Here is a 72,089-nt window from a genome sequence, read left to right as displayed (position 1 = left end):
TATGAAGATGTGCCTAAACTCACCTACCACCCTATCGATCCACGGCTTGTGGATCCCGTCTCTCTGGCCGGTGTAGTGCCCGCCTGCCCGATCGTTTCGTCGATTGACTTAGGCATACGGAGTTCATTCCCAGTCTAAGATTGGACCAGACCGAGGGTTGCAGTAGCAGGATCGGCAGCACGTAGAGGGGGACCCGACCGATCCCAAGCTTGCGCATCCCACCCCTCTGGCCGATTGAGCGCCCGCATGCTCATTTCGTGGGTTGATGTAGGCATGTGGAGTTCATTCCCAGTCTGAGCATACAGAGTTCATTCCTAGTCTAAGATCGGACCAGATCGAGGGTTACGGCTGCACATGCTGTGCTCGGGCATGTGCTGGTGCCGTATTTTTCTTCGCCGGGGCACCATCGTCGGAGGATCGTCGGAGAACCTGACCGGCGGCATTGGGGTTCCGATGATCGGAGGGGCCGGGGGGTGTGCACACATGATGTGAGATGGGTGCTGGTACTTGGCCCTTATATTGGCCCCCTATCCCTCATCAAACCTCAAGAACTTACACCCCTTTAAAGAGCATTTGAGATTTTACAGGTTTGTTGCCAGTAGCCATTAAAGTGCCTGAAATGGGGACATTTTTTTCAAGTGGTCACAAAATCTTGTACACTTTGAGTTTTTAGCTGAATTTTTTTATGCATGCCAACAAAAATACAAGGATCACGTCTACCAAGTTTGGGGTCAAAACTCCTTCCGAAAAAATTTGAAAAAATCCCGAACCGCAAAAAGTTTCAAAAATCATAAAAAATAGAAAATGAGTCGTCTTGCCATGAAACTTCACGTGTAGGCTTACGGGACCATCATATGAATTTACAAGCCATAAAAATAGCATTGGCATGTAGAAATATGAAGATGTGCCTAAACCCACCTACCACCCTATCAATCCACGGCCTGCGCGTCCTATCTCTCTGGCCAGCGTAGTGCCTGCCTGCCCGCCCGCCCGCTCGATTCGTCAGTTGGCTTAGGCATACGGAGTTCATTCCCAGTCTAAGATCGAACCAGACCGACGGTTGCGATAGCAGGATCGACAGCACGCAGAGGGGGACCCGATCGATCCCAGCCTATGCATGTCACCCCTCTGGCGGCTGAGCGCCAGCACGCTCATTTCGTTGGTTGACTTAGGCATACGGAGTTCATTCCCAGTCTAAGCTTACGGAGTTCATTCCAGTCTAAGATCGGACCGGACCGAGGGTTGCGACAGCACATGCTGGGCTCGGGCATGTGTTGGTGGTGCATTTTTCTTCGTCGGGGCACCATCACCGGAGCATCGCTGGAGAACCTGACCGGCGGCATTGGGGTTCCGGCGATCGGGGGGGCCGGGGGGTGTGCACATGATGTACGATGGGTGCTGGTACTTGGCCCTTATATTGGCCCCTTATCTCACATCAAACCTCGAGAACTCACACCCCCTTAAAGAGCATTTGAGATTTTACAGGTTTGCTGCCAGTAGCCATTAAAGTGTCTGAAATGGGGACACTTTTTTCAAATGGTTACAAAATCATGTACACTTCGAGTTTTTAGCTGAATTGTTTTGTGCATGCCAACAAAAATACAAGGATCACGTCTACCAAGTTTGGGGCCAAAACCCCTTCCGAAAAAATTTCAAAAAAATCTTGAACCATAAAAAGATTCGAAAATCATGAAAAATAGAAAACGAGTCGTATTGCCATGAAACTTCACGAGAAGGCTTAAGGGACCGTTGTATGAATTTACAAGCCATAAAAATGGCATTGGCACGCAAAAATATGAAGATGTGCCTAAACCAACCTACCACCCTATCGATCTACGGCTTACGCATCCCGTCTCTCTGGCTGGAGTAGTGCCCACCCGCCCGTCCGCCCGCTCGTTTTGTTGGTTAACTTAGGCATACAGAGTTCATTCCCAGTCTAAGCATACGGAGTTCTTTCCTAGTCTAAGATCAGACTGGATCGAGGGTTGCAGCAACACATGCTGGGCTCGGCATGTGCTGGTGTCACTTTTTTCTTCTCCGGGGCACCATCATCGGACCATCATCGGAGAACCTGACCAGTGGCATTGGGGCTCCGACGATCAGAGGGTTGGGGGGTGTGCGCACATGATGTGCAATGGGTGCTGGTACGTGGCCCTTATATTGGCCCCCTATCCCTCTCCAAACCTCGAGAACTCACACCGCCTTAAAGAGCATTTGAGACTTTACAGGTTTGCTGCCAGTAGCCATTAAAGTGTCTGAAATGGGGACACTTTTTTCAAATGGTCACAAAATCTTGTACACATCGAGTTTTTAGCTGAATTTTTTTATGCATGCCAAAAAAAATACAAGCCCGCTCATTTCGTCGATTGGCTTAGGCATACGGAGTTCATTCCCAGTCTAAGATCGAATCAGACTGAGGGTTGCAGCAGCAGGAACAGCAACACGCAGAAGGGGACCTGGTCGATCCCTGGCTTGTGCATCACGCCCCTCTGGCCGGATGAGCACCCGCGCGCTCATTTCGTGGGTTGACTTAGGCATACGGAGTTCATTCCCAGACTAAGCATACGAAGTTCATTCCCAGTCTAAGATTGGACTGGACCGAGGGTTGTGGCAGCACATGCTGGCCTCGGGCATGTGCTGGTGTCGCATTTTTCTTCGTCGGGGCACCATTGTCGGAGCATCACCGGAGAACCTTATCGACGACATTGGGGTTCCGACGATCGGGGGCCCCGAGGGGGGTGTGCACACATGATGTGCGATGGGTGCTGGTACTTGGCCCTTATATTGGCCCCCTATCAAACCTCGAGAACTCACACCCCCTTAAAGAGCATTTGATATTTTACAGGATTGCTGTCAGTAGCAATTAAAGTGTTTGAAATGGGGACACTTTTTTCAAATGGTCACAAAATCTTGTACACTTCGAGTTTGTAGCTGAATTTTTTTGTGCATGCCAACAAAAATAAAAGGATCATGTCTACCAAGTTTGGGGCCAAAAATCCTTTCGAAAAAATTTTAAAAAATCCCGAACCGCAAAATGTTTCAAAAATCGTGAAAAATAAAAAACGAGTCGTCTTGCCATGAAACTTCACGTGAAGGCTTAAGGGACCATTGTATGAATTTACAAGCCATAAAAATGGCATTGGCACATAGAAATATAAAGATGTGCCTAAACACACCTACCACCCTATCGATCTGCGGCTTGCGCATCTCGTCTCTCTAGTAGGCGTAGTGCCCGCCCGCCCGCCCGCTCGTTTCATCGGTTGGCTTAGGCATACGGAGTTCATTCCCAATCTAAGATCAGACTAGACCAAGGGTTGCGGCAGCAGGATCGGCAGCACGCAGAGGGGGACCTGGCCAATCCCCGACTTGTGTATCCCGCCTCTCTGGGAGGTTGAGTGCCTGCATGATCATTTCGTGGGTTGACTTAGGCATACGAAGTTCATTCACAGTCTAAGATCGGATCGGACCGAGGGTTGTGGCAGCACATGATGGGCTCGGGATGTGCTGGTGCCGCATTTTTCTTTGTCGCGGCACCATTGCCGGAGCATGGTCGGAGAACTTGACCGGTGGCATTGGGGTTCTGGCGATCGGGGGGGCCGGGGGGGTGTGCGCACATGATGTGCAATGGGTGCTGGTACTTGGCACTTATATTGGCCCCCCATCCCTCATCAAACCTCGAGAACTCACACCCCCTTAAAGAGCCTTTGAGATTTTACAGGTTTGCTGCCAGTAGCCATTAAAGTGTCTGAAATGGGGACACTTTTTTCAAATAGTCACAAAATCTTGTACACTTCAAGTTCTTAGCTGAATTTTTTTGTGCATGCCAACAAAAATACAAGGATCATGTCTACCAAGTTTGGGGCCAAAACTCCTTCTCAAAAAATTTTAAAAAAATCTTGAACCGTAAAAGGTTTTGAAAATCATGAAAAATAGAAAACGAGTCGTCTTGCCATGAAACTTCATGTGAAGGCTTAAAGGACCATTGTATGAATTTACAAGCCATAAAAATAGCATTGGCAAGCAGAAATATGAAGATGTGCCTAAATCCAGCTACCACCAATCGATCCACGGCTTGCGCATCCCGTCTCTCTGGGCAACGTAGTGCCCGCCCGCCCGCCCGCTCATTTCGTCGGTTGGCTTAGGCATACGGAGTTCATTCCTAGTCTAGGATCGGACTGGATCGAGGGTTATGGCAGTAGGATCAGCAGCATGTAGAAGGGGACCCGGTTGATCCCCGGCTTGTGCATCCCGCCCCTCTGGCCAGTTGAGCGCCCGCACGCTCATTTCATGGTTTGACTTAGGCATACGGAGTTCATTCCCAGTCTAAGCATATGGAGTTCATTCCCAGTCTAAGATGGGATCGGACCGAGGGTTACGGTAGCACATGCTGGGCTCGGGCATGTGCTGGTGCCACATTTTTCTTCACCGGGGCACGATCGTCGGAGCATCGTCGGAGAACCTGACCGACGGCATTGGGTTTCCGACGATCGGGGGGGTCGAGGGGGGTGTGGGCACATGATGTGCGATGGGTGCTGGTACTTGGCCCTTATTTTGGCCTGTATCCCTTATCAAACCTCGAGAACTCACACCCCCTTAAAGAGCATTTGAGATTTTACAGGTTTGCTACCAGTAGCCATTAAAGTGTCTGAAATGGGGACACTTTTTTCAAATGGTCACAAAATCTTGTTCACTTCGAGTTTTTAGCTGAATTTTTTTATGCATGCCAAAAAAAAAAAACAAGGATCATGTCTACCAAGTTTGTGGCCAAAACTCCTTCCGAAAAAATTTTAAAAAATCCAGAACCGTAAAAAGTTTCCAAAATCGTGAAAAATAGAAAACGAGTCGTCTTGCCTTGAAACTTCACGTGAAGGCCTAAGGGACCATTGTATGAATATACAAGCCATAAAAATGGCATTGGCATGTAGAAATATGAAGATGTGCCTAAACCCACCTACCACCCTATCGATCCACGGCTTGCGCATCCCGTCTCTCTGGCCGGTGTAATGCCCGCCCGCCCGCCCGTTCGTTTCGTTGGTTGGCTTAGGCATATGGAGTTTATTCCCAGTCTAAGATTGGACCAGACTGAGGGTTGTGGTAGTATGATCGGCAGCACACAGAGGGGGACCTGGCTGATCCCTGGTTTAAGCAACCCGCCCCTCTGGTCGACTGAGCACCCGCACGCTCGTTTCGTGGGTTGACTTAGGCATGTGGAGTTCATTCCCAGTCTAAGCATACGGAGTTCATTCCCAGTCTAAGATCGGACCAGACCGAGGGTTGCGATAGTACATGCTGGGCTTGGGCATGTGCTGGTGCCACATTTTTCATCACCAGGGCACCATCGTCGGAGCGTCGTCGGAGAACCTGACCGGCGACATTAGGGTTCCGTCGATCGGGGGGGTCGAGGGGGGGTGTGCGCACATGATGTGCGATGGGTGCTGGTACATTGGCCCTTATATTGGCCCCCTATCCCTAATCAATCCTTGAGAACTCACACCCCCTTAAAGAGCATTTGAGATTTTACAAGTTTGCTGCCAGTAGCCATTAAAGTGTCTGAAATGGAGACACTTTTTTCAAATGGTCACAAAATCTTGTACACTTTGAGTTTTTAGCTGAATTTTTTTATGCATGCCAAAAAAAAAATACAAGGATCACGTCTACCAAGTTTGCGGCCAAAACTCCTTTCGAAAAAAATTTTAAAAAATCTCGAACCGTAAAAAGTTTCCAAAATCGTGAAAAATAGAAAACGAGTCGTCTTGCCTTGAAACTTCACGTGAAGGCCTAAGGGACCATTGTAAGAATTTACAAGCCATAAAAATGGCATTGGCATGTAGAAATATGAAGATGTGCCTAAACCCACCTACCACCCTATCGATCCATGGCTTACGCATCCCGTTTCTTTGGCCGACGTAATTCCCGCCCGCCCGTCCACCCGCTCGTTTTGTCGGTTGGCTTATGCATATGAAGTTCATTCCCAAGCTAAGATCGAACTGGATCGAGGGTTACGGTGGCAGGATCAGCAGCACGTAAAGGAGGACCCGGTCGATCCTCAGCTTGCGCATCCTGCCCTTATGGCGGCTGAGCGCCTGCATGCTTGTTTCGTGGGTTGACTTAGGCATACGGAGTTGATTCCCAGTCTAAGCATACGGAGTTCATTCCCAGTCTAAGATCGGACCAGACCGAGAGTTGCGGTAGCACATGCTGGGCTCGGGCATGTGCTGGTGCCGCATTTTTCTTCGTCGGGGCACCATTGCCAGTGCATCGTCGGAAAACCTAACCGGCGGCATTGGGGTTTCGATGATCGGGGGGGCCGAGGGGGGTGTGCACACATGATGTGTGATGGGTGCAGGTACTTGGCCCTTATATTGGCCCCCTATCTCTAATCAAACCTCGAGAACTCACACCCCCTTAAAGAGCTTTTGAGATTTTACAGGTTTGCTGCCAGTAGCCATTAAAGTGTCTGAAATGGGAACACTTTTTTCAAAAGGTCACAAAATCTTGTACACTTCGAGTTTTTAGCTGAATTTTTTTGTGCATACCAACAAAAATACAAGGATCACGTCTACTAAGTTTGGAGCCAAAACTCCTTCCAAAGAAATTTTAAAAAATACCGAACCGTAAAAAGTTTCAAAAATCGTGAAAAATAGAAAACAAGTCTTCTTGCCATGAAACTTCACGTCAAGGCTTAAGGGACCATTGTTTGAATTTACAAACCACAAAAATGGCATTGGCATGCAGAAATATGAAGATGTGCCTAAACCCACCTACCACCCTATCGATCCACGGCTTGCGCATCCCATCTCTCTGGTCGGTGTAGTGCCCGCTCGCCCGCCCACCCGCCCGCTCATTTTGTCGGTTGGCTTACGCATACGGGGTTCATTCTCAGTCTAAGATCAGACTGGACCGAGGGTTATGGCAGCAGGATCGCCAGCACACAGAGAGGGGCCCGATCGATCCTCGGCTTGCGCATCCTACCTCTCTGGCCGGCTGAGCACCCGCACGCTCGTTTCGTGGGTTGACTTAGGCATACGGAGTTCATTCCCAGTCTAAGCATACGGAGTTCATTCACAGTCTAAGATCAGACCAGACAGAGGGTTACGGTAGCACATCCTGGGCTCGGGCATGTGTTGGTGTCGCATTTTTCTTCATCGGGGCACCATCGCCGGAGCATCGCCGGAGAACCTGACCGACGGCATTGGGGTTTCGACGATCGTGGGGGCCGGGGAGGTGTGCGCACATGATGTGCGATGGGTGCTGGTACTTGGCCCTTATATTGGCCCCCTATCCCTCACCAAACCTCAAGAACTCACACCCCCTTAAAGAGCATTTGAGATTTTACAGGTTTGCTGCCAGTAGCCATTAAAGTGTCTAAAATGAGGACGCTTTTTTCAAATGGCCACAAAATCTTGTACACTTTGATTTTTTAGCTGAGTTTTTTTGTGCATGCCAATAAAAATACAAGGATCACGTCTACCAAGTTTGGGGCCAAAACTCTTTTCAAAAAAATTTTAAAAAATCCCGAACCGCAAAAATTTTTGAAAATCATGAAAAATAGAAAATGAGTCGTCTTGCCATGAAACTTCACGTGAAGGCTTAAGGGACCATTGTATGAATTTACAAGCCATAAAAATGGCATTGGCACATAGAAATATGAAGATGCTCCTAAACCCACCTACCACCCTATCGATCCACGGCTTGCGCATCCCGTCTCTCTGGCCGACGTAGTGCCCGCCCACCCGCCTGCCTGCTCATTTCGTCGGTTGGCTTAGGCATACGGAGTTCATTCCCAGTCTAAAATTAGACCAGACCGAGGGTTAAAGCAACAGGATCGGCAGCACATAGAGGGGGACCCGACCGATCCCCAGCTTGCGCATCCCGCCCCTCTGGTCAGCTGAGCACCCGTACGCTCGTTTCGTGGGTTAACTTAGGCTTACAGAGTTCATTCCCAGTCTAAGCATACGGAGTTTATTCTCAGTCTAAGATTGACTGGACCGAGGGTTGCGGCAGCACATGCTGGGCTCGAGCCTGTGTTGGTGCCGCATTTTTCTTCGTCGGGGCACCATCGACAGAGCATCATCGGAGAACCTGACCGGTGGCATTAGGGTTCCGACGATCGGGGGGGGCGGAGGGGGGTGTGCGCACATGATCTATGATGGGTGCTGGTACTTGGCCCTTATATTGGCCCCCTATCCCTCATCAAACCACGAGAACTTACACCCCCTTAAAGAGAATTTGACATTTTACAGGTTTGCTGCAAATGGCCATTAAAGTGTCTGAAATGGGGACACTTTTTTCAAATGGTCACAAAATCTTGTACACATCGAGTTTTTAGCTGAATGTTTTTGTGCATGCAAACAAATATACAAGGATCAGGTCTACCAAGTTTGGGGTGAAAACTCCTTCTGAAAAAAGTTTAAAAAATCTTGAACCGTAAAAAGTTTCAAAAATCATGAAAAATAGAAAACGAGTCGTCTTGCAATGAAACATCACGTGAAGTCTTAACGGACCATTGTATGAATTTACAAGCCATAAAAATTACATTGGCATGCAAAAATATGAAGATGTGCCTAAACCCACCTACCACCCTATCGATCCACGGCTTGCGCATCCCGTCTCTCTGGCCGACGTAGTGCCCACCTGCCCATCCGCTCATTTCGTAGGTTGGCTTAGGCGTACAGAGTTCATTCCCAGTATAAGATCAGACCAGACCGAGGGTTGCGGTAGTAGGATCGACAGCACGTAGAGGGGGACCCGGTCGATCTCCGACTTACGCATCTCGCCCCTCTGGCCAACTGAGCACCCGCATGCTCATTCCGTGGGTTGACTTAGGCATACGAAGTTCATTCCCAGTCTAAGATCGGACCAGATTGAAGGTTGTGGCAATAGGATCGGCAGCACGCATAGGGGGACCCGGCCGATCCCCGGTTACGCATCCTGCCCGTCTGGCCAGCTGAGCACCCGCACATTCATTTCTTGGGTTGACTTAGGCATATGGAGTTCAATCCCAGTCTAAGATCAGACCAGACCGAGGGTTACGGTAGCACATGTTGGGCTCGAGAATGTGTTGGTGCTACATTTTTCTTCGTCGGGGCACCATCGTTGGAGAACCTGACCCTCGGCATTGGGGTTTCGACGATCGGGGGGGCCGGGGGGGTGTGCGCACAAGATGTGCGATGGGTACTGGTCCTTGGCCCTTATATTGGCCCCTTATCACTCATCCAACCTCGAGAACTCACACCCCCTTAAAGAGCATTTGAGATTTTACAGGTTTGCTGCTAGTAGCCATTAAATTGTTTGAAATGGGGACACTTTTTTCAAATGGTCACAAAATCTTGTACACTTCGAGTTTTTAGCTGAATTTTTTTATGCATGCCAACAAAAATACAAGGATCACGTCTACCATGTTTGGGGCTAAAACTCCTTTCGAAAAAATTTTAAAAAATCTTGAACTGTAAAAAGTTTCAAAATTCGTGAGGAATAGAAAACGAGTCGTCTTGCCATGAAACTTAACGTGAAGGCTTAAGGGACCATTGTATGAATTTACAAGCCATAAAAATGGCATTGGCATGCAGAAATATGAAGATGTGACTAAACCCACCTACCAACCTATCGATCCATGACTTGCGCATCGCGTCTCTCTGGCTGGTGTAGTGCCCGCCTGCCAGCCCGCCCGCTCATTTTGTCGGTTGGCTTAGGAATACAGAGTTCATTCCCAGTCTAAGATCGGACCAAACCGAGGGCTGCATTAGTAGGATCGATAGCATGTGGAGGGGGACTGGCCGATCCCCGGCTTGTGCATCCCGCCCCTCTAGCCGACTGAGTGCCCGCACGCTTATTTCATGGGTTGACTTAGGCATACGGAGCTAATTCCCGGTCTAAGCATACGGAGTTCATTCCCAGTCTAAGATCGGACCAGACCGAGGGTTACGGCATTACATGTGGGGCTCGGACATGTTCTGGTGCTGTATTTTTCTTCACCGGGGCACCATCACCGGAGCATCATCGAAGAACCTGATCGACGACGTTGGGGTTCCGACGATCGGGGGGGCCGGGGGGGGTGTGCACACAAGATGTGCGATGGGTGCTCGTGGGGGTCAGGGCACCATCGCCGGAGAACCTGACCAGTGGCATTAGGGTTCCGGTGATCGGGGGGGCCGGGGGGTGTGTGCACACATGATGTGCGATGGGTGCTGGTACTTGGCCCTTATATTGGCCCTCTATCACTTATCAAACCTCGAGAACTCACACCCCCTTAAAAAGCATTTGAGATTTTACAGGTTTGCTGCCAGTAGCCATTAAAGTGTCTGAAATGGGGACGCTTTTTTCAAATGGTCACAAAATCTTGTACACTTCGAGTTTTTAGCTGAAGTTTTTTGTGCATGCCAACAAAAATACAAGGATCACATCTACCAATTTTGGGGCCAAAACTCCTATCAAAAAAATTTTAAAAAATCCCGAACAACAAAAAGTTTCAAAAATCATGAAAAATAGAAAACGAGTCGTCTTGCCATGAAACATCACGTGATGGATTAAGGGACCATTGTGTGAATTTACAAGACATAAAAATGGCATTGGCACATAGAAATATGAAGATGTTCCTAAACCCACCTACCACCCTATCGATCCACGACTTGCGCATCCCGTCTCTCTGGCCATCGTAGTGCCCACTCGGCCGCCTGCTCGTTTCGTCGATTAGCTTAGGCATAAGGAGTTCATTCCTAGTCTAAGATCAGATCGGACCAAGGGTTGCAACAGCAGGATTGGCAACACACAGAGGGGGACCTGGCCGATCCCCGGCTTGCGCATCCCGCCCCTCTTGCCGGTTGAGCACACGCACGCTCCTTTCGTGGGTTTACTTAGGCAGACGGAGTTCATTCCCAGTCTAAGCATATAGAGTTCATTCCCAGTTTAAGATCAGACCTGACCGAGGGTTGTGACAACACATGCTAGGCTCGAGCTTGTGTTGGTGCTGCATTTTTCTTTGTCGGGGCACCGTCGTCGGAGCATTGCCGGAGAACCTGACCGACGGCATTAGGGTTCCGGTGATCGGGGGGGCCGGGGGGTGTGCGCACAAGATGTGCGATGGGTGCTGGTCCTTGGCCCTTATATTGGCCCCTTATCACTCATCAAACCTCAAGAACTCACACCCCCTTAAAAAGCATTTGAGATTTTACAGGTTTGCTGCCAGTAGCCATTAAATTGTCTGAAATGGGGACACTTTTTTCAAATGGTCACAAAATCTTTTACACTTCGAGTTTTTATCTGAATTTTTTTGTGCATGCCAACAAAAATACAAGGATCATGTCTACCATGTTTGGGGCCAAAACTCCTTTCGAAAAAATTTTAAAAAATCCTGAACTGCAAAAAGTTTCAAAAATCGTGAGGAATAGAAAACGAGTTGTCTTGCCATGAAACTTAACGTGAAGGCTTAAGGGACCATTGTATGAATTTACAAGCCATAAAAATGGCATTGGCACGTAGAAATATGAAGATGTGCCTAAACGCACCTACCAACCTATCGATCCATGACTTGCGCATCCCGTCTCTCTGGCTGACGTAGTGCCCGCCTGCCAGCCCGCCCGCTCATTTTGTTAGTTGGCTTAGGAATACGGAGTTCATTCCCAGCCTAAGATCAGACCAAACCGAGGGTTGCATTAGCAGGATCGACAGCACGTGGAGGGGGACTGGCCGATCCCGACTTGTGCATCCCGCCCCTCTAGCCGGCTGAGCGCCCGTACGCTCGTTTCGTGGGTTGATTTAGGCATACGGAGCTCATTCCCAGTCTAAGCATACAGAGTTCATTCCCAGTCTAAGATCAGACCAGACCGAGGGTTGCGACATTACATGCGGGGCTCGGGCATGTTCTGGTGCCGCATTTTTCTTCACCGGGGCACCATCATCGGAGCATCATCGGAGAACCTGACCGACGACGTTGGGGTTTTGACGATCGGGGGGGGCCAGGGGGTGTGCACACAAGATGTGTGATGGGTGCTCGGGGGGGTCGGGGCACCATCGTTGGAGCATCACCGGAGAACCTGACCGGCGGCATTGGGGTTCCAGTGATCGGGGCGGGCGGGGGGGGTGTGTGCGCACAGGATGTGCGATGGGGGCTGGTACTTGGCCCTTATATTGGCCCCCTATCACTCATCAAACCTTGAGAACTCACACCCCCTTAAAGAGCATTTGAGATTTTACAGGTTTGCTACCAGCAGCCATTAAAGTGTCCGAAATGAGGACACTTTTTTCAAATGGTCACAAAATCTTGTACACTTCGAGTTTCTAGCTGAATTTTTTTTTGCATGCCAACAAAAATACAAAGATCATGTTTACCAAGTTTGGGGCCAAAAATCCTTTCGAAAAAATTTTAAAAAATGCCGAACCACAAAAAGTTTGGAAAATCATGAAAAATAGAAAACGAGTCGTCTTGCCATTAAACTTCACGTGAAGGCTTAAAGGACAATTGTATGAATTTACAAGCCATAAAAATGGCATTGGCATGCAGAAATATGAAGATGTGCCTAAACCCACCTACCACCCTATCGATTCACGGCTTGCGCATCCCGACTCTCTGGTCGGCATAGTGCCTGCCTGCCTACCCGTGTGCTCGTTTCGTCGGTTGGCTTAGGCATACGGAGTTCATTCCCAGTCTAAGATCAGACTGGACCGAGGGTTACGGTAGCAGGATCGATAGCACACAGAGGGGGACCCGACCAATCCTCGACTTATGCATCCCACCCCTCTAGTCGGCTGAGCGCCCGTACGTTCGTTTCGTGGGTTGACTTAGGCATTCGTAGTTCATTCCCAATCTAAGCATGCGAAGTTCATTCCCAGTCTAATATCAGACCAGACCGAGGGTTGCGGCAGCACATGCTGGGCTCGGGCATGTGCTGGTGCCGTATTTTTCTTCATCGAGGCACTATCGCCAGAGCATCGTCGGAGAACTTGACCGACGGCATTTGGGTTCCGGCGATCAGGGGGTCGGGGGGTGTATGCACATGATGTGTGATGGGTGCTGGTACTTGGCCCTTATATTGGCCCCCTATCCCTCATCAAACCTCGAGAACTCACACCCCCTTAAAGAGCATTTGAGATTTTACAGGTTTCCTGCCAGTAGCCATTAAAGTGTCTGAAATGGGCACATTTTTTTCAAATGGTCATAATCTTGTAAACTTCGAGTTTTTAGCTAAATTTTTTTGTGCATGCCAAAAAAAATACAAAGATCACGTCTACCAAGTTTGGGGCCAAAACTCCTTCCAAAAAAATTTTAAAAAATCCCGAACCACAAAAAGTTTCAAAAATCATGAAAAATAGAAAACGAGTCGTCTTGCCATGAAACTTCACGTGAAGGCTTAAGGGACCATTGTATGAATTTACAAGATATAAAAATGGCATTGGCATGTAGAAATATGAAGATGTGCCCAAACCCACCTACCACCCTATTAATCCACGGCTTGCGCATCCCGTCTCTCTGACCGACGTAGTGCCCACCCGCCCGTTCGCCTGCTCGTTTCGTCGGTTGGCTTAGGCATACAGAGTTCATTACCAATGTAAGATCGAATCAGACCGAAGGTTGCGGTAGCAGGATCGGTAGCACGCAGAGGGGGACCCGGCTGATCCTCGACTTGCGCATCCCGCCCCTCTGGCCGACTGAGCGCCCGCACGCTCGTTTCATGGGTTGACTTAGGTATACAGAGATCATTCCCAGTCTAAGCATACGGAGTTCAATCCCAGTCTAAGATCAAACTAAACCGAGGGTCGCGGTAGCACATGCTGGGCTCAGGCATGTGTTGGTGCTGTATTTTTCTTCGTCGGGGCACCATCACCGGACCATCGTCGGAGAACCTGACCGACGACGTTGGGGTTTCGACGATCGGGGGGGCCGGGGGGTGTGTGGACATGATGTGTGATGGGTGCTGGTACTTGGCCCTTATATTGGCCCCCTATACCTCATCAAACCTCGAGAACTCACACCCCCTTAAAAAGCATTTGAGATTTTACAGGTTTCCTGCCAGTAGCCATTAAAGTGTCTTAAATGGGGACACTTTTTTCAAATGGTCACAAAATCTTCTACACTTCGAGTTTTTAGCTGAATTTTTTTGTGCACGCCAAAAAAAATACAAGGATCACGTCTACCTAGTTTGGGCCAAATCTCCGTCAGAAAATATTGTAAAAAATCCTGAACCGCGAAAAGTTTCAAAAATCATGAAAAATAAAAAACGAGTCGTCTTGCCATGAAACTTCACATGAAGGCTTAAGGGACCATTGTATGAATTTACAAGCCATAAAAATGGCATTGGCATGTAGAAATATGAAGATGTGCCCAAACCCACCTACGACCCTACCGATCCATGACTTATGCATCCCGTCTCTCTGACCGGCGTCGTGCCTGCCCGCCCGCCCACCCGCTCGTTTCGTCGACTGGCTTAGGCATACAAAGTTCATTCCCAGTCTAAGATCAGACCGGACCGAAGGTTACGGTAGTAGGATCAGTAGCACTCGGAGGGTGACCTGTCCGATCCCTGACTTGCGCATCCCGCCCCTCTGGCTGGCTGAGCGCCCGCATGCTCGTTTTATGGGTTGACTTAGGCATACGAAGTTCATTCCCAGTCTAAGATCAGACCGGACCGAGGGTTGCGGCAGCACATGTTGGGCTCGGGCATGTGCTGGTGCCCCATTTTTCTTTGCTGGGGCACCATCGTCGGAGAAACTGACCGGTAGTATTGGGGTTTCGACAATCGGGGGGTCGGGGGGTGTGCACACATGATGTGCGATGGGTGCTGGTACTTGATCCTTATATTGGCCCCCTATCCCTCATAAAACCTCAAGAACTCACACCCCCTTAAAGAGCATTTGAGATTTTACAGGTTTGCTGCCAGTAGCCATTAAAGTGTCTAAAATGGGGACACTTTTTTCAAATGGTCACAAAATCTTGTACACTTCGAGTTTTAAGCTGAATTTTGTTGTGCATGCCAACAAAAATACAAGGATCATGTCTACCTAGTTTGGGGCCAAAACTGCTTCCGAAAATATTTTAAAAAATCCTAAACCGTAAAAAGTTTCAAAAATCATGAAAAATAGAAAACGAGTCATCTTGCCATGAAACTTCACGTGAAGACTTAAGGGACCATTGTATGAATTTACAAGCCATAAAAATGGCATTGGCATGCATAAATATGAAGATATGCCAAAACCCACCTACCCCCTATCGATCCACGGCTTACGTATCCCGTCTCTCTGGTCGACGTAGTGCCCGCCCACCCGTTTGCCTGCTCATTTCGTTGGTTGGCTTAGGCATACAGAGTTCATTCTCAGTCTAAGATTAGATCGGATCGAACATTGCGGCAGTAGGATCGGTAGCACGCAGAGGGGGACTCGGCCGATCCCCGACTTGCGCATCTCGCCCTTCTGGCCGGTTGAGCGCCCGCACGCTCATTTCATCGGTTGGCCCCAAACTTGGTAAACGTGATCCTTGTATTTTTGTTTGATGCACAAAAAAATTCAGCTAAAAACTTGAAGTGTACAAGATTTTGTGACCATTTGAAAAAAGTGTCCACATTTCAGACACTTTAATGGCTACTGGCAGCAAACCTGTAAAATCTTAAATGATCTTTAAGAAGGGTGTGAGTTCTCGAGGTTTGATGAGGGATAGGGGGCCAATATAAGGGCCAAGAAGTAGCACCCACCGCACGTCATGTGCGCACACCCCCCCAACCCCCGCAATCACCGAAACCCCAATGCCACCGGTCAGGTTCTCTGGTGATGCTCTGGCGATGGTGCCCCGGTGAAGAAAAATGCGGCACCAACAAATGCCCGAGCCCAGCATGTGCTACCGCAACCCTCGGTCCGGTCTGATCTTAGACTGGAAATGAACTCCGTATGCTTAGACTGGGAATGAACTCGTATGCCTAAGTGAACCCACGAAACAAGCGTGCGGGTGCTTAGCCGGCTAGGGGGCGAGATGCGCAAGCCGGGGATCGACCGGGTCCCCCTCTGCGTGCTACCGATCTTGCTGTCTCAACCCTCGGTCTGGTCTGATCTTATACTAGGAATGAACTCCGTATGCCTAAGCCAACCGACGAAACAAGCGGGCGAACAGGTGGGCGGGCACTACGTCGGCCAGAGAGACGGGATACGCAAGCCATGGATCGATAGGGTGGTAGGTGGGTTTAGGCACATCTTCATATTTCTGCATGCCAATGCCATTTTTATGGCTTGTAAATTCATACAATGGTCTCTTAAGCCTTCACGTGAAGTTTCATGGCAAGACGACTCGTTTTCTATTTTTCACGATTTTTGAAACTTTTTGCCGTTCAAGATTTTTTAAAATTTTTTCGGAAGGAGGTTTGGCCCCAAACTTGGTAGACGTGATCGTTGTATTTTTGTTGGCATGCACAACAAAATTCAGCTTAAAACTTGAAGTGTACAAGATTTTGTGACCATTTGAAAAAAGTGTCCCTATTTTAGACACTTTAATGGCTACTGGCAGTAAGCCTGTAAAATCTCAAATGCTTTTTAAGGGTTGTGAGTTCTCGAGGTTTGATGAGGGATAGGGGGCCAATAAAAGGGCCAAGTAGCAGCTCCCATCACACATCATGTGCACACACCCCCCGGCCCCCCCGATCGTCGGAATCCCAATGCCACCGATCAGGTTCTCCGGTAATGCTCTGGCGATGGTGCCCCGACGAAGAAAAATGCGGCACCACCACATGCCTGAGCCGAGCAAGTGCTGTCGCAACCGTCGGTCTGGTCCGATCTTAGATTGGGAATGAACTCCGTATGCTTAGACTGGGAAAGAACAACGTATGCCTAAGTCAACCCACGAAACGAGCGTGCGGGCATTGAACCGGCCAGAGGGGCGGGATGCGCAAGCCAGGGATCGGCCGGGTCCCCCTCTGTGTGCTGCCAATCCTGCTACCGCAACCCTCAGTCTTATCTGATCTTAGACTGGGAATGAACTCCGTATGCCTAAGCCAACCGACGAAACGAGCGGGCGGGCGGGCACTACGCCACCCAGAGATACGGGATGCGCTAGCCGTGGATCGATAGGGTGGTAGGTGGGTTTAGGCACATCTTCATATTTCTACGTGCCAATGCCATTTTTATGGCTTGTAAATTCTTCCAATGGTCCCTTAAGCCTTCACGTGAAGTTTCATGGCAAGATGACTCGTTTTTTATTTTTCACGATTTTTGAAAGTTTTTGCGATTCAGGATTTTTTAAAATTTTTTCGGAAGGATTTTTGGCCCCAAACTTGGTAGACGTGATCCTTGTATTTTTTTCGGCATGCACAAAACAAATTCAGCTGAAAACTTAAAGTGTACAAGATTTTGTGATCGTTTCAAAAAAGTGTCCCCATTTCAGACACTTTAATGGCTACTGGCAGCAAACCTGTAAAATCTCAAATGCTCTTTAAGGGGGTGTGAGTTCTCGAGGTTTGATGAGGGATAGGGGGCCAATATAAGGGCCAAGTGCCAGCACCAATCGTACATCATGTGCGCGCACTCATCGGCCCCCCGGATCGTCGGAACCCCAATGCTGCCAGTCAGGTTCTCTGACGATGCTCTGGTGATGGTGCCTCGGTGAAGAAAAATGTCGTCGCAACCCTCGGTCCGGTCCGATCTTAGACTGGGAATGAACTTCGTATGCTTAGACTGGGAATGAACTCCATGTGCCTAAGTCGACCCATGAAACGAGTGTGCGAGCGCTCAGCTGGCCAAAGGGGCGGGTTGCACAAGCCAGCGATTGGTCGGGTCCCCTTCTGCGTCCTATCGATGCTGTCCCCGTAACCCTCAGTCTGGTCCTACTGTCGTAACCCTCAGTCTGATTCAACTTTAGACTAGGAATGAACTCTGTATGCCTTAGACAACCGATGAAACGAGCGGGCGGACGAACTGGCGGGCACTACGTCGGCCAGAGAGACGGGATGCGCAAGCCGTGGATCGATAGGGTGGTAGGTGGGTTTAGGCACATCTTCATATTTCTGCATGCCAATGCCATTTTTATGGCTTGTAATTTCATACGATGGTCCCTTAAGCCTTCACGTGAAGTTTCATGGCAAGACGACTTGTTTTCTATTTTTCACGATTTTTGAAACTTTTTAAGGTTCGAGATTTTTTGAAATTTTTTCGGAAGGAGTATTGGCCCCAAACTTGGTAGATGTGATCCTTGATTTTTGTTGGCATGCGTAAAAAAATTCAGCTAAAAATTCGAAGTGTACAAGATTTTGTGACCATTTGAAAAAAGTGTACCCATTTCAGACACTTTAATGCCTACTGGCAACAAACCTGTAAAATCTAAAATGCTCTTTAAGGGGGTGTGAGTTCTCGAGGTTTGATGAGGGATAGAGGGCCAATATAAGGGCCAAGTACCAGCACCCATCGCACATTATCTGCGCACACCCCCCGGATGCCGGAACCCCAATGCCACTAGTCAGGTTCTCTGACGATGCTCCGGTGATGGTGCCCCGACGAAGAAAAATGCGGCACCAGCACATGCCTGAAACCAGCATGTGCTGCCGTAACCATCAGTCTAGTCTAATCTTAGACTGGGAATGAACTTCGTATGCTTAGACTGGGAATGAACTCCGTATGCCTAAGTCAACCCATGAAACGAGCGTGCGGGCGCTCAGCCGACCAGAGGGGCGGGATGCGCAAGCCGGGGATCAGCCGGGTCCCCCTCTACATGCTGCTGCCATAGCCCTCAGTCCGGTCCGATCTTAGACTAGGAATGAACTCCGTATGCCTAAGCCAACCGACGAAACGAGCGGGCGGGCGGGCACTACGCCGGCCAGAGAGACGGGATGCGCAAGCCGTGGATCGATAGGTTGGTAGGTGGGTTTAGGCACATCTTCATATTTTTGCATGCCAATGCCATTTTTATGGCTTGTAAATTCATACAATGGTCCCTTAAGCCTTCACGTGAAGTTTCATGGCAAGACGACTCGGTTTCTATTTTTCATGATTTTTCAAACCTTTTATGGTTCGAGATTTTTTCAAATTTTTTCGGAAGGAGTTTTGGCCTCAAACTTGGTAGACGTGATCCTTGCATTTGTGTTGTCATGCACAAAAAACTTCAGCTAAAAACTAGAAGTGTACAAGATTATGTGACCATTTGAAAAAAGTGTCCCTATTTCAGACACTTTAATGGGTACTAGTAGCAAACCTGTAAAATCTCAAATGCTCTTTAAGGGGGTGTGAGTTCTTGAGGTTTGATGAGGGATAGGGGGCCAATATAAGGGCCAGGTACCAGCACCCATCACCCATCATGTGCACACACCGTATGCCTAAGTCAACCCACGAAACGAGCGTGTGGGCGCTCAGCAGGCCAGAGGGGTGGGATGCGCAAGTCGGGATCGGCCAGGTCCCCCTTTGCGTGCTACTGATCCTGCTACTGTAACCCTCAGTTTGGTCTGATCTTACAAGGGGAATGAATTCTGTATCCCTAAGCCAACCTACGAAACGAGCTGGCAGGCGGGCAGGTGGGCACTACGCCGGCCAGTGAGACGGGATGCGCAAGCCGTGGATCGATAGGGTGGTAGGTGGGTTTAGGCACATCTTCATATTTCTGCATGCCAATGCCATTTTTATGGCTTGTAAATTCATACAATGGTCCCTTAAGCCTTCACGTGAAGTTTCATGGCAAGATGACTCGTTTTCTATTTTTCACAAATTTTGAAACCTTTTGCGATTCAGGATTTTTTAAAATTTTTTCGGAAGGAGTTTTGGCCCCAAACTTGGTAGACGTGATCCTTGTATTTTTGTTGGCATGCACAAAACAATTCAGCTAAAAACTCAAAATGTACAAGATTTTGTGACCATTTGAAAAAAGTGTTCCCATTTCAGACACTTTAATGGCTACTGGCAGCAAACCTGTAAAATCTCAAATGCTCTTTAAGAGGGTGTGAGTTCTTGAGGTTTGATGACGGATAGGGGGCCAATATAAGGGCCAAGTACCAGCACCCATCGCACATCATGTGCGCACACCCCCCCGGCCCCCCCGATCGTCGGAACCCCAATGCCGTCGGTTAGGTTCTCCGACGATGCTATGGCGATAGTGCCCCGGTGAAGATAAAAGTGGCACCAGCACATGCCCCAGCCCAGCGTCTGCTGTCGCAACCCTCGGTCTGGTCCGATCTTAGACTGGGAATGAACTCTGTATGGTTAGACTGGGAATGAACTCCATATGCCTAAGTCAACCCCTTGAAACGAGCGTGCGGGTGCTCAATCGGCCAGAGGGGCGGGATGCACAAGCCGGGCAATGGTCGGGTCCCCCTCTGCGTGCTGCCGATCCTGTTGTCATAGCCCTCAGTCTGGTCTGATCTTAGACTAGGAATGAACTCCGTATGCCTAAGCCAACCGACAAAACGAGCGAGCGGGCGGGCACTACGCCGGCCAGAGAGACAGGATGTGCAAGCCGTGGATCGATAGGTTGGTAGGTGGGTTTAGGCACATCTTCATATTTCTGCATGCCAATGCCATTTTTATGGCTTGTAAATTCATACAATGGTCCCTTAAGCCTTCACGTGAAGTTTCTTGGCAAGACGACTCATTTTCTATTTTTCACGATTTTTAATACTTTTTGTGGTTTGGATTTTTTAAAATTTTTTCAGAAGGTGTTTTGGCCCCAAACTTGGTAGATGTGATCCTCGTATTTTTGTTGTCATGCACAAAAAAATTCAGCTAAAAAGTTGAAGTGTACAAGATTTTGTGACCATTTAAAAAAAGTGTCCCCACTTTAGACACTTTAATGGCTACTGGCAGCAAACCTGTAAAATCTCAAATGCTCTTTAAGGGGGTGTGAGTTCTCGAGGTTTGATGAGGGATAGAGGGTGAATATAAGGGCCAAGTACCAGCAACCATCGCACATCATGTGCGCACACCCGCCCCGGCCCCCCCGATCGTCAGAACCCCAATGCCGTCGGTTAGGTTCTCCGACGATGCTCTGGCGATAGTGCCCCGGTGAAGATAAAAGCGGCACTAGCACATGACCGAGCCCAACGTCTGCTGCCGCAACCCTCAGTCCGGTCCGATCTTAGATTGGGAATGAACTCCGTATGCTTAGACTGGGAATGAACTCCGTATGCCTAAGTCAAACCACAAAACGAGCGTGCGAGCACTCAGCTGGCTAGAGGGGCGGGATGCGTAAGCTGGGGATCGGCTTGGACCCCCTCTACATGCTATCGATCTTGCTGCCGGAACCTCAGTCCGGTCCGATCTTAGACTGGAAATGAACTCCGTATGCGTAAGCCAACCGATGAAACAAGCGGGCGGGCGGGCGGGCATTATGCCGGCCAGAGAGACGGGATGCGCAAGTCATGGATCGATAGGGTGGTAGCTGGGTTTAGGCACATCTTCATATTTCTACGTGCCAATGCCATTTTTATGGCTTGTAAATTCATACAATGGTCCCTTAAGCCTTCACATGAAGTTTCATGGCAAGGTGACTCGTTTTCTATTTTTCATGATTTTTGAAACTTTTTGGGGTTCAGGATTTTTTAAAATTTTTTCAGAAGGATTTTTTTCCCCAAACTTGGTGGACGTTATCCTTGTATTTTTGTTGGCATGTACAAAAAAATTCAGCTAAAAACTCGAAGTGTACAAGATTTTGTGACCATTTGAATAAAGTGTCCCCATCTGAGACACTTTAATGGCTACAGGCAGCAAACCTATAAAATCTCAAATGCTCTTTAATGGCGTGTGAGTTCTCGAGGTTTGATGAGGGATAGGGGGCCAATATAAGGGCCAATATAAGCATACGGAGTTCATTCGCAGTCTAAGATCGGACTGGACCGAGAGTTGCGGCAGCACATGCTAGGCTCGGGCATGTGCTGGTGCCACATTTTTCTTCACCGGGGCACCATCGCTGGAGCATCACCGGAGAACCTGACCGGCGGCATTAAGGTTTTGACGATTGGGGGGCCAGGGGGTGTGCGCACATGATGTGCGATGGGTGCTGGTACTTGGCCCTTATATTGGCCCCCTATCCATCATCAAACCTGGAGAACTCACACCCCCTTAAAGAGCATTTGAGATTTTACAGGTTTGCTGCCAGTAGCCATTGAAGTGTCTGAAATAGGGACACTTTTTTCCAAATGGTCACAAAATATTGTACACTTTGAGTTTTTAGCTGAATTTTTTTTTTGCATGCCAAAAAAAATACAATGATCACGTCTACCAAGTTTGGGGCCAAAAATCCTTCCAAAAAAATTTTAAAAAATCCCGAACCGCAAAAAGTTTTGAAAATCATGAAAAATAGAAAATGAGTCATCTTGCCATGAAACTTCACGTGAAGGCTTAAGGGACCATTGTATGAATTTACAAGCCATAAAAAATAGCATTGGCATGAAGAAATATAAAGATGTGCCTAAAACCACCTACCACCCTATCGATCCACGGCTTGCGCATCCCGTCTCTCTGGCCGGCGTAGTGCCCGCCCGCCCGCCCGCTTGTTTCATCGATTGGCTTAGGCATACGGAGTTCATTCCCAATCTAAGATCGGACTGGACCGAGGCTTGCGCCAGCACATGCTGGGCTCAGGCATTTGCTGGTGCCGCATTTTTTTTTCGTCGGGGCACCATCGCCGAAACATCACTGGAGAACCTGGCCGACGGCATTGGGGTTCTGACGATCGGGGGGGCCGGGGTGGTGTGCGCACATGATAGGCGATGGGTGCTGGTACTTGGCTCTTATATTGGCCCCCTATCCCTCACAAAAACTTGAGAACTCACATCCTCTTAAAGAGCATTTGAGATTTTACAGGTTTGCTGCCAGTAGCAATTAAAGTGTCTGAAATGGGACACTTTTTTCAAATGGTCACAAAATCTTGTACACTTTGAGTTTTTAGCTTACTTGTTTTGTGCATGCCAAAAAAAATACAAGGATCACGTCTACCAAGTTTGGGGCCAAAACTCCTTCCGAAAAAATTTTAAAAAATCCTGAACCGTAAAAAGTTTCAAAAATTGTGAAAAATAGAAAACGAATCGCTTTGCCATGAAACTTCACGTGAAGGCTTAAGGGACCATTGTATGAATTTACAAGCCATAAAAATGGGATTGGCATGCAGAAATATGAACATGTGCCTAGACCCACCAACCACCCTATCGATCCACGGCTTGCGCATCCTGTCTCTCTGGCCGGCGTAGTGCCTGCCCGCCCGCCTGCCTGCTCGTTTCGTCGGTTGGCTTAGTTACACGGAGTTCATTCCAAGTCTAAGATTGAACCGGATCGAGGGTTGCAGCAGCAGGATCGACAACATGCAAAAGGGGACCCGACCGATCCCCGACTTGCGTATCTCACCCCTCTGGCTGACTGAGCGCCCGCACGCTCGTTTCATGGGTTGACTTAGGCATACGGAGTTCATTCCTAGTCTAAGCATACGGAGTTCATTCCCAGTGTAAGATCGGACCGGACCGAGGGTTACGACAACACATGCTGGCTAGGGCATGTGCTGGTGCCGTATTTTTCTTTGTCGGGGGACCATCGTCGGAGCATTGTCGGAGAACCTGACCGACGGCATTGGGGTTCCGACGATCGGGGCGGTCAGGGGGGGTGTGCGCACATGATGTGCGATGGGTGCTAGTACTTGGCCCTTATATTGGCCCCCTATCCCTCATCAAACCTTGAGAACTCAGACCCCTTTAAAGAGCATTTGAGATTTTACAGGTTTGCTGCCAGTAGCCATTAAAGTGTCTGAAATGGGGACACTTTTTTCAAATGGCAACAAAATGTTATACACTTCGAGTTTTTAGCTGAATTTTTTTACACATGCCAACAAAAATACAAGGATCATGTCTACCAAGTTTAGGGCCAAAACTCCTCTCGAAAAAATTTTAAAAAATCCCAAACCGAAAAAGTTTTGAAAATCGTGAAAAATAAAAAATGAGTCGTCTTGCCATAAAACTTGACATGAAGGCATAAGGAACCATTGTATGAATTTACAAGCCATAAAAATGGCATTGGCACGTAGAAATATGAAGATGTGCCTAAACCCACCTACCACCCTATCGATTCACGGCTTGCGCATCCCGTCTCTCTGGCCGACATAGTGCCCGCCCTCTCGTCCATCCGCTCGTTTCATCGGTTGGCTTAGGCATATGGAGTTCATTCCCATTTTAAGATTGAAACGGATCGAGGGTTGTGGTAGCAGGATCGGCAGCATGTAGGGGGGTACTTGGCTGATCCCTGGCTTGCGCATCCTGCCCCTCTGGTCGACTGAACGCCTGCACGCTCATTTCGTGGGTTGACTTAGGCATACGGAGTTCATTCCCAGTCTAAGCATATGAAGTTCATTCCCAGTCTAAGAACAGACCGGATCGAGGGTTGTGGCAGCACATGCTGGGCTCGGGCATGGTGCCACATTTTTCTTCGTCGGGGTACCATCGTCGAACCATGCCGGAGAACCTGACCAGCGACACTGGGGTTCAAGTGATCGGGGGGGCCGACGGGGGTGTATGCATATGATGTGTGATGGGTGCTGGTACTTGGCCCTTATATTGGCCCCTATCCCCCATCAAACCTCGAGAACTTGCACCCCCTTAAAAAGCATTTGAGATTTTACAGGTTTGCTGCCAGTAGCTATTAAAGTGTCTGAAATGGGGACACTTTTTTCAAATGGTCACAAAATCTTGTACACTTCGAGTTTTTAGCTAAATTTTTTTGTGCATGCCAACAAAAATAAAAGGATCATGTCTACCATGTTTGCGGCCAAAATGCCTTTTGAAAAAATTTTAAAAAATCCCGAACCGTAAAAAGTTTTGAAAGTCGTGAAAATTAGAAAATGTGTTGTCTTGCCATGAAACTACACGTGAAGGCTTAGAGACCATTGTATGAATTTCCAAGCCATAAAAATGGCATTGGCAAGCAGAAATATGAAGATGCACCTAAACCCACCTACCACCCTATCGATCCACGGTTTGTGCATCCTGTCTCTCTGCCGGCGTAGTGCCCGTCCACTCGTTTCGTCGGTTGGCTTAGGCATACGGTGTTCATTCCCAGTCTAAGATTGGGCTGGACCAAGGGTTGCGGCAACAGGATCGGCAGCACGCAGAGGGGGACCCGACCGATCCCCGACTTACGCATCCCGCCCCTCTGGCCAGCTGAGCGCCTGCACGCTCGTATCGTGGGTTGACTTAGGCATACAGAGTTCATTCCCAGTCTAAGCATACGGAGTTCATTCCCAGTCTAAGCATATGGAGTTCATTCCCAGTCTAAGATCGGACCGGACCGACGGTTACGGCAGCACATGCTGGGCTCGGGCATAGGCTGGTGATGCATTTTTCTTCGTCGGGGCACCATCGTCGGAGCATCGTCGGAGAACCTGACCGGCAGCATTGGGGTTCCGGCGATCGGGGGGTCGGGGGGGTGTGCGCACATGATGTGTGATGGGTGCTGTACTTCACCCTTATATTGGCCCCCTATCCGTCATCAAACCTCGAGAACTCACAACCCCTTAAAGAGCATTTGAGATTTTACAGGTTCGCTACCTGTAGCCATTAAAGTGTCTGAAATGGGAACACTTTTTTCAAATAGTCACAAAATCTTGTACACTACGATTTTTTGGCTGAATTTTTTTGTGCATGCCAAAAAAGATACAAGATCACGTCTACCAAGTTTGGGGCCAAAACTCCTTTTGAAAGAATTCTAAAAAATCCCAAACCGTAAAAAGTTTCAAAAATCATGAAAAATAGAAAACGAGTCGTCTTGCCATGAAACTTCACGTGAAGGCTTAAGGGACCATTGTATGAATTTACAAGCCATAAAAATGGCATTGGTATGCAGAAATATGAAGATGTGCCTAAACCCACCTACCACCCTATCGATCCACGGCTTGCGCATCCCGTCTCTCTGGCCGGCGTAGTGCCCGCCCGCCCGCCCGCTCGTTTCGTTGGTTGGCTTAGGCATACGTAGTTCATTCCCAGTCTAAGATCAGACCAGACCGAGGGTTGTGGCAGCAGGATCGACAGCCCGTAGAGGGGAACCCGACCGATCCCCGGCTTGCGCATCCCGCCCCTCTGGCCGGCTAAACGCCCGCACGCTCATTTCGTGGGTTGATTTAGGCATACGGAGTTCATTCCCAGTCTAAGATCGGACTGGACCGAGGGTTGCAACAGCACATGCTGAGCTTGGGCATGTGCTGGTGCCACATTTTTCTTCACCGGGCCACCATCGTCAGAGCATCACCGGAGAACCTGATCGGAGGTAATAGGGTTCCGACGATCGGGGGGGCCGGGGGGGTTGTGCGCACATGGTGTGCTATGGGTGCTGGTACTTGGCCCTTATATTAGCCCCCTATCCCTCATCAAATCTCGAGAACTCACACCTCTTTAAAGTGCATTTGAGATTTTACAGGTTTGTTGCTAGTAGCCATTAAAGTGTCTGAAATGGGGACACTTTTTTTGAGTGGTCACAAAATCTTGTACACTTCGAGTTTTCCGCTGAATTTTTTTGTGCATTCCAACAAAAATACAAAGATCACTTCTACCAAGTTTGGGGCCAAAACTCCTTCGAAAAAAATTTTAAAAAATCCCAAACCACAAAAATTTTTAAAAAACGTGAAAAATAGAAAACGAGTTGTCTTGCCATGAAACTTCACGTGAAGGCTTAAGGGATCATTGTATGAATTTACAAGCCATAAAAATGGCATTGGCACACAAAAATGTGAGGATTTGCCTAAACCCACCTACCACCCTATCGATCCACGGCTTGCGCATCCCGTCTCTCTGGCCGGCGTAGTGCCCGCCTGCCCGTCCGCCCACCCGCTCGTTTCATCGGTTGGCTTAAGCATACGGAATTCATTCCCAGTCTAAGATCGAACTAGACTGAGTTTTACAAAAGCAGGATCGGCAGCATGCAGACTGGGACCCGATCGATCCCCGACTTGCACATCTCGCCCCTCTGGTCGGTTGAACGCCCGCACGCTCGTTTCGTGGGTTGACTTAGGCATATGGAGTTCATTCCCAGTCTAAGCATACGGAGTTCATTCCCAGTCTAAGTTCAAGCAGGACAAAGGGTTGCGGCAATAGGATCAGCAGCACGCAGAGAGGGACCCGACCGATCCCCGCCTTGTGCATCCCACCCTTTTGGTCGGCTGAGCACCCGCACACTCGTTTCGTGGGTTGACTTAGGCATACGGAGTTTATTCCCAATCTAAGATCGGACTGGACCGAGGGTTGTGACAGCACATCCTGTGCTTGAACATGTGCTATGCCGTATTTTTCTTCATCGACGCACCATCACCGGAGAACCCGACCGACGGCATTAGGCTTCCGGCGATCGGGGGGCCGGGGGGGTGTACGCACATGATGTACGATGGGTGCTGGTACTTGGCCCTTATATTGGCCCCCTATCCCTCATCAAATCTCGAGAACTCACACCCCCTTAAAGAGCATTTGAGATTTTACAGGTTTGCTTCCAGTAGCCATTAAAGTGTTTGAAATGGGGACACTTTTGTGAAATGGTCACAAAATCTTGTACACTTCGAGGTTTTAGCTCAATTTTTTTGTGCATGCCAACAAAAATACAAGGATCACGTCTACCAAGTTTGGGGCCAAAACTCCTTCCGAAAAAATTTTAAAAAAATCTTGAACCGCAAAAAGTTTCAAAAATCATGAAAAATAGAAAATGAGTCGTCTTGCCATGAAACTTCACGTGAAGGCTTAAGGGACCATTGTATGAATTTACAAGCCATAAAAATGGCATTGGCATGCAGAAATATGAAGATGTGCCTAAACCCACCTACCACCCTATCGATCCATGGCTTGCGCATCCCGTCTTTCTGGCTGGCGTAGTGCCCGCCCGCCCGCTCGTTTCGTCGGTTGGCTTAGGCATACGAAGTTCATTCCCAGCCTAAGATAAGACCGAATAGAGGGTTCTGGCAGCACGTAGAGAAGGGGACCCGGTCGATCCCCGGCTTACGCATCCCGCCCCTCTGGCTGGCTGAGCACCCGCACGCTCGTTTCGTGGGTTGACTTAGGGATACGGAGTTCATTCCCAGTCTAAGCATACGAAGTTCATTCCCAGTCTAAGATCGAACTGGACCGAGGGTTACGGTAGCACATGCTGTGCTCAAACATGTGCTGTGCCGTATTTTTCTTCGTCAGCGCACCATCGCCGGAGAACCCGACTGACGGCATTGGGCTTCCGGCGATCGGCGGCCGGGGGGGTGTGCGCAGATGATGTGCGATGGGTGCTGGTACTTGGCCCTTATATTGGCCCCCTATCCCTCATCAAATCTCGAGAACTCACAACCCCTTAAAGAGCATTTGAGATTTTACAGGTTTGCTTCCAGTAGCCATTAAAGTGTCTGAAATGGGGACACTTATGTGAAATGGTCACAAAATCTTGTACACTTCGAGGTTTTAGCTGAATTTTTTTGTGCATGCCAACAAAAATACAAGGATCACGTCTACCAAGTTTGGGGCCAAAACTCCTTCCGAAAAAATTTTAAAAAATCTTGAACCGTAAAAAGTTTCAAAAATCGTGAAAAATAAAAAAAGAGTCGTCTTGCCATGAAACTTCACGTGAAGGATTAAAGGACCATTGTATGAATTTACACGCCATAAAAATGGCATTGGCACGTAGAAATATGAAAATGTGCCTAAACCCACCTACCACCCTATCGATCCACGGCTTGTGCATCCCGTCTCTCTGCCTGGCATAGTGCCCGCCCGCTCGCCAGCACGCTCGTTTCATCGGTTGGCTTAGGCATACGGAGTTCATTCCCAGTCTAAGATCGAACCAACCTGAAGGCTACGGTAGCAAGATCAACAGTACACAGAGGAGGACCCGGTCGATCCCCAGCTTGCGCATCTTGCCCTTCTGGCCGGCTGAACGCCTGCATGCTCGTTTCATGGGTTGACTTAGGCATGCGAGGTTCATTCCCAGTCGAAGCTTACGAAGTTCATTCCCAATCTAAGATCAGACTGGACCGAGGGTTGCGGCAGCACATGTTGGTCTCGGGCATGTGCTGGTGCCGCATTTTTCTTCGTCGAGGCACCATCGTCGGAGCATCGCCAGAGAACTTGATCGATGGCATTAGGGTTCCGACAATCGGGGGGGCCGGGGGGTGTGCGCACATGATGTGCAATGGGTGCTGGTACTTGGCCCTTATATTGGCCCCCTATCCCTCATCAAACCTCGAGAACTCACACCCCCTTAAAGAGCATTTGAGATTTTCAGGTTTGCTACCAGTAGCCTTTAAAGTGTCTGAAATGGGGACATTTTTTTCAAATGGTCACAAAATGTTGTACACTTCGAGTTTTTAGCTGAAATTTTTTGTGCAAGCCAAAAAAATTACTAGGATCACGTCTACCAAGTTTTGGGCCAAAACTCCTTCTGAAAAAATTTTAAAAAATCCTGAACCGCAAAAAGTTTCAAAAATCGTGAAAAGTAGAAAACGAGTTGTCTTGCCATGAAACTTCACGTGAAGGCTTAAGAGACCATTGTATGAATTTACAAGCCATAAAAATGGCATTGGCACATAGAAATATGAAGATGTGCCTAAACCCACCTACCACCCTATCGATCCACGGCTTGCACATCTCGTCTCTTTGGCCAGCGTAGTGCGCGCCCGCCCGCTCGTTTCGTCGGTTGGCTTAGGCATACGGAGTTCATTCCCAGTCTAAGATCGGATTGAATTGAGGGTTGCAGCTGCTGGATCGGCAGCACATAGAGGGGGAGCCGGTCGATGCCCGACTTGCGCATCCCGCCCCTCTGGTCGGCTGAGCGCCCGCACGCTCGTTTCGTGGGTTGACTTAGGCATACGGAGTTCATTCCCAGTCTAAGCATACGGAGTTCATTCCCAGTCTAAGATCGAACTGGACCGAGGGTTACGGTAGCACATGCTGTGCTCAAACATGTGCTGTGCCGTATTTTTCTTCGTCAGCGCACCATCGCCGGAGAACCCGACTGACGGCATTGGGCTTCCGGCGATCGGCGGCCGGGGGGGTGTGCGCACATGATGTGCGATGGGTGCTGGTACTTGGCCCTTATATTGGCCCCCTATCCCTCATCAAATCTCGAGAACTCACAACCCCTTAAAGAGCATTTGAGATTTTACAGGTTTGCTTCCAGTAGCCATTAAAGTGTCTGAAATGGGGACACTTATGTGAAATGGTCACAAAATCTTGTACACTTCGAGGTTTTAGCTGAATTTTTTTGTGCATGCCAACAAAAATACAAGGATCACGTCTACCAAGTTTGGGGCCAAAACTCCTTCCGAAAAAATTTTAAAAAATCTTGAACCGCAAAAAGTTTCAAAAATCATGAAAAATAGAAAACATGTGTCTTGCCATGAAACTTCACGTGAAGGCTTAAGGGACCTTTGTAAGAATTTACAAGCCATAAAAATTTCATTGGCACGCAAAAATATGAAGATGTGCCTAAACCCACCTACCACCCTATCGATCCATGGGTTGCGCATCCCGTCTCTCCGATCGGCGTAGTGCCCGCCCGCCCGCCCGCTCGTTTCATCGGTTCGCTTAGGCATACGGAGTTCATTCCCAATCTAAGATTGGACGGGATTGAGGGTTACAGCAGCAGGATCAGTAGCTCGCAGAATGGGACCCGACCGATCCCCGGCTTAGGCATCCTGCCCCTCTGGTATGCTGAGCGCCCATACGCTCGTTTCATGAGTTGACTTAGGCATACGGAGTTCATTCCCAATCTAAGCATACGGAGTTCATTCCCACTCTAAGATCGGATTGGACCGAGGGTTACGGCAGCACATGCTGGGCTCAGACATGTGCTAGTGTCCCATTTTTCTTCGCTGGGGCACCATCCTCAGAGCATCGTCGGAGAACCTGGCTGACGGCATTGGGGTTCCGACGATCGGGGGGGCCGGGGGGTGTGCGCACATGATGTGCAATGGGTGCTGGTACTTGCCCTTATATTGGCCCCCTATCCCTCATCAAACCACGAGAACTCACACCCCCTTAAAGAGCATTTGAGATTTTACAGGTTTGCTGCCAGTAGCCAGTAGCCAGTACACTTCGAGGTTTTAGCTGAATTTTTTTGTGCTTGCTAAAAAAAATACAAGGATCATGGCTACCAAGTTTGGGGCCAAAACTCCTTCCGAAAAAATTTTAAAAAATCCCGAACCGCAAAAAGTTTTGAAAATCATGAAAAATAGAAATCGAGTCGTCTTGCCATGAAACTTCACGTGAAGGCTTAAGGGACCATTGTATGAATTTACAAGCCATAAAAATGGCATTGGCATGCAAAAATATGAAGATGTGCCTAAACCCACCTACCACCCTGTCGATCCATGGCTTGCGCATCCCGTCTCTTTGGCCTGCGTAGTGCTCGCTCGCCCACCCACTCGTTTCGTCGGTTGGCTTAGGCATACGGAGTTCATTCCCAGTCTAAGATCAGACCGAACTGAGGGCTGTGGCAACAGGATTGGTAGCATGCAGAGGGGGACCCGAACGATCCCCGGCTTGTGCATCCCGCCCCTCTGGCCAACTGAGCGCCCGCACGCTCGTTTCGTGGGTTGACTTAGGCATACGGAGTTCATTCCCAGTCTAAGCATATGAAGTTCATTCACATTCTAAGATCAGATCGGATCGAGGGTTGCGACAGCACATGCTGGGCTTGGGCATGTGCTGGTGCCGTATTTTTCTTCGTTGGGGCACCATCGCCGGAGCATCGTCGGAGAACCTGACAGGCGGCATTAGGGTTCCGACGATCGGGGGGGTCCGGGGGGGTGCGCACATGGTGTACGATGGGTGCTGGCACTGGGCCCTTATATTGGCCCCCTATCCCTCTTCAAACCTCGAGAACTCACACCCCCTTCAAGAGCATTTGAGATTTTACAGGTTTGCTACTAGTAGCCATTAAAGTGTCTGAAATGGGGACACTTTTTTCGAATGGTCACAAAATCTTGTACACTTCGAGTTTTTAGCTGAATTTTTTTGTGCATGCCAACAAAAATACAAGTATCACGTCTACCAAGTTTGGGGTGAAAACTCCTTCCGAAAAAATTTTAAAAAATCCCGAAGTGCAAAAAGTTTTGAAAATTGTGAAAAATAAAAAACGAGTCGTCTTGCCATGAAACTTCACGTGAAGGCTTAAGGGACCATTGTATGAATTTACAAGCCATAAAAATGGCATTGGCACGTAGAAATATGAAGATGTGCCTAAACCCACCTACCACCCTATCGATCCACGGCTTGCGCATCCCATCTCTCGGGCCAGTGTGGTGCCCACCCGCCCGCCCGCCCGTTCGTTTCGTGGGTTGGCTTAGGCATACGGAGTTCATTCCCTGTCTAACAGTGGACCGGACCAAGGGTTATGGTAGCAAGATCGACAGCACGTAGAGGGGGACCTGAGCGATCCCCGGCTTGCGCATCCCGCCCTTCTAGTCGGCTGAGCGCCCGCACGCTCGTTTTGTGGGTTGACTTAGGCATACGGAGTTCATTCCCAGTCTAAGCATACGGAGTTCATTTCCAATCTAAGATCAGACCGGACCGAGGGTTGCGGCAGCACATGCTGGGCTCGGGCATGTGCTGGTGCTGCATTTTTGTTCGTCGGGTCACCATCGCCGGTGAACTTTACCGGCGGCATTGGGGTTCCGGCAATCAGGGGGGCCAGGGGGGTGTGCACACGTAATGTGCGATGGGTGCTGGTACTTGGCACTCATATTGGCCCCCTATCCCTCATCAATCCTTGAGAACTCACACCCCTTAAAGAGCATTTGTGATTTTACAGGTTTGCTGCCAGTGGCCATTAAAGTGTCTGAAAAGGGGACACTTTTTTCAAGTGGTCACAAAATCTTTTACACTTAGAGTTTTTAGCTGAATTTTTTTATGTATGCCAACAAAAATACAAAGATCACGTCTACCAAGTTTGGGGTGAAAACTCCTTCCGAAAAAATTTTAAAAAATCCCAAACCGTAAAAAGTTTCAAAAATTATGAAAAATAAAAAGGAGTCGTCTTGCCATGAAACGTCACGTGAAGGCCTAAGGGACCACTGTATGAATTTACAAGCCATAAAAATGGCATTGGCGCACAGAAATATGAAGATGTGCCTAAACCCACCTAACACCCATCAATCCACGGCTTGCGCATCCCGTCTCTTTGGCCGGCGTAGTGCCTGCCCGCCCGCTCGTTTTGTCGGTTGGCTTAGGCATACGGAGTTCATTCCCATTCTAAGATTGGATCGGATCGAGGGTTACGGCAGTAGGATCGACAGCAGGATCGATCCCTAAGGCCTAAGGCGTAGTGCCCGCCCTCGAGAACTCACACCCCCTTAAAGAGCGTTTGAGATTTTACAGGTTTGTTGCCAGTAGCCATTAAAGTGTCTGAAATGAGGACACTTTTTTCAAATGGTCACAAAATCTTGTACACTTTGAGTTTTTAGCTGAATGTTTTTGTGCATGCCAACAAAAATATATGGATCACGTCTACCAAGTTTGGGGCCAAAAGTCATTCCGAAAAAATCTTAAAAAATCCCGAACCGTAAAAAGTTTCAAAAATTGTGAAAAATAAAAAACGAGTCGTGTTGCCATGAAACTTCACGTGAAGGCTTAAAGGACCATTGTATGAATTTAGAAGCCATAAAAATGGCATTGGCACACAGAAATATGAAGATGTGCCTAAACCCACCTACCACCCTATCGATCCACATCGTGTGCATCCCGTCTCTCTGGTCGACGTAGTGCCCGCCTGCATGCCCGCTCATTTTTTCGGTTGGCTTAGGCATACGGAGTTCATTCCCAGTCTAAGATCGAACCAGACCGAGGGTTGTGGCAACAGGATCGACAGCATGTGGAGGGGGACCCAACCGATCCCTGGCTTGTGCATCCCGCCCCTCTAGCCGGCTGAGTGCCCTTACGCTTGTTTCGTGGGTTGACTGAGGCATATGGCGTTCATTCCCAGTCCAAGATCGGACCAGACTGAGGGTTGCGGCAGCACATACTGGGCTCGGGCATCTGCTGGTGCCACATTTTTCTTCACCGGGTCACCATCGTCGGAGCATCGCCGGAGAACCTGACCAGTGGCATTAGGGTTTTGGCGATCGGGGGGTTGGGGGGGTGTGCGCACATGATGTGCGATGGGTGCTGGCACTGGGCCCTTATATTGGCCCTCTATCCCTCATCAAACCTGGAGAACTCACACCCCCTTAATGAGCATTTGAGATTTTACAGGTTTGCTGCCAGTAGCCATTAAGGTGTCTGAAATGAGGACACTTTTTTCATGTACACTTTGAGTTTTTAGCTGAATTTTTTTGTGCATGCCAACAAAAATAAAACTATCATGTCTACCAAGTTTGGGGCAAAAATGCCTTCCAAAAAAATTTTAAAAAATCCCGAACCGTAAAAAGTTTCAAAAATCGTGAAAAATAAAAAATGAGTCGTCTTGCCATGAAACTTCACGTGAAGGCTTAAGGGACCATTGTATGAATTTACAAGCCATAAAAATGGCATTGGCAAGCAAAAATATGAAGATGTGCCTAAACCCACCTCCTACCCTATCGATCCACGGCTTGCGCATCCCGTCTCTCTGGCCGACGTAGTGCCCGCTCGCCCGCCCGCCCGTCGGCTCGTTTCGTCGGTTGGCTTAGGCATATGGAGTTCATTCCCAGTCTATGATCAGACCGGACTGAGGGTTGCGGCAGCAGGATTGGCAGCATGCAGAGGGGGACCCGATCGATCCCCGGCTTGCGCATCTCGCCCCTCTGGCCGGCTGAGCGCTCGTACGCTCATTCCGTGGGTTGACTTAGGCATACGGAGTTCATTGCCAATCTAAGCATACGGAGTTCCTTCCTAGTCTAAGATCGGATCGGACCGAGGGTTGCGGCAGCACATGCTGGGCTCAGGCATGTGCTAGTGCCGCATTTTTCTTCGTTGGGGCACCATCCTCAGAGCAAAGCTAGAGAACCTGACCGACGGCATTGGGGTTCCGGCGATCGGGGGGGTTGGGGGCTGTGCACACATGATGTGCGATGGGTACTGGTACTTGGCCCTTATATTGGTCCCCTATCCCTCATCAAACCTCGAGAACTCACACTCCCTTAAAGTGCATTTGAGATTTTACAGGTTTGCTGCCAGTAGCCATTAAAGAGCCTGAAATGGGGACATTTTTTTTCAAATGGTCACAAAATCTTGTACACTTCGAGTTTTTAGCTGAATTTTTTTGTGCATGCCAAAAAAAATACAAGGATCACGTCTACTATGTTTGGGGCCAAAACTCGTTCCAAAAAAATTTTAAAAAATCCCGAACCGAAAAAAGTTTCAGAAATCATGAAAAATAGAAAACGAGTCGTCTTGCCATGAAACTTCACGTGAAGGCTTAAGGGACCGTTGTATGAATTTACAAGCCACAAAAATGGCATTGGCACATAGAAATATGAAGATGTGCCCAAACCACCTACCAGCCAATCGATCCACGATTTGTGGATTCCGTCTCTCTGGCCGACGTAGTGCCCGCCCACCCGCCAGCCCGCTCATTTCATCGTTTGGCATAGGCATATGGAGTTCATTCCCAATCTAAGATTAGATCGAATCAAGGGTTGCGGTAGCAGGATCGGCAAATGTAGAGGCGGACTCGACCGATCCCCAGCTTGCGCATCTCGCCCCTCGGCTTGTTGAGCGCCCGCACGCTCGTTTCATGGGTTGACTTAGGCATACGGAGTTCATTACCAATCTAAGATCGGATCAGACCGAGGGTTGTGGCAACACATGCTGGGCTCGGGTATGTGCTGGTGCCGTATTTTTCTTCGTCGGGGCACCATCGTCGGAGCATCGTCGGAGAACCTAACCGGCGGCATTAGGGTTTCGACGATCGGGGGGGCCGGGGGGGTGTGTGCACATGATGTGCGATGGGTGCTGGTACTTGACCCTTATATTGGCCCCCTATCCCTCATCAAACCTCAAGAACTCACACCCCTTTAAATTGCATTTGAGATTTTACAGGTTTGCTACCAGTAGCTATTAAAGTGTTTGAAATGGGGACACTTTTTTCAAATGGTCACAAAATCTTGTACACTTCGAGTTTTTAGCTGAATTTTTTTGTGCAAGCCAACAAAAATACAAGGATCATGTCTACCAAGTTTGGGGCCAAAACTCCTTCTGAAATAAATTTAAAAAATCCCAAACCGCAAAAGGTTTCAAAAATCATAAAAAATAGAAAACGAGTCGTCTTGCCATGAAACTTCATGTGAACGCTTAAAGGACCGTTGTATGGATTTACAAGCCATAAAAATGGCTTTGGCACACAGAAATATGAAGATGTGCCTAAACCCACCTGCCACCCTATCGATCCACGGCTTGCACATCCCGTCTCTCTGGCCGATGTAGTGCCCGCCCGCCCGCCCACTCGTTTTGTCTTTTACCTTAGGCATACGGAGTTCATTCCCAGTCTAAGATCAGACCGGACCGAGGGTTGCGACAGCAGGAATGGCAGCACACAGAGGGGGACCCGGCTGATCCCCGACTTACACATCCCACCCCTCTGGCCGGCTGAGCGCCCGCACGCTCGTTTCGTTGGTTGACTTAAGCATACGGAGTTCATTCCCAGTCTTAGCATACGGAGTTCATTCCAAGTCTAAGATCGAACCAGACCAAGGGTTGCGGCAGCACATGCTGGGCTCGGGCATGTGCTGTTGCCGTATTTTTCTTCGTCGGGGCACCATCGCCGGAGCATCGTCAGAGAACCTAACCGGCGGCATTGGGGTTCCGGTGATCGGGGGGGCCGGGGGAGTGTGCGCATAAGATGTGCGATGGGTGCTGGTGCTTGGCCCCTTATATTGGCCCCCTATCCCTCATCAAACCTCTAGAACTCACACCCCCTTAAAGAGCATTTGAGATTTTACAGGTTTGCTGCCAGTAGCCATTAAAGTGTCTAAAATGGGGACACTTTTCTCAAATGGTCACAAAATCTTGTACACTTCAAGTTTTTAGCTGAATGTTTTTGTGCATGCCATCAAAAATTCCAGGATCACGACTACCAAGTTTGGGCCCAAAACTCCTACAGAAAAAATTTTGCAAAGTCCCGAACCGTAAAAAGTTTCGAAAGTCGTGAAAAATAGAAAACGAGTTGTCTTGCCATGAAACTTCACGTGAAGGCTTAAGGGACCATTGTATGAATTTACAAGCCATAAAAAAGGCATTGGCACATAGAAATATGTAGATGTGCCTCAACCCACCTACCAACCTATCGATGCACGGCTTGCGCATCTCATCTCTCTGGTCGGCATAGTGCCCGCCCGCCCGCCCGCTCATTTCGTCAATTGGCTTAGGCATACGGAGTTCATTCCCATTCTAAGATCAGACCGGACCAAGCGTTGCAGTAATAGGATCGACAGCATGCAAAGGGGGACCCGATCGATCCCCGGCTTATGCATCTCGCCCCTCTGGCCGGCTGAGCGCCCGTATGCTTGTTTCGTGGGTTGACTTAGGCATACGGAGTTCATTCCCAGTCTTAGTTCGGACCAGACCGAGGGTCACAGAAGCACATGCTGGGCTCGAGCATGTGCTGGTGCCATATTTTTCTTCGTCGGGGCACCATCTCGGAGCGTCATCAGAGAACCTAACCGGCGGCATTGGGGTTCCGACGATCGGGGGGCCGGGGGGGTGTGCACACAAGATGTGCGATGGGTACTGGTACTTGGCCCCTTATATTGTCCCCTATCCCTCATCAAACCTCCAGAACTCACATCCCCTTAAAGAGCATTTGATATTTTACAGGTTTGCTGCCAGTAGCCATTAAAGTGTCTGAAATGGGGACACTTTTTTCAAATGGTGACAAAATCTTGTACACTTCGATTTTTTAGTTGAATTTTTTTGTGCATGCCAACAAAAATACAACTATCACGTCTACAAAGTTTGGGGCAAAAACGCCTTCCAAAAACATTTTAAAAAATCCCAAATCGTAAAAAGTTTCAAAAATCGTGAAAAATAGAAAACGAGTTGTCTTGCCATGAAACTTCACGTGAAGGCTTAAAGGACCATTGTATGAATTTACAATCCATAAAAATGGCATTGGCATGCAAAAATATGAAGATGTGCCTAAACCCACCTCCTACACTATCGATCCACGGCTTGCGCATCACGTCTATCTGGCCGACGTAGTGCCCGCCCGCCCGCCCACTCGTTTCATCAGTTGGCTTAGGCATATGGAGTTCATTCCCAGTCTATGATTGGACCAGACCAAGGGTTGCAGCAGCAGGATCGGCAGCATGCAAAGGGGGACCCGATCGATCCTCGGCTTGCCCATCCCGCCCCTCTGGCCGACTGAGCGCCCGTACGCTCGTTTCGTGGGTTGACTTAGGCATACGGAGTTCATTCCCAGTCTAACATCAGACCGGATCGGGGGTTGCGGCAGCACATGCTGGGCTCAGGCATGTGTTGGTGCCATATTTTTCTTCGTCGGGGCACCATCGTCGGAGCATCGCCGGACAACCTGATCGATGGCATTATGGTTCCGACGATTGGGGGGGCTGGGGGGGTGTGCGCACATGATGTGCGATGGGTGCTGGTACTTGGCCCTTATATTGGCCCCCAATCCCTCATCAAACCTCGAGAACTCACACCCCCTTAAAGAGCATTTGAGATTTTATAGGTTTGCTGCCAGTAGCCATTAAAATGTCTAAAATGGGGACACTTTTTCCAAATGGTCACAAAATCTTGTACACTTCGAGTTTCTAGCTGAATTTTCTTGTGCACGCCAACAAAAATACAAGGATCATGTCTACAAGTTTGGGGCCAAAACTCCTTCCGAAAAAATTTTAAAAAATTTTGAACCGAAAAAGTTTCAAAAATCATGAAAAATAGAAAACGAGTCGTCTTGCCAAGAAACTTAACGTGAAGGCTTAAGGGACCATTGCATGAATTTAGAAGTCATAAAAATGGCATTGGCATGCGGAAATATGAAGATGTGCCTAAACCAACCTACCACCCTATCGATCAATGGCTTGCGCATCCCATCTCTCTGGCTGACGTAGTGCCCGCCCGCCCGCCCGCCCGCTCGTTTCGCCTGTTGGCTTAGGCATACGGAGTTCATTCCCAGTCTAAGATCGGACCAGACCAAAGGTTGTGGTAGCAAGATCGACAGCACGTAGAGGGGGACCCGACCGATCCCCGACTTGCGCATCCCGCCCCTCTGGCCGCCTGAGCACCCGTACGCTCGTTTCGTGGGTTGACTTAGGCATACAGAGTTCATTCCCAGTCTAAGCATACGAAGTTCATTGCCAGTGTAAGATCAAACCAGACCGAGGGTTGCGGCAGCACATGTTGAGCTCCGGCATTTGTTGGTGCCGCATTTTTCTTCGTCGAGGCACCATCATTGGAGCGTCGCATGAGAACCTGACCGGCGGCATTGGGGTTCCGACGATCGGGGGGGCCGAGGGGGTGTGCACACATGATGTGCGAAGGGTGCTGGTACTTGGCCCTTATATTGGCCCCTTATCCCTCATCAAACCTTGAGAACTCACACCCCCTTAAAGAGCATTTGAGATTTTACAGGTTTACAGCCAGTAGCCATTACAGTGTCTGAAATGGGGACACTTTTTTCAAATGGTCACAAAATCTTGTACACTTCGAGTTTTTAGCTGAATTTTTTTGTTCACGCCAACAAAAATAAAAGGATCACGTCTACCGAGTTTGGGGCCAAAAATCCTTCCAAAAAAATTTAAAAAAATCCCGAACCAAAAAAATTTTAAAAATCGTGAAAAATAGAAAATGAGTCGTCTTGCCATGAAACTTCACGTGAAGGCTTAAGGGACCATTGTATGAATTTACAAGCCATAAAAATGGCATTGGCATGCAGAAATATGAAGATGTGCCTAAACCCACCTACCACCCTATCGATCCACGGCTTGCGCATCCCGTCTCTCTGGTCGACATAGTGCCCGCCCGCCCGCTCGTTTCGTCGGTTGGCTTAGGCATACAGAGTTCATTCCCAGTCTAAGATTGGATCAGACTGAGGCTTGCGGCAGCACATGCTGGGCTCGGGCATGTGTTGGTGCCGCATTTTTCTTCACTGAGGCACCATCGTCGGAGAACCTGACCGGCGGCATTGGGGTTCTGGCAATCGAGGGGCCGGGGGGGTGTGCGCACATGATGTGCGATGGGTGCTGGTACTTGGCCTTTATATTGGCTCCTTATCCCTCATCAAACCTTGAGAACTCACACCCCCTTAAAGAGCATTTGAGATTTTACAGGTTTGCAGCCAGTAGCCATTAAAGTGTCTGAAATGGGGACACTTTTTTCAAATGGTCACAAAATCTTGTACACTTTGAGTTTTTAGCTGAATTGTTTTGTGCATGCCAACAAAAATACAAGGATCACGTCTACCGAGTTTGGGACCAAAAATCCTTCCGAAAAAATTTAAAAAAATCTCGAACCGTAAAAAGTTTTGAAAATCGTGAAAAATAGAAAATGAGTCGTCTTGCCATGAAACTTCACGTGAAGGCTTAAGGGACCATTGTATGAATTTACAAGCCATAAAAATGGCATTGGCATGCAGAAATATGAAGATGTGCCTAAACCCACCTACCACCCTATCGATCCACGGCTTGCGCATCCCGTCTCTCTGGCCGGCGTAGAGCCTGCCCGCCCTCCCGCCCACTCGTTTTGTCGGTTGGCTTAGGCATACGGAGTTCATTCCCATTCTAAGATTGGACCGAACCGAGGGTTGCGACAGCAGGATCGATAGCACATAGAGTGGGACCCGATCGATCCCCAGCTTGCGCATCCCGCCCCTTTGGTCGGCTGAGCACCCGCACGCTCGTTTCATGGGTTAACTTAGGCATACGAAGTTCATTCCCAGTCTAAGATCGGATCGGACTGAGGGTTGCGACAGCACATGCTGGGCTTGGGCATGTGTTGGTGCTGCATTTTTCTTCACCGAGGCACCATCGCCGGAGAACCTGACCGGCGGCATTGGGGTTCTGGTGATCGGGGGGGCCGGGGGGGTGTGCGCACATGATGTGCGATGGGTGCTGGTACTTGGCCTTTATATTGGCCCCTTATCCCTCATCAAACCTTGAGAACTCACACCCCCTTAAAGAGCATTTGAGATTTTACAGGTTTGCAGCCAGTAGCCATTAAAGTGTCTGAAATTGGGACACTTTTTTCAAATGGTCACAAAATCTTGTACACTTCAAGTTTTTAGCTGAATTTTTTTGTGCATGCCAACAAAAATACAAGGATCACGTCAAGATAGTTTGGGGCCAAAACTCCTTCCCACAAAATTTTAAAAAATCCCGAACCGTAAAAAGTTTAAAAAATTATGAAAAATAGAAAACGAGTCGTCTTGCCATGAAACTTCACGTGAAGGTTTAAGGGACCATTGTATGAATCTACAAGCCATAAAAATGGCAGTGGCATGCAAAAATATGAAGATGTACCTAAACCCACCTACCACCCTATCGATTCACGGCTTGCGCATCCTGCCTCTTTGGCCGACGTAGTACCCGCCCGCCGGCCCGCTCGTTTCGTCGATTGGCTTAGGCATACCGAGTTCATTCCTAGCCTAAGATCGGACCGAACTGAGGGTTGCGGTAGCTGGATCAGCAGCACGCAAAGGGGGACCCGACTGATCCCCGACTTGTGCATCCCGCCTCTCTGGCCGGCTGAGCACCCGCACGCTCGTTTCGTGGCTTGACTTAGGCATACGGAGTTCATTCCCAGTCTAAGCATACGGAGTTCATTCCTAGTCTAAGATTGGATCAGACTGAGGGCTGCGACAGCACATGCTAGGCTCGGGCATGTGTTGGTGTCGTATTTTTCTTCATCTGGGCACCATCGTCGGAGCATCGCTGGAGAACCTGATCGGCGGTATGGGGTTCTGGCGATTGGGGGCCGGGGGGTGTGCGCACATGATATGCAATGGGTGCTGGTACTTGGCCCTTATATTGGCCCCCTATCCCTCATCAAACCCTGAGAACTCACACACCCTTAAAGAGCATTTGAGATTTTACAGGTTTGCTGCCAGTAGCCATTAAAGTGTCTAAAATGGGGACACTTTTTTCAAATGGTCACAAAATCTTGTACACCTCGAGTTTCTAGCTGAATTTTTTTGTGCATACCAACAAAAATACAAGGATAACGTCTACCAAGTTTGGGGCCAAAACTTCTTCCGAAAAAATTTTTAAAAATCCCGAACCGCAAAAAGTTTCAGAAATCATGAAAAATAAAAAACGAGTTGTCTTGCCATGAAACTTCACGTGAAGGCTTAAGGGACCATTGTATGAATTTACAAGCCAAAAAAATGGCATTGGCACACAGAAATATGAAGATATGCCTAAACCCACCTACCACCCGATCGATCCACGGCTTGCGCATCCCGCCTCTTTTGCCGACGTAATGCCCGCCTGCCCACCCACCCGCTCGTTTCGTCGGTTGGCTTAGGCATACTCAGTTCATTCCTAGTCTAAGATCGGACCAAATTGAGGGTTGCGATAGCAGGATCGGTAGCACGTAGAGGGGGACCCAATCGATCCCCGGCTTGTGCATCCTGCCCCTCTGGCCGGCTGAGCACCCGCGCGCGCGTTTCGTGAGTTGACTTAGGCATACAGAGTTCATTCCCAGTCTAAGATCAGATTGGATCGAGGGTTGCGACAGCACATGCTGGGCTCGGGCATATGTTGGTTCCGCATTTTTTTTCGTCGGGGCACCATCGTCGAAGCATCACCGGAGAACCTGACCGACGGCATGGGGTTCCGACGATCGGGGGGTCGGGGGGTGTGCGCGCATGATGTGCGATGGGTGCTAGTACTTGGCCCTTATATTGGCCCCCTATCCCTCATCAATCCTCAAGAACTCACACCCCCTTAAAGAACATTTGAGATTTTACAAGTTTGCTGCCAGTAGCCATTAAAGTGTCTGAAATGGGGACACTTTTTTCAAATGGTCACAAAATCTTGTTCACTTCGAGATTTTAGCTGAATTGTTTTGTGCATGCCAACAAAAGTACGAGGATCACGTCTACCAAGTTTGGGGCCAAAACTCCTTACGAAAAAATTTTAAAAAATTCTCGAACCATAAAAAGTTTCAAATATCGTGAAAAGTAAAAAACGAGTCGTCTTGCCATGAAACTTCACGTGAAGGCTTAAGGGACCATTGTATGAATTTATAAGCCATAAAAATAGAATTGGCATGCAGAAATATGAAGATGTGCCTAAAGCCACCTACCACCCTATCGATCCACGACTTGCGCATCCCGTCTCTCTGACTGGCGTAGTGCCCGCCCGCCCGCTCGTTTCGTCGGTTGGCTTAGGCATATGGAGTTCATTCCCAGTCTAAGATTGGATCGGACTAAAGGTTGTGGCAGTAGGATCAGCAGCATGCAGAGGGGGACCCGGTCGATCCCTGGCTTGCGTATCCCGCCCCTCTAGCTGGCTGAGCACCCGCACGCTCATTTTGTGGGTTGACTTAGGCATACGGAGTTCATTCTCGGTCTAAGCATACAGAGTTCGTTCCCAGTCCAAGATCAGATCGGATCGAGGGTTGTGACAGTAAATGCTGGGCTCGAGCATGTGTTCGTGCTGCATTTTTCTTCGTCGAGGCACCATCGCCGGAGCATCACCGGAGAACCTGATCGACGGCATTGGGGTTTCGACGATCGAGAGGGCCAGGGGTTGTGCGCACATGATGTGCGATGGGTGCTGGTACTTGGTCCTTATATTGGCCCCCTATCCCTCATCAAACCTCAAGAACTCACACCCCTTTAAAGAGCATTTGAGATTTTACAGGTTTGCTACCAGTAGCCATTAAAGCGTCTGAAATGGGACATTTTTTTCAAACGGTCACAAAATGTTGTACACTTCGAATTTTTAGTTGAATTTTTTTGTGCATGCCAAAAAAAATACAAGGATCATGTCTACCAATTTTGGGGCCAAAACTCTTTTTGAAAAAATTTTAAAAATCCTGAAACACAAAAAGTTTCAAAAATAATGAAAAATAGAAAACGAGTCGTCTTGCCATGAAACTTCACGTGAAGGCTTAAGGGACCATTGTATGAATTTACAAGCCATAAAAATGGCATATGCACAAAGAAATATGAAGATGTGCCTAAACCCACCTACCACTCGATCGATCCACGGCTTGCGCATCCCGTCTTTCTGGCCGGTGTGGTGCCCGCCCGTCGCCCGCCTGCTCATTTCGTCGGTTGGCTTAGGCATATGGATTCATTCCCAGCCTAAGATCAGACCAAACTGAGGGTTGCGATAGTAGGATCAACAGCACGTAGAGGGGGACCCAACCGATCCTCGACTTACGCATCCCACCGGTCTGGCTGGCTGATCCCCCGCACGCTCATTTCGTGGCTTGACGTAGGCATACGAAATTCGTTCCCAGTCTAAGCATACAGAGTTCATTCCCAATCTAAGATCAGACCGGATCGAGGGTTGCAGCAGCACATGCTGGGCTCAGGCATGTGTTGGTGCCGCATTTTTCTTCGTCGGGGCACCATCGTCGGAGCATCGTCGGAGAACCTGACCGGTGGCATTGGGGTTCTGGTGATCGGGGGGGCCGGGGGGGCTGTGCGCACATGATGTGTGATGGGTGTAGGTACTTGGCCCCTATATTGGCCACCTATCCCTCATCAAACCTCAAGAACTCACACCCCCTTAAAGAGCATTTGAGATTTTACTGGTTTGCTGCCAGTAGCCATTAAAGGGTTTGAAATGGGGACACTTTTTCCAAATGGTCACAAAATTTTGTACACTTCGAGTTTTTAGCGAAATTTTTTTGTGCATGCCGAAAAAAATACAAGGATCACATCTACCAAGTTTGGGGCCAAAACTCCTTTCGAAAAAATTTTAAAAAATCTCGAACCGTAAAAAGTGTCAAAAATCATGAAAAATAGAAAATGAGTCGTCTTGCCATGAAACTTCACGTGAAGGCTTAAGGGACCATTGTATGAATTTACAAGCCATAAAAATGGCATTGGCATGCAGAAATATGAGGATGTGCCTAAACCCACCTACCACGCCATCTATCCACGGCTTGTGCATCCCGTCTCACACGCTGACGTAGCGCCCACCCGCCCGTCCGCTTGCTCGTTTAGACAATTGGCTTAAGCATACATAGTTCATTCCCAATCTAAGATTGGACCGGACTGAGCGTTGCAGCAGTAGGATCGGCAGCACACAGAGGGTGACCCGACTGATCCTCGGCTTGCGCATCCCGCCCCTCTGGCCGGTTTAGCACCCGTATGTTCATTTCGTGGGTTGACTTAGGCATATGGAGTTCATTCCTAGTCTAAGATCGGACCGGACCGAGGGTTGCAGGAGCACATGCTGGGCTAGGGCATGTGTTGGTGCTGCATTTTTCTTCGTCGGGGCGCCATCGCCGGAGAACCTGACTGACGGTATTGGGGTTCCGGCGATCGGGGGGGCCGGGGGGGTGTGCGCACGTGATGTGTGATGGGTGCTGGTACTTGGCCCTTATATTGGCCCCTTATCCCTCATCAAACCTCGAGAACTCACACCCCCTTAAAGAGCATTTGAGATTTTACAGGTTTGCTGCCAGTAGCAATTAAAGTGTCTGAAATGGGGACACTTTTTTCAAATGGTCACAAAATCTTGTACACATCGAGTTTTCAGCTGAATTTTTTTGTGCATGCCAACAAAAATAAAAGGATCATGTCTGCCAAACTTGGGGCCAAAACACCTTTCAAAAAAATTTTAAAAAATCCCGAACCATAAAAAGTTTCAAAAATCGTGAAAAATAGAAAACGAGTCGTCTTGCCATGAAACTTCACGTGAAGTATTAAGGAACCATTGTATGAATTTACAAGCCATAAAAATGGCATTGGCACGTAGAAATATAAAGATGTGCCTAAACCCACTAACCACCCCATCGATCCACGGCTTGCGCATCCCGTCTCTCTAGCCGACGTAGTGCCCGCCCGCCAACCCGTCCGCTCGTTTCCTCGATTGGCTTAGGCATACAGAGTTCATTCCCAGTCTAAGATCAGACCGGACCGAGGGTTATGACAGCAGGATTGGCAGTACGCAGAGGGGGACCCGATCGATCCTTGGCTTGCACATCCCGCTCGTCTGGCCGGCTGAGCACCCGCACGCTCGTTTCGTGGGTTGACTTTGGTATACGGAGTTCATTCCCAGTCTAAGCATACGGAGTTCATTCCCAATCTAAGATCGGACCGGACCGAGGGTTGTGACAGCACATGCTGGGCTCGGGCATGTGCTGGTGCCGTATTTTTCTTCACCGGGGCACCATCGTCGGAGCATCGCCAGAGAACTTGACCGACGGCATTGGGGTTCCGGTGATCGGGGGGGCCAGGGGTGTGTACGCACATGATGTGTGATGGGTGCTGCTACTTGGCCCTTATATTAGCCCCCTATCCCTCATCAAACCTTGAGAACTCACACCCCCTTAAAAAGCATTTTAGATTTTACAGGTTTGCTGCCAGTAGCCATTAAAGTGTCTGAAATGGGGACACTTTTTTCAAATGGTCACAAAATCTTGTACACTTCGAGTTTTTAGCTGAATATTTTTGTGCATGCCAACAAAAATAAAAGGATCACGTCTACCAAGTTTGGGGCAAAAAATCCTTCCGAATAAATTTTAAAAAATCCTGAATCGTAAAAAGTTTCAAAAATCATGAAAAATAGAAAACGAGTCGTCTTGCCATGAAACTTCACGTGAAGGCTTAAGGGACCATTGTATGAATTTAGAAGCCATAAAAATGGCATTGGCATGCAGAAATATGAAGATCTACCTAAACCCACGTACCACCCATCGATCTACGGCTTGCGCATCCCGTCTCTCTGGTCGACGTAGTGCCCGCCCGCCCGCCCGCCCGTTTGTTTCATCGGTTGGCTTAGGCATACAGAGTTCATTCCCAGTCTAAGATCCAACCAGACTGAGGGGTACACCAGCAAGATCGGCAGCACACAGAGGGGGACCCGATCGATCCCTGGCTTGCGCATCCCGCCCCTCTGCCAGCTGAGCGCCCGCACGCTCGTTTCGTGGGTTTACTTAGGCATACAGAGTTCATTCCCAGTTTAAGCATACAGAGTTCATTCCTAGCCTTAGATCGGACCAGACCGAGGGTTACGACAGCACATGCTGGGCTCGGGCATGTACTAGTGTCGTATATTTCTTCACTGGGGCGCCATCGTCGGAGCATCGCCGGAGAACCTGATCGGCGGCATTGAGGTTCCGGCGATCGGGAGGGCTGGGGGGGTGTGCACATGATGTGTAATGGGTGCTGGTACTTCACCCATATATTGGCCCCCTATCCCTCATCAAACCTCGAGAACTCACACCCCCTTAAAAAGCATTTGAGAGTTTACAAGTTTGCTGCCAGTAGCCATTAAGTGTCTGAAATGGGGACACTTTTTTCAAATGGTCACAAAATCTTGTACGCTTCGAGTTTTTAGCTGAATTTTTTTGTGCATGCCAACAAAAATGCAAGGATCACGTCTACCAAGTTTGCGGCCAAAAATCCTTCTGAAAAAATTTTAAAAAATCCCAAACCGCAAAAAGTTTTAAAAATCGTGAAAAATAAAAAACGAGTCGTCTTGCCATGAAACTTCACGTGAAGGCTTAAAGGACCATTGTAGGAATTTACAAGCCATAAAAATGGCATTGGCATGCAGAAATATGAAGATGTGCCTAAACCCACCTACCACCCTATCGATCCATGGCTTCCGTATCCTATCACTCTGGCCGACGTAGTGCTCGGCCGCCCGCCCGCCCTCTCGCTTCGTCGGTTGGCTTAGGCATACGGAGTTCTTTGCCAGTCTATGGTTGGATCGGATAGAGGGTTGCGGCAGCAGGATCGACAGCATGTAGAGGGGGACCTAATTGATCCCCGGCTCGAGCATCCTGCCCCTCTGCCCGATTGAGCACCCGTACGCTCGTTTCATGGGTTGACTTAGGCATACGGAGTTCATTCCCAGATTAAGCATACGGAGTTCATTCCCAATCTAAGATCAGACTGGACCGAGGGTTGTGGCAACACATGCTGGGCTCGGCCATGTGTTGGTGCCGTATTTTTCTTTGCCGGGGCACCATCGTCGGAGAACCTGAGTGGCGGCATTGAGGTTCCGACGATCGGGGGGGCCGAGGGGGGTGTGCGCACATGATGTGCGATGGGTGCTGGTACTTGGCCCTTATATTGGCCCCCTATCCCTCATCAAACCTCGAGAACTCACACCCCCTTAAAGAGCATTTGAGATTTTATAGGTTTCCTGCCAGTAGCCACTAAAGTGTCTGAAATGGGGACACTTTTTTCAAATGGTCACAAAATCTTATACACTTCGAGTTTCTAGCTGAATTTTGTGTGCATGCCAAAAAAAATACAAGGATCACGTCTACCAAGTTTGGGATAAAACTCCTTCCAAAAAAATTTTTAAAAATCCCGAACCGTAAAAAGTTTCAAAAATCGTGAAAAATAGAAAACGAGTCATCTTGCCATGAAACTTCACGTGAAGGCTTAACGGACCATTGTATGAATTTGCAAGCCATAAAAATGGCATTGGCATGCAGAAATATGAAGACGTGCTGAAACCCACCTACCACCTTATCGATCCACGGCTTGCGCATCCTGTCTCTCTGGCCGACGTAGTGCCTGCCCACCAGTCCGCCCTCTCGTTTCGTCGGTTGCCTTAGGCATACAGAGTTCATTCCCAGTCTAAGGTCAGACCAGACCAAGGGTTGCGGTAGCAAGATCGGCAGAACACAGAGGGGGACCCGACCGATCCCCGACTTGTGCATCCGACCCCTCTGGCCGGCTGAGCTCCTGCACGCTCGTTTTATGGGTCGACTTAGGCATACAGAGTTCATTCATAGTCTAAGATTGAACCAGACCGAGGGTTACGGTAGCATGTGCTAGGCTCGGGCATGTGCTGGTGCCGTATTTTTCTTCACTGGGGCACCATTGTCGGAGCATCATCGGAGAACCTGACCGGCGACATTGGGGTTCCGATGATCGGGGGGGCCAGGGGGTGTGCGCACATGATGTACGATAGGTGCTGTTACTTGGCCCTTATATTGGCCCCCTATCCCTCATCAAACCTCGAGAACTCACACCCGTTTAAAGAGCATTTGAGATTTTACAGGTTTGCTACCAGTAGCCATTAAAGTGTCTGAAATGTGGACACTTTTTTCAAATGGTCACAAAATCTTATACACTTCGAGTTTTTAGCTGAATTTTTTTGTGCATGCCAACAAAAATACAAGGATCATGTCTACCCTGTTTGGGGCCAGAACTCCTTCCAAAAAAATTTTAAAAAATCCCAAACCGTAAAAAGTTTCAAAAATCATGAAAAATAGAAAATGAGTCATCTTGCCATGAAACTTCACGTGAAGGCTTAAGGGACCATTGTATGAATTTACAAGGCATAAAAATGGCATTGGAACGCAAGAATATGAAGACGTACCTAAACCCACCTACCACCCTATCGATCCACGGCTTGCGCATCCCGTCTCTCTGGCTGGCGTAGTGCCCGCCCGCCCACCCACTCACTCGTTTCATCGGTTGGCTTAGGCATACGAAGTTCATTCCCTGCCTAAGATCAGACCGGATCGAGGGTTGTGATAGTAAGATTGGCAGCACATAGAGGGGGACTCGACCGATCCTCGGCTTGCACATCCCGCCCCTCTGGCCGGTTGAGCGCCCGTACGCTCGTTTCGTGCATTGACTTAGGCATACGGAGTTCATTCACAGTCTAAGGATACGAAGTTCATTCCCAGTCTAGGATCGGATCGGACCGAAGGTTACGTCAGCACATGCTGGGCTCAGGCATGTGCTGGTGCTGCATTTTTCTTCGTTGGGGCACCATCGTCGGAGCATAATCGGAGAACCTGACCGGCGGCATTGGGGTTCCGGCAATCGGGGGGGCCGGAGGGGTGTGCGCACATGATGTGCGATGATTACTGGTACTTGGCCCTTATATTGGCCCCCTATCTCTCATCAAACCTCGAGAACTCGCACCCCCTTAAAGAGCATTTGAGATTTTACAGGTTTGCTGCCAATAGCCATTAAAGTGTCTGAAATGGGGACACTTTTTTCAAATGGTCACAAAATCTTGTACACTTTGAATTTTTTTTTTCACATGCCAACAAAAATACAAGGATCACGTCTACCAATTTTGGGGCCAAATCTCCTTCCGAAAAAATTTAAAAAAATCCTGAACGGCAAAAAGTTTTGAAAATAGTGAAAAATAGAAAACGAGTTGTCCTGCCATGATACTTCACGTGAAGGCTTAAGGGACCATTGTATGAATTTACAAGCCATCAAAATGGCATTGGCACGTAGAAATATGAAGATGTGCCTAAATCCACCTACCACCCGATCGATCCACGGCTTGCGCATCCCATCTCTCTGGTCGGTGTAGTGCCCGCCCACCCGCCTGCTCGTTTCGTCGGTTGGCTTAGGCATACGGAGTTCATTCCCAGTCTAAGATCAGACTGGACTGAGGGTTACGGCAGCAGGATTGGTAGCACGTAGAGGGGGACCCAGTCGATCCTCGACCTGCGCATCTCGCCCCTCTGGCCGGCGAGCGCCCGCACGCTCGTTTTATGGGTTGACTTATGCATACGGAGTTCATTACCAGTCTAAGCATATGGAGTTCATTCCTAGTCTAAGATTGGACTAGACCGAGGGTTGCGGCAGCACATGCTGGGCTTGGGCATGTGCTGGGCTTGGGCATGTGCTGGTGCCGCATTTTTCTTCACGGGGGCACCATCATCGGAGAATCGTCAGAGAACCTGACCAACGAAATTAGGGTTCCGGCGATCGAGGGGCCCGAGGGGGAGTGTGTGCACATGATGTGCGATGGGTGCTGGTACTTGGCCCTTATATTGGCCTCCTATCCCTCATCAAACCTTGAGAACTCACACCCCCTTAAAGAGCATTTGAGATTTTACAGGTTTGCTACTAGTAGCCATTAAAGTGTCTGAAATGGGGACACTTTTTTCAAATGGTCACAATATATTGTACACTTCGAGTTTTTAGCTGAATTTCTTTGGGCATGCCAATAAAAATACAAGGATCACGTCTACCAAGTTTGGTGCCAAAACTCCTTCCGAAAAAATTTTAAAAAATCTCGAACCACAAAAAGTTTCAAAAATCATGAAAAATAGAAAACGAGTCATCTTGCCATGAAACTTCACGTGAAGGCTTAAGGGACCATTGTATGAATTCAAAAGCAATAAAAATGGCATTGGCATGTAGAAATATGAAGATGTGCCTAAACCCACCTACCACCCTACCGATCCACGGCTTGCGCATCCCGTCTCTCTAGCCGACGTAGTGCCCCCCCGCCTACCCGCCCGTTCATTTTGTCTGTTGGCTTAGGCATACGGAGTTCACTCCTAGTCTAAGATCAGACTGGACTGAGGGTTGCGATAGCAGGATCGGCAGCATGCAGAGGGGGACCCAGTCGATCCCCGGCTTGCGCATCCCGCCTCTCTGGCCGGCTGAGCGCCCGTACGCTCGTTTTGTGGGTCGACTTAGGCATACGAAGTTCATTCCCAGTCTAAGATCAGACCAGACCGAGGGTTGCGGCAGCATATGCTGGGCTCGAGCAGTTGCTAGTGCCATGTTTTTCTTCGTTGGGGCACCATCGTCGGAGCATCACCGTAGAACCTGACTGGCGGCATTGGGGTTCCGACAATCGGGGGGGCCGGGGGGGTGTGCACACATGATGTGTGATGGGTGCTGGTACTTAGCCTTTATATTGGCCCCCTATCACTCATCAAACCTTGAGAACTCACACCCCCTTAAAGAGCATTTGAGATTTTATAGGTTTGCTGCCAGTAGCCATTAAAGTGTCTGAAATGGGGACACTTTTTTCAAATGGTCATAAAATCTTGTACACTTCGAGTTTTCAGCTGAATTTTTTTGAGCATGCCAAAAAAAATACAAGGATCACGTCTACCAAGTTTAAGGCCAAAAATCCTTCTGAAAAAATTTTAAAAAATCCCGAACCGCAAAAAGTTTCAAAAATCATGAAAAATAGAAAACGGGATGCGTAAGCCGTGGATCATATTTTTGCATGCCAATACCATTTTTGTGGCTTGTAAATTCATGCAATGGTCCGTTAAGCCTTCACGTGAAGTTTCGTGGCAAGACGACTCGTTTTCTATTTTTTATGATTTTTGAAACTTTTTGCAGTTCAGGATTTTTTAAAATTATTTCGGAAGGAGTTTTGTCCCCAAACTTGGTGGACGTGATGCTTGTATTTTTGTTGGCGTGCACAAAAACATTCAGCTAAAAACTCGAAGTGTACAAGATTTTGTGAGCATTTGAAAAAAGTGTCCCCATTTCAGACACTTTAATGGCTACTGGCAGCAAACCTGTAAAATCTCAAAAGCTCTTTAAGGGGGTGTGAGTTCTCGAGGTTTGATGAGAGATAGGGGCCAATATAAGGGCCAAGTATCAGCACCCATCGCATATCATGTGCGCACACCCCCCGATCGTCGGAACCACAATGCCACCGATCAAGTTCTCCGGTGATGCTCTGACGATGCACCGATAAAGGTGCCCCAATGAAGAAAAATACGGCACCAAAGCATGCTCGAGCCCAGCATGTGGTGTCACAACCCTCGGTGTGATCTGATCTTAGATTGGGAATGAACTCCGTATGCCTAACCCAACCGACGAAACGAGCGGGCGGGCAGGCGGGTAGGTACTACGCGGACAAGAGAGACGGGATGCGCAAGCCGTGATCGATAGGGTGGTAGGTGGGTTTAGGCGCATCTTCATATTTTTATGACTTGTAAATTTATACAATGGTCCCTTAAGCCTTCACGTGAAGTCTCATGGCAAGACGACTCGTTTTCTATTTTTCACAATTTTTGAATCTTTTTGGGTTCGGGATTTTTTAAAATTTTTTCGGAATGAGTTTTGGCCCCAAACCTGGTAGACGTGATCCTTGTATTTTTGTTGGCATGCACAAAACAATTCAGCTAAAAACTCAAAGTGTACAAGATTTTGTGACCATTTAAAAAAAGTGTCCCCATTTCAGACACTTTAATGGCTACTGGCAGCAAACCTGTAAAATCTCAAATGCTCTTTAAGGGGTTGTGAGTTCTCAAGGTTTGATGAGGGATAGGGAGCCAATATAACAGCCAAGTACCAGCACCCATCGCACATCATGTGTGCACACCCCCCGGCCCCCCCGATCACCGGAACCCCAATGCCGCCGGTCAGGTTCTCCGATGATGCTCCGGTGAGAGTGCCCCAGCGAAGAAAAATACGGCACCAGCACATGCCCGAGCCAGCATGTGCTGCTGTAACGCTCGGTTCGGTCTGATCCTAGACTAGGAATGAACTTTGTATGCCTAAGTCAACCCACGAAATGAGCGTGCGGGCGCTCAGCCGACCAGAGGGGTGGGATATGCAAGCCGGGGATCGATCGGGTCCCCCTTTACGTGCTACTGATCCTGCTGCCGCAACGCTCGGTCTGATATGATCTTAGACTAGGAATGAACTCCGTATGCCTAAGTCAATAGATGAAACAAGCGGTCAGGCAAGCACTAAGTCGATCAAGAGACGAGATGCGCAAGTCGTGGATCGATAGGGTGGTAGGTGGGTTTAGGCACGTCTTCATATTTTTACATGCCAATGCCATTTTTATGGCTTGTAAATTCATACATTGGTCCCTTAAGCCTTCACGTGAAGTTTCATGGCAAGACGACTCGTTTTCTACTTTTCACGATTTTCAAAACTTTCTACGGTTCGGGATTTTTTAAAATTTTTTCAGAAGGAGTTTTGGCCCCAAACTTGGTAGACATGATCCTTGTATTTTTGTTGGGATGCACAAAAACATTCAGCTAAAAACTCAAAGTGTACAAGATTTTGTGACCATTTGAAAAAAGTGTCCCCATTTTAGACACTTTAATGGCTACTGGCAGCAAACCAGTAAAATCTCAAATGCTCTTTAAGGTGTGTGAGTTCTCGAGGTTTGATGAGGGATAGGGGGCCAATATAAGGGCCAAGTGCTTGCACCCATCGCACATCATGTGCGCACACCCCCCGGCCCCCCCGATCGCCGGAACCCCAATGCCGTCGGTCAGGTTCTCTGACGATGCTCTGACAATGGTGCCCCGGTAAAGAAAAATGCGGTAGCAGCACATGCTCGAGCCCAGCATGTGCTGCCGTAACCCTTGGTCTGGTCCGATCTTAGACTGGGAAAGAACAGTGTATGCTTAGACTGGGAATGAACTCCATATGCCTAAGTCAACCAATGAAACAAGCGTGCGAGCGCTCAGCCGGCCAGAAGGGTGGGATGCGCAAGCCAGGGATTGACAGGGTCCCCCTCTGTGTGCTGCTGATCCTGCTATCGCAACCCTCAGTCTGGTCCAATCTTATACTAGGAATGAACTCCGTATGCCTAAGCCATCCGACGAAACGAGCGGACGGGCGGGCACTACGCCAACCAGAGAGATGGGATGCGCAAGCCGTGGATCGATAGTGTGGTAGGTGTGTTTAGGCACATCTTAATATTTCTGCATGCCAATGCCATTTTTATGGCTTGTAAATTCATACAATGGTCCCTTAAGCCTTCACGTGAAGTTTTATGGCAAGACGACTCGTTTTCTATTTTTCACGATTTTTGAAACTTTTTACGGTTCAGGATTTTTTTAAATTTTTTCGAAACGAGTTTTGGCCCCAAAATTGGCAGACATAATCCTTGTATTTTTGTTGGCATGAACAAAAAAAGTCAGCTAAAAACTCCTAGTGTACAAGATTTTGTGACCATTTGAAAAAAGTGTCCCCATTTCAGACACTTTAATTGCTACTGGCAGCAAACCTGTAAAATCACAAATGCTCTTTAAAAGGGTGTGAGTTCTCGAGGTTTGATGAGGGTTAGGGGGCCAATATAAGGGCAAAGTACCAGCACCTATCGCACATCATGTGTGCACATCCCCCGGCCCCCCGATCACCGGAACCCCAATGCCGCCAGTCAGGTTCTCTGGCGATGCTCTGGTGATAGTGCCCCGACGAAGAAAAATGCGGCACTAGCACATGCCCAAGCCTAGCATGTGTTGCCGTAACCCTCGGTCCGGTTTGATCCTAGACTGGGAATGAACTCTGTATGCTTAGACTGGAATGAACTCCGTATGCCTAAGTCAACCCACGAAATGAGCGTGTGGGCACTCAGCCGGCCAGAGGGGCGGGATACGCAAGCTGGGGATTAGTCGGGTCCCCCTCTGTGTGCTACTGTTCCTACTGCCACAACCCTCAGTTCGGTCTGATCTTAGACTGGGAATGAACTCCGTATGCCTAAGCCAACCGACGAAACGAGGGGCAGACGGGCGAACGGGCACTACGTCGATCGAGAGACGAGTTACGCAAGCCGTGGATCGATAGGGTGGTAGGTGGGTTTAGGCACATCTTCATATTTCTGCATGACAATGCCATTTTTATGGCTTGTAAATTCATACAATGATCCCTTAAGCCTTCATGTGAAGTTTCATGGCAAGACGACTTGTTTTCCATTTTTCACGATTTTCAAAACTTTTTACGGTTCGGGATTTTTTAAAACTTTTTTGGAAAGATTTTTGGCCCTAAACTTGGTAGACATGATCCTTATATTTTTGTTGGGATGCACAAAAAAATTCAGCTAAAAACTAGAAGTGTACAAGATTTTGTGACCATTTGAAAAAAGTGTCCCCATTTCAGACACTTTAATGGCTACTGGCAGCAAACCAGTAAAATCTCAAATGCTCTTTAAGGGTGTGTGAGTTCTCGAGGTTTGATGATGGATAGGGGGCCAATATAAGGGCCAAGTACTGGCAGCCATCACACATCATGTGCGCACACCCCCCGACCCCCCCCGATCGTCGGAACCCCAATGCCGCCGGTCAGGTTCTCCGACGATGCTCCAGCGATGGTGCCCTGGCGAAGAAAAATGCGGCACCAGCACATGCCCGAGCCCAGCATTTGCTGCCGTAACCCTCAGTTCGGTCCGATCTTAGACTGGGAATGAACTCCGTATGCCTAAGTCAACCCACGAAACGAGTGTGCGGGCGCTCAGCTGGCCAGAGGGGTGGGATGCGTAAGTCGGGGATCGGTCGGGTCACCCTCTACATGCTGTCGATCCTACTGCCACAACCCTTGGTCCGGTCCAATCTTAGACTGGGAATGAACTCTGTATGCCTAAGCCAACCCACGAAACGAGCGGGCTGGTGGGCGGGCGGGCACTACGCTGACCAGAGAGACGGGATGCACAAGCATGGATCGATAGGGTGGTAGGTGGGTTTAGGCACATCTTCATATTTTCCCATGCCAATGCCATTTTTATGGCTTGTAAATTCATACAATGGTCCCTTAAGCCTTCACATGAAGTTTCATGGCAAGACAACTCGTTTTCTATTTTTCATGATTTTCAAATCTTTTTCCGGTTCGAGATGTTTTAAAATGTTTTCGGATGGAGTTTTGGCCCCAAACTTGCTAGACGTGATCCTTGTATTTTTGTTGGCTTGCACAAAAAAATTCAACTAAAGACTCGAAGTGTATAAGATTTTGTGACCATTTGAAAAAAGTGTCCCCATTTCAGGCACTTTAATGGCTACTGGCAGTAAACCTGTAAAATCTGAAATGCTCTTTAAGGGGGTGTGAGTTCTCGAGATTTGATGAAGGATAGGGGTCCAACATAAGGGCAAAGTACCAGCACCCATCGCACATCATGTGCGCACACCCACCCGGCCCCCCCCGATCGTCGAAACCCCAATGTCGCCGGTCAGGTTCTCCGGTGATGCTCAGACGATGGTGCCCCAACGAAGAAAAATGTGGCACCAGCACATGCCCGAGCCCAGCATGTGCTACCGCAACCTTCGGTCTGGTCTGATCCTAGACTGGGAATGAACTCCGTATGCCTAAGTCAACCCATGAAACGAGTGTGCGGGTGGTCAGTCGGCCAGAGGGTTGGGATGCGTAAACTGAGGATCGATCGGGTCCCCCTCTACGTGCTGTCGATCCTATTGTCGCAACCCTCAGCCTGGTCTGAACTTAGACTGGGAATGAATTCCGTAAGCTTAAGCCAACTGACAAAACGAGCGGGCAGGTGGACGGGCAGGCACTACGTCGACCAAAGAGATGAGATGCGGAAGCCATGGATCGATAGGGTGGTAGGTGGGTTTAGGCACATCTTCATATTTCTGTGTGCCGATACCATTTTGTGGCTTGTAAATTCATAAAATGGTCCCTTAAGCCTTCACCTAAAGTTTCATGGCAAGACGACTCGTTTTCTATTTTTCATGATTTTGGAAACTTTTTAGGGTTCGAGATTTTTGAAAATTTTTTCGGAAGCAGTTTTGGCCCCAAACAAGGTAGACGTGATCCTCATATTTTTTTTGGCATGCACAAAAATATTCAACTAAAAACTCGAAGTGTACAAGATTTTGTGACCATTTGAAAAAAGTGTCCCCATTTCCGACACTTTAATGGCTACTGGCGACAAACCTGTAAAATCTCAAATGCTCTTTAAGGGGGTGTGAGTTCTTGAGGTTTGATGAGGGATACGGGGCCAATATAAGGGCCAAGTACCAGCACCCATCACACATCATGTGCGCACACCCCCCCGATCACCGGAACCCCAATGTCGTCGATCAGGTTCTCCGACGATGCTCTGACGATGGTGCCCCGGCAAAGAAAAATGCTGCACCAGCACATGCCGGAGCCCAGCATGTGCTACCGCAACCCTCTATCAGGTCCGATTTTAGACTGGGAATGCACTCCGTATGCCTAAGTCAACCCACGAAATGAGCGTGTGCGCGCTCGGTCGGCCAGAGAGGCGGGATCATGTGCGCACATCCCCCGGCCCCTTGATCACCGGAACCCCAATGCCGTCGGTCAGGTTCTCCGGTGATGGTGCCCCGATGAAGAAAAATGCGACACCAATACATGCCCGAGCCCAGCATGTGCTGTCGCAACCCTCGGTCCGATCTGATCTTAGACTAGGAATGAACTCTGTATGCCTAAGTAAACCCATGAAACGAGCGTCCGGGTGCTCAGCCGGCCAGAGGGGCGGGATGCGCAAGCCGGGGATCGGCCAGGTCCCCCTCTACGTGCTGCCGATCTTGCTGCAGCAACCCTTAGTCTGGTCTGATCTTAGACTGGGAATGAACTCCGTATGCCTAAGCCAACCGACGAAACGAGCGGACGGGCGGGCGGGCAGGCGGGCACTACGTCGGCCAGAGAGACGGGATCGCATGCCATGGATCGATAGGGTGGCAAGTGGGTTTAGGCACATCTTCATATTTTTGCGTGCCAAAGCCATTTTTATGGCTTGTAAATCCATACAATGGTCCTTTAAGCGTTCACGTGAAGTTTCATGGCAAGACGACTCGTTTTCTATTTTTCATGATTTTTGAAACTTTTTGTGTTTTGGGATTTTTTAAAATTTTTTTGGAAGGAGTTTTGCCCCGAACTTGGTAGACGTGATCCTTGTATTTTTGTTGGCATGGACAAAAAAATTCAGCTAAAAACTCGAAGTGTACAAGATTTTGTGACCATTTGAAAAAAGTGTCCCCATTCCAAACACTTTAATGGCTACTGGCAGCAAACCTGTAAAATCTCAAATGCTCTTTAAGGGGGTGTGACTTCTCGAGGTTTGATGAGGGATAGGGGGCCAATATAAGGGCCAAGTACCAGCACCCATCACACATCATGTGCGCACACCCCCCCGCCCCCCCGATCGTCGAAACCCCAATGTCGTCGGTCAGGTTCTCCGACGATGCTCCAACGATGGTGCCCCGGTGAAGAAAAATGTGGCACCAGCACATGCTCGAGCCCAGAATGTGCTGCCATAACCCTCGGTTCGGTTCGATCTTAGACTGGGAATGAACTCCGTATGCTTAGACTAGGAATGAACTCCGTATGCCTAAGTCAACTCACGAAACGAGTGTACGGGTGCTCAGCCGGCCAGAGGGGCGGGATGCGCAAGCTGGGGATCGACTGGGTCCCCCTCTACGTGCTGCCGATCCTGCTGCCACAACCGTTGGTCCGGTCCGATCTTAGACTGGGAATGAACTCCATATGCCTAAGCCAACCGACGGAATGAGCAAGCGGGTGGGCGGGCGGGCACTACACCGACCAGAGAGACGGGATGTGCAAGCCGTGGATCGATAGGGTGGTAGGTGGCTTTAGGCACATCTTCATATTTTTGTGTACCAATGCCATTTTTATGGCTTGTACATTCATACAAAGGTCCCTAAGTCTTCACGTGAAGTTTCATGGCAAGACGACTCGTTTTCTATTTTTCACGATTTTTGAAACTTTTTAGGGCCCTAAACTTGGTAGATGTGATCCTTGTGTTTTTGTTGGCATGCACAAAAAAATTCAACTAAAATACTGAAATGTACAAGATTTTGTGACCATTCGAAAAAAGGGTCCCCATTTCAGACACTTTAATGGCTACTGACAGCAAACCTATAAAATCTCAAATGCTCTATAAGGGGGTGTGAGTTCTCGAGGTTTCATGAGGGATAGGGGGCCAATATAAGGGCCAAGTACCAGCATCCATCGTACATCATGTGCGCACACCCCTCGGCCCCCCGATCGTCGGAACCCCAATGCCGCCGGTCAAGTTCTCCAGCAATGCTCCGGCGATGCTACCCCGACGAAGAAAAATGCGGCACCAGCATATGCCCGAGCCCAGCATGTGCTGTCGCAACCCTCGGTTTGATTTGATCATAGACTGAGAATGAACTCCGTATGCTTTGACTGGGAATGAACTCTGTATGCTTAAGTCAACCCACGAAACGAGCGTGCGGGTGCTCAGCCGGCCAGAGGGGCGGGATGCGCAAGCCAGGGATTGACCGGGTCCCCCTCTGCGTGTTGCCAATCCTGCTGCCGTAACCCTCAGTTTGGTTTGATCTGAGACTGGGAATGAACTCTGTATGCCTAAGCCAACCGACGAAAAGAGCGGCCGGGCGGGCGGGCGGGCGGGCACTATGTCGACCAGAGAGACGGGATGCGCAAGCCGTGGATCGATAGGGTGGTTGGTGGGTTTAGGCACATCTTCATATTTCTGTGTGCCAATGCCATTTTTATGGCTTGTAAATTCATACAATGGTCCCTTAAGCCTTCACATGAAGTTTCATGGCAAGACGACTCATTTTTTATTTTTCACGATTTTTAAAACTTTTTCTGTTTCAGGATTTTTTTTAAATTTATTCGGAAAGAGTTTTGGCCCCAAGCTTGGTAGACGCGATCCTTGTATTTTTGTTGGCATGCACAAAAAATTCAGCTAAAAAATCGAAGTGTACATGATTTTGTGACCATTTGAAAAAACTGTCCCCATTTCAGACACTTTAATGGCTACTGGCAGCAAACCTATAAAATCTCAAATGCCCTTTAAGGGGGTGTGAGTTCTCGAGGTTTGATGAGGAATAGGGGGCCAATATAAGGGCCAAGTACCAGCACCCATCACACATCATGTGCGCATACCCCCCGACCCCCCGGGATCACTAGAACCCCAATGCCGCCGGTCAGGTTCTCCAACGATGCTCTGGCGATGGTGCCCCGACGAAGAAAAATGTGGCACCAGCACATGCCCGAGCCCAACATGTGCTGCTGCAACCCTTGATCCGGTCTGATCTTAGACTGGGAATGAACTCTGTATGCCTAAGTCAAACCACGAAACGAGCGTGCGGGTGCTCAGCCGGCCAAAGGGGTGAGATGCGCAAGCCGGGGATCGATCGGGTCCCCCTCTACGTGTTGCCAATCCTACTACCGCAACTCTCGATCCGGTATGATCTTGGACTGGGAATGAACTCCGTATGCCTAAGCCAACCGACGAAACGAGCGGGCGATCGGGCGGGCACTACGTCGGCCAGAGAAACAGGATGCGCAAGCCGTGGATCAATAGGGTGGTAGGTGGGTTTAGGCACATCTTTATATTTCTGCATGCCAATGCCATTTTTATGGCTTGTAAATTCATACAATGGTCCCTTAAGCCTTCACGTGAAGTTTCGTGGCAAGACGACCCGTTTTTTATTTTTCAGGATTTTTGAAACTGTTTGCGGTTCGAGATTTTTTAAATTTTTTTTGGAAGGATTTTTGGCCCCAAACTTGGTAGACATGATCCTTGTAGTTTTTTCGGAATGCACAAAAAAATTCAGGGAAAAACTCCTAGTCTACAAGATTTTGTGACCATTTGAAAAAAGTGTCCCCATTTCAGACACTCTAATAGCTATCGGCAGCAAACCTTTAAAATCTCAAATGCTCTTTATGGGGGTGTGAGTTCTCGAGGTTTGATGAGAGATAGGGTGCCAATATAAGGGTCAAGTACTAGCACCCATCACAAATCATGTGCGCACATCCCCCCGGCCCCCCAGATTGTCGGAACCCCAATGCCGTCGGTCAGGTTCTATGACGATGCTTTGGCAATGGTGCCCCAACGAAGAAAAATACGACACCAGCACATGCCCGAGCCCAGCATGTGCTGCCGCAACCCTCGATCTAGTCAAATATTAGACTGGGAATGAACTTCGTATGCTTAGACTGGGAATGAACTCCGTATGCCTAAGTCAACCACGAAAGAAGCGTGTGGGCGCTCAGCTGGCCAGAGGGGCGGGATGCGCAAGCTGGGGATCGACTGAGTCCCCCTCTGGGTGCTATCGATCCTGCTACCACAACCCTTGGTCTAGTTCGATCTTAGAATGGGAATGAAATCCGTATACCTAAGCCAACCGACGAAAAAAATGGGCAGGCGGGCTGGAACTACGCCTGCCAGAGAGACGGGATGCGCAAGCCGTGGATTGATAGGGTGGTAGGTGGGTTTAGGCACATCGTCATCATTCTAAGTGCCAATGCCATTTTTGTGGCTTTTAAATTCATACAATGGTCCCTTATGGCTTCACGTGATGTTTCATGGCAAGACGACTCGTTTTCTATTTTTCACGATTTTCAAAACTTTTTGTGGTTCGAGATTCTTTAAAATTTTTTCGTAAGTAGTTTTGGCCCCAAACTTGGTAGACGTGATCCTTGTATTTTTGTTGGCATGCACAAAAACATTCAGCTAAAAACTCGAAGTGTACAAGATTTTGTGATCATTTGAAAAAAGTGTCCCCATTTCAGACACTTTAATAGCTACTGGCAGCAAACCTATAAAATCTCAAATGCTCCTTAAGCGGGTGTGAGTTTTCGAGGTTTGATGAGGGATAGGGGACGAATATAAGGCCCAAGTACCAGCACCCATCTCACATCATGTGCGCACACCCCCCGACCCCCCCGATCGCCAGAACCCCAATGTCTCCGACGATGCTCCGGTGATGGTGCCCCGACGAAGAAAAATGGGGCACCAGCACATGCCCGATCCCAGCATATGCCCGATCCCAGCATGTGCTGCCGCAACCCTCAGTCTGGTCTGATCTTAGATTGGGAATGAACTCTGTATGCTTAGACTGGGAATGAACTCCGTATGCCTAAGTCAACCCACGAAACGAATGTGCGGGCGCTCAGCCGGCCAGAGGGACAGGATCTGTAAGCCAGGGATCGGCCGAGTCCCGCTCTGTGTGCAACCGATCCTACTACCGCAACCCTCGGTCCAGGCCGATCTTAGAATGGGAATGAAATCCGTATGCCTAAGCCAAACGACGAAAAAAACGGGTGGGCGGGCGGGCCCGCCGGCCAGAGAGACGAGATGCGCAAGCCGTGGATCGATAGGGTGGTAGGTTGGTTTAGGCACATCTTCATATTTCTGCATGCGAATGCCATTTTTATGGCTTGTAAATTCATACAATGGTCCCTTAAGCCTCCACGTGAAGTTTCATGGCGAGACGACTCGTTTTCTATTTTTCATGATTTTTGAAACTTTTTGTGGTTCGAGATTTTTTAAAATTTTTTCGTATGCAGTTTTGGCCACAAACTTGGTAGACGTGATCCTTGTATTTTTGTTGGCATGCACAAAAAAATTCAGCTAAAAACTCAAAGTGTACAAGATTTTGTGACCATTTGAAAAAAGTCTCCCCATTTCAGACACTTTAATGGCTACTGGCAGCAAACCTGTAAAATCTCAAATGCTCTTTAAGGGGGTGTGAGTTCTCGAGGTTTGATGAGGGATAGGGGGCCAATATAAGGCCCAAGTACCAGCACCCATCTCACATCATGTGCGCACACCCCCCGGCCCCCCCAATCGCCAGAACCCCACTGTCTCCGGCGATGGTGCCCCGACGAAGAAAAATGCGGCACCAGCACATGCTCGAGCCCAGCATGTGCTGCTGTAACCCTCGGTCCGGTCTGATCTTAGACTGGAAATGAACTCTGTATGCTTAGACTGGGAATGAACTCCGTATGGTAAGTTAACCCACGAAATGAGCGTGCGGGCGCTCAGTCGGCCAGAGGGACGGGATCTGCAAGCCGGGGATCGGCCAAGTCCCCCTCTACGTGCTACCGATCCTGCTACCGCAACTCTCGATCTAGTCCGATCTTAGAATGGGAATGAAATCCGTATGCCTAAGCCAATCGATGAAAAAACGGGCGGGCGGACAGACGGGCGGGCGGGCACTACGCCGACCAGAGAGACGGGATGCGCAAGCCGTGGATCGATAGGGTGGTAGGTGGGTTTAGGCACATCTTCATCTTTCTACGTGCCAATGCCATTTTTGTGACTTGTAAATTCATACATTGGTCCCTTATGCCTTCACGTGATGTTTCATGGCAAGACGACTCGTTTTCTATTTTTCACGATTTTCTTGTAAATTCTTGTAATTTTGTTGGCGTGCGCAAAGAAATCAGCTAAAAACTCGAAGTGTACAAGATTTTGTGACCATTTGAAAAAAGCATGCCCATTTCAGACACTTTAACGGCTGCTGGCAGCAAACTTGTAAAATCTCAAATGCTCTTTAAGAGGGTGTGAGTTCTTGAGGTTTGATGAGGGATGAGGGCCAAATATGAGGGCCAAGTACCAGCACCCATCGCACATCATGTGCGCACACCCCCCAGCCCCCCGATTGTCGGAACCCCAATGCCGTCGGTCAGGTTCTCCGGCGATGGTGCCCCGACGAAGAAAAATACGGCACCAGCACATGCCCGAGCCCAGCATGTGCTGCCGTAACACTCGGTCTGGTCTGATCTTAGACTGGGAATTAACTCCGTATGCTTAGACTGGGAATGAACTCCGTATGCCTAAGTCAACCCACGAAACGAGCATGCTTTCGCTCAATCGGCCAAAGGGGTAGGATGTACAAGCCGGGGATCGACCGAGTCCCCCTCTGCGTGCTGTCGATCCTGCTACCGTAACCCTCAGTTCGGTCTGATCTTACACCGGGAATGAACTCCGTATGCCTAAGCCAACCGACGAAACGAATGGGCAGACGGGCGGGCGGGCACTATGCTGGCCAGAGAGACAGGATGAGCAAGCCGTGGATCGATAGGGTGGTAGGTGGGTTTAGGCACATCTTCATATTTTTGCATGCCAATGCCATTTTTATGGCTTGTAAATTCAAACAATGGTCCCTTAAGCCTTCACGTGAAGTTTCATGGCAAGACAACTCGTTTTCTATTTTTCACGATTTGTGAAACTTTTTACGGTTCGAGATTTTTTAAAATTTTTTCGGAAGGAGTTTTGGCCCCAAACTTGGTAGACATGATCCTTGTATTTTTGTTGGCATGCATAAAACAATTCAGCAAAAAAATCGTAGTGTACAAGATTTTGTGACCATTTGAAAAAAGTGTCCACATTTCGGACACTTTAATGGCTACTGGCAGCAAACCTGTAAAATCTCAAATGCTCTTTAAAAGGGTGTGAGTTCTCGAGGTTTGGTGAGGGATAGGGGGCCAATATAAGGGCCAAGTACCAGCACCCATCGCACATCATGTGCGTACACCCCCCGGCCCCCCCGATTTTCGAAACCCTAATGCCGCCGATTAGGTTCTCCGACGATGCTCCGACGATTGTGCCCCGGTGAAGAAAAATGCGGCACCAGCACATGCTCGAGCCCAGCATGTGCTGCCACAATAGTCGGTCCAGTCCGATCTTAGACTGGGAATGAACTCCGTATGCCTAAGCCAACCGATGAAACGAACGGGCGGGCGGGCGGGCGGGCACTACGTCGGCCAGAGAAACGGGATGCGCAAGCCGTCGATCAATAGGGTCGTAGGTGGGTTTAGGCACATCTTCATATTTCTGCATGCCAATGCCATTTTTATGGCTTGTAAATTCATACAATGGTCCCTTAAGCCTTCACGTGAAGCTTCATGGCAGGACAACTCGTTTTCTATTTTTCACAATTTTTCAAACTTTTTGCGGTTCGAGATTTTTTAAAATTTTTTTGGCAGGATTTTTGGCTCCAAACTTGGCAGACATGATCCTTGTATTTTTGTTGGCATGCAAAAAAAAATCAGCTAAAAACTCGAAGTGTACAAAATTTTGTGACCATTTGAAAAAAGTGTCCCCATTTCAGACACTTTAATGGCTACTGGCAGAAAACCTATAAAATCTAAAATGCTCTTTAAGGGGGTGTGAGTTCTCGAGGTTTGATGAGGGATAGGGGGCCAATATAAGGGCCAAGTACCAGCACCCATCGTACATCATGTGCGCACACCCCCTCGGCCCCCCGATCGTCGGAACCCCAATGCCGCCGGTCAGGCTCTTCGGCGATGCTCCGGGGTGGTGCCCCAGCGAAGAAAAATGTGACACCAGCACATGCCCGATTTTTGAAAGTTTTTACGGTTTGGGGTATTTTAAAATTTTTTCGGAAGGATTTTTGACCCCAAACTTGGTAGACGTGATCCTTGTATTTTTGTTGGCATGCACAAAAAAATTCAGCTAAAACTCAAAGTGTACAAGATTTCGTGACTATTTCAAAAACATGTTCCCATTTCAGACACTTTAATGGCTACTGGCAGCAAACCTGTAAAATCTCAAATGCTCTTTAAGGGGGTGTGAGTTCTCAAGGTTTGATGAGGGATAGGGGGCCAATATAAGGGCCAAATACCAGCACCCATCACACATCATGTGCACACACCCCCCGGCCCCCCGATGGCCGAAACCCCAATGCCATCGGTCAGGTTCTCCGATGATGGTGCCCCGACAAAGAAAAATGTGGCACCAGCACATGCCGAAGCGCAGCATGTGCTGTCCCAACCCTCGATTCGATTTGATCTGAGACTGGGAATGAACTCCGTATGCTTAAACTGGGAATGAACTCTGTATGCTTAGACTTGAAATGAACTCCGTATGCCTAAGTCAACCTACGAAACGAGCGTGCGGGTGCTCAGCCAGCCAGAGGGTTGGGATGCACAAGTCAAGGATCGACCGGGTCCCCCTCTACGTGCTATCGATCCTATTACCGCAACCCTCAGTTCGGTTTGATCTTAGACTGGGAATGAACTCCGTATGCCTAAGCCAACCGATGAAACGAGCGGGCGGGCAGACGGGCGGGTACTACGCCGGCCAGAGAGACGAGATGCACAAGCCATGGATCATAGGGTGGTAGGTGGGTTTAAGCACATCTTCATATTTCTACGTGCCAATGCCATTTTTATGGCTTGTAAATTCATACAATGGTCTCTTACGCCTTCACGTGAAGTTTCATGGCAAGATGACTCGTTTTCTATTTTTCATGATTTTTGAAACTTTTTGAGGTTCAGGATTTTTTAAAATTTTTTTGAAAGGATTTTTGGCCCCAAACTTGGTAGACGTGATCCTTGTATTTTTGTTGGCATGCACAAAAAACTTCAGCTAAAAACTCGAAGCGTAGAAGATTTTGTGACCATTTGAAAAAAGTGTCCCCATTTCAGACACTTTAATTGCTACTGGCAGCAAACCTGTAAAATCTCAAATGCTCTTTAAGGGGGTGTGAGTTCTCGAGGTTTGATGAGGGATACGGGGCCAATATAAGGGCCAAGTACCAGCACCCATCACACATCATGTGCGCACACCCCCCCGATCACCGGAACCCCAATGTCGTCGATCAGGTTCTCCGGCGATGCTCCGACGATGGTGCCCCGGCAAAGAAAAATGCTGCACCAGCACATGCCGGAGCCCAGCATGTGCTACAGCAACCCTCGATCAGGTCCGATTTTAGACTGGGAATGCACTCCGTATGCCTAAGTCAACCCACGAAATGAGCGTGTGGGCGCTCGGTCGGCCAGAGAGGCGAGATGCACAAGCCAGTGATCGGTCGGGTCCCCCTCTGTGTGTCGTCAATCTTGCTGTCGCAACCCTCGGTCCGATCTGATCTTAGACTAGGAATGAACTCCGTATGCCTAAGCCAATAGACGAAACGAGCGGGCGGGCGGGCGGGCGGGCGGGCGGGCGGGCACTACGTCGGTCGAGAGATGGGATGCGCAAGCCTTGAATCAGTAGGGTGGTAGGTGGGTTTAGGCACATCTTCATATTTATGCATGCCAATGCCATTTTTATGGCTTGTAAATTCATAAAATGGTCCCTTAAGCCTTGACGTGAAGTTTCATGGCAAGACGACTCGTTTTCTATTTTTCACGATTTTTGAAACTTTTACGGTTCGGGATTTTTTAAAATTTTTTCAGGAGTTTTGGCCCCAAACTTGGTAGATGTGATCCTTGTATTTTTGTTGGCATGCACAAAAAAATTCAGATAAAAACTCAAAGTGTACAAGATTTTGTTACCACTTGAAAAAAGTGTCCCCATTTCAGACACTTTAATGGCTACAGGCAGGAACCCTGTAAAATCTCAAATGCTTTTTAAGGGGGTGTGAGTTCTCGAGGTTTGATGAGGGATAGGGGGCCAATATAAGGGCCAAGTACCAGCACCCATTGCACATCATGTGCGCACACCCCCCGGCCCCCCGATCGTCGGAACCCCAATGCCGCCGGTCAGGTTCTCCTGCGATGCTCCGACGATGGTGCCCCGGTGAAGAAAAATGCAGTACCAGCACATGCCCATGCCCAGCATGTGCTGCCGCAACCCTCGGTCCGGTCCGATCTTAGACTAGGAATGAACTCTGTATCTTAGACTGGGAATGAACTCTGTATGCCTAAGTCCACCCATGAAACGAGCGTGCGGGTACTCAGCCGGCCAAAGGGGCAGGATGCGTAAGTCGGGGATCGGCCGGGTCCCCCTCTACGTGCTGCCGATCCTGCTACCGCAACCCTCGGTCAGGTCCGATCTTAGACTGGGAATGAACTCCGTATGCCTAAGCCAACCAACAAAACGAGCGGGCAGACGGGCGGGCGGGCACGACATCGGCCAGAGAGACGGGATGCGCAAGCCGTGGATCGATAGGATGGTAGGTGGGTTTCGGCACATCTTCATATTTCTGCATGCCAACACCATTTTTATGGCTTGGAAATTCATACAATGGTCCCTTAAGCCTTCACGTGAAGTTTCATGGCAAGACGACTCGTTTTCTATTTTTCACGATTTTTGAAACTTTTTGAGATTTCCAATTTTTTAAAATTTTTTTGAAAGGAGTTTTGGCCCCAAACTTGGTAGACGTGATCTTTTTATTTTTATTGGCATGCATAAAAATATTCAGCTAAAAACTCGAAGTGTACAAGATTTTGTGGCCATTTAAAAAAAGTGTCCCCATTTCAGATACTTTAATGGCTACTGGCAGCAAACCTGTAAAATCTCAAATGCTCTTTAAGGAGGTGTGAGTTCTCGAGGCTTGATGAGGGATTTGAGATTTTACAGGTTTGCTGCTAGTAGCCATTAAAGTGTCTAAAATGGGGACACTTTTTTTGAATGGTCACAAAATCTTGTACACTTCGAGTTTTTAGCTGAATTTTTTTGTGCATGCCAATAAAAATACAAGGATCATGTCTGCCAAGTTTGGGGCCAAAATTCCTTCCGAAAAAATTTTAAAAAATCCTGAACCGTAAAAATTTTTGAAAATCATGAAAAATAAAAAACAACTCGTCTTGCCATGAAACTTCACGTGAAGGCTTAAGGGACCATTGTATGAATTTACAAGCCATAAAAATGGCATTGGCACGCAGAAATATATAGATGTCCCCAAACACACCTACCACCCTATCGATCCACGGCTTGTGCTTCCCGTCTCTCTGGCCGACGTAGTGGCCGTCCGCCCGCCCGCCCGCTCGTTTTGTTGGTTGGCTTAGGCATACGGTGTTCATTCCCAGTCTATGATCGGACCAGACCGAGGTTTGCGGTAGCAGGATCGGCAGCACGCAGAGGGGGACCCGATCGATCCTCAACTTACGCATCCCGCCCCTCTAGCCGGTTGAGCGCCTGCACGCTCGTTTCGTGGGTTGAGTTAGGCATACGGAGTTTATTTCTAGTCTAGGCATACGGAGTTCATTCCCAGTCTAAGATCGGACCGATCCAAGGGTTGCGGCAGCACATGCTGGGCTCGGGCATGTGCTGGTGCTGTATTTTTCTTCGCTGGGGCACCATCGTCGGAGGATCGCCAAAGAACCTGACCGACAGCTTTGGGGTTCTAGCGATCGGGGGGGCCAGGGGGTGTGCTCACATGATGTGTGATGGGTGCTGGTACTTGGCCCTTATATTGGCCCACACGCTCATTTCATGGGTTGACTTAGGCATACGGAGTTCATTCCTAGTCTAAGCAAACGGAGTTCATTCCCAGTCTAGGATTGGATCGGACCGAGGGTTGCGGCAGCACATGCTGTTCCCTGGCATGTGCTGGTGCCACATTTTTCTTCACCGGAAAACCTAACCGACAGCATTGGGGTTCCGACGATAGAGGGGGCCGGGGGGTGCACGCACATGATGTGTGATGGGTGCTGGTACTTGGCCCTTATATTGGCCCCCTATCCCTCATCAAACCTTGAGAACTTACACCCCCTTAAAGAGCATTTGAGATTTAACAGGTTTCCTGCCAGTAGCCATTAAAGTGTCTGAAATGGGACACGTTCTTCAAATGGTCACAAAATCTTGTACACTTCGAGTTTTTAGCTGAATTTTTTTGTGCATGCCACCAAAAATACAAGGATAATGACTACCAAGTTTGGGGCCAATACACCTTCCGAAAAAATTTTAAAAAATCACAAACCGCATAAAGTTTCAAAAATCATGAAAAATAGAAAACGAGTCGTCTTGCATGAAACATCACATGAAGGCTTAAAGGACCATTGTATGAATTTAAAAGCCATAAAAATGGCATTGGCACGTAGAAATATGAAGATGTGCCAAAACCCACCTACCACCCTATCGATCCACGGCTTGCGCATCCCGTCTCTCTGACCGACGTAGTGCCCGCCCGCCCGTCCGCTTGTTTTGTCAGTTGGCTTAGGCATACGGAGTTCATTTCCAGTCTAAGATTGGACCGGATCGAGGGTTGCGGCAGCACATGCTGGGCTCGAGCATGTGCTGGTGCCGTATTTTTCTTCACCGGGGCACCATCGTCGGAGCATCGCCGGAGAACCTGACCGGCGGCATTGGGGTTCTTACAATCGGGGGGGCGGGGGGGGGGGGGGTGTGCGCACATGATGTGCGATGGGTGCTGGTACTTGGCCCTTATATTGGCCCCCTATCCTTCATCAAACCTCGAGAATGCAAATCCCCTTAAAGAGCATTTGAGATTTTACAGGTTTGCTGCCAGTAGCCATTAAAGTGTCTGAAAATCGGGACACTTTTTTCAAATGGTCACAAAATCTTGCACACTTCGAGTTTTTAGCTGAATGTTTTTGTGCATGCCAAAAAAAATACAAGGATCACGTCTGCCAAGTTTGGGGCCAAAAATCCTTCCGAAAAAATTTTAAAAAATCTCGAACCATAAAAAGTTTCTAGAATCTTGAAAAATAGAAAACGAGTCGTCTTGCCATGAAACTTCACGTGAAGGCTTAAGGGACCATTGTATGAATTTACAAGCCATAAAAATGGCATGCAGAAATATGAAGATGTGCCTAAACCCACCTACCACCCTATCGATCCACGGCTTGCGCATCCTATCTTTCTGGCCGACGTACTGCCCGCCCGCCCGCTCGTTTCGTCGGTTGGCCTAGCATACGGAGTTCATTACCAGTCTATGATTGGACCGAATCAAGGGTTGCGGCACCAGGATCCGCAGCACGCAGAGGGGGACCCGGCCGATCCCCGGCTTGCGCATACCGCCCCTCTACCCGGCTGAGCACCCGCACGCTCATTACGTGGTTTTGACTTAGGCATACGGAGTTCATTCCCAGTCTAAGCATACAGAGTTCATTCCCAGTCTAAGATTGGACCAGACCGAGGGTTGCGGCAGCACATGCTAGGCTCGGGCATGTGCTGGTGCCGCATTTTTCTTCACCGGGGCACCATCGCCGGAGCATCGCCGGAGCATCGCCGGAGAACCTGACCGACGGCATTGGGGTTCCGTCGATCGGAGGGCCGGGGAGGTGTGCGCACATGATGTGCGATGGGTGCTGGTACTTGGCCTTATATTGGCCCCCTATCCCTCATCAAACCTCGAGAACTCACACCCCCTTAAAAAGCATTTGAGATTTTACAGGTTTGCTGCCAGTAGCCATTAAAGTGTCTGAAATGGGGACACTTTTTTCAAATGGTCACAAAATCTTGTACACTTCGAGTTTGGAGCTGAATTTTTTTGTGCATGCCAAAAAAAATACAAGGATCATGTCTACCAAGTTTGGGGCCAAAACGCCTTCCGAAAAAATTTTAAAAAATCCTGAACCGTAAAAGGTTTTAAAAATCGTGAAAAATAGAAAACGAGTCGTCTTGCCATGAAACTTCACATGAAGGCTTAAGGGACCATTGTATGAATTTACAAGCCATAAAAATGGCATTGGCATGCAGAAATATGAAGATGTGCCTAAACCCACCTACCACCCTATCGATCCATGGCTTACGCATCCCATCTCTCTGGCCGGCGTAGTGCCCGCTCGTCCGGCCGCCCGCTCATTTAGTCGGTTGGCTTAGGTATACAGAGTTCATTCCCAGTCTAAGATTGGACATGACCAAGCGTTGTGGCAGCAAGATCGGCAGCACGCATAGGGGGACCCAATCGATCCCCGGCTTGCGCATCTCGCCCCTCTGGCCGGCTGAGCGCCAGCACGCTTGTTTCGTGGGTTGACTTAGGCATACAGAGTTTATTCTTAGTCTAAAATTTGATCGGACCGATGGTTACGGCACCACATGCTGGGCTCGGTCATGTGCTGGTGCTGAATTTTTCTTCGTCGGGGCACCATCGTCACAGCATCGCCAGAGAACCTGACCAGAGGCATTGGGGTTCCATCGATCGGGGGGGCTGGGGGGGTGTGTG

This window comes from Durio zibethinus, chromosome 5 (genome assembly GCF_047325235.1).
Source record: "Durio zibethinus cultivar Kanyao isolate XHJ-2024 chromosome 5, ASM4732523v1, whole genome shotgun sequence".
NCBI lineage: Eukaryota > Viridiplantae > Streptophyta > Magnoliopsida > Malvales > Malvaceae > Durio > Durio zibethinus.
This window is presented reverse-complemented; position numbering follows the sequence as displayed.